Source organism: Thalassophryne amazonica, chromosome 3 (assembly GCF_902500255.1).
Source record: "Thalassophryne amazonica chromosome 3, fThaAma1.1, whole genome shotgun sequence".
In the NCBI taxonomy this organism is placed as follows: Eukaryota; Metazoa; Chordata; class Actinopteri; order Batrachoidiformes; family Batrachoididae; genus Thalassophryne; species Thalassophryne amazonica.
In genome coordinates this window covers 32,354,236-32,413,567 of record NC_047105.1, presented here as the reverse complement: position 1 = coordinate 32,413,567, position 59,332 = coordinate 32,354,236, and the positions used below count along the sequence as shown (strand labels likewise).

Sequence of the window (59,332 nt, the reverse complement as noted above, 5' to 3'; positions counted from 1 at the left end):
CCTTTGAAAGCAGTGAGATGAGGTAGCTCAGGCATCTGGTGAGGATTGTGAGGATGCCACATAGTCTTCTCCCTAGGGAGGTCCTCTAGCCACATCCAACTCAGACGAGGCCTCAGGGAAGACCCAGGAAATGCGTGGGGCATTGTGGCCCTATCCCTTTGCCCTACCACTTCACCCTTTCCCTTCATTTTGCACGTTCATGGGGCATGTATCTTCCAGATGGCCTGGGAATGCCTTGGGAGTCTCTTAAGAAGAGTTAGAAGACTTGTGGGATGAGCTGCTTAGTCTGCTCTAACCTCAACCTGGACCTGGATAAGCATCAGAAAATGAACGAATTAATTAATGAATAAGTTGTTGAAAGTATTACAAATGTTTGATAGCCTACTTATGCCAGTTATGTTAATTTTTCATATTTCATTTTAAGTCTTAGATTGTATTATTAGAATTAATCTGTTTCCTGCATCATATTTTTAATGTTTGAAACATGTATCATGAAGTCATATCTTTATCTGCCATTTGTTTAAAGTAAACTGCTTGTAAAAGTGATCATTTGTATTAACAGTAATCCTTCCTTATATTTAGTTTGTCCAGTTACTTATGACCACTGAAAATGGAAGTACTGTATATCAAAATGGCTGCAGTAAATGGTAATGTAATAATTTCAATGAACCTTTTGAATTAAAGCTGGAAGTTTAAACTTGAATCACATCCTGATTGTTTCATTTCAGCTCCTTTATGGTAGTGTAAATTACACAGTTTGTGCCAATGTTCAAATTCTTGAGTAGTTTTTATTACTTGACAGACAGCAATTTCAAGGTCTGAAGCAGAAGTGTGTCCTTTATGCCTCATAGGCATTGGTACAAGGCCTCTTCTGAAGATCCTTGGGTAACGCTGGAATGACTTTGTGTAAAAGAACAGTTGTTTAGGGAGATTCAAATGAGGCGTATAACACTTGCACTGTCAACGAACATCAGTGATGACCTTTTGGCTGCATGTTGCATTTCTCCGTGCTTGATACAGCACGCAAGTGCCTCAGTGCTCAAGGGGTTGCCCACATATTATGTGTGGAAGATACATGGCTTTCGGTAGGTGGGGTTTGACCAGTTGGTGTGAATGGACCCAAGATGCTTCCATAGTGACGTGTATGCAGTGATGCATGGTGCCAGTTTGTGCTCCCCCAACCTGAGCTAACCTCTGATGTGTCACTCCATTCAAAAACATAACACTGATTACAGACAGGTACAGCTCAACTGATCCCACTAGCAGGGCCAATTCAAGGCATTTGGGGGCCCCAGGAAAAATGGATTTGGAGGCCCCCCTACGCCTCACCATCTTGCCCCGTCTACCCAAAGCCTACATGAACCACAACATAGACACACCATTTAAAGTCACACTATTTCTTTGGCAGTGCATTTGAATATCTGCAAAAACCCCACCACCATCCCATAATAACCAACATATAAAGAAAGTGCAAATTGTGTACTAGTAACTACAAAATCCAAAATACTTAAAAAAAAATGTGCACAGTAACTAAACCAAACATACTTTAAAAATGTTATTAAAAATAAGTTTAACAAAAGTAATATTTAAATGTGAACAAGTATTAGTTGTTATCTTAAGGGGGGAGGAGATATCACGTTTGTATCATATTATATCATATGTTTGTATGTCTACATGAGTCCTTGCTTGTTAGATCAGAGAGATTAGATTGGTAGAACTTTACTGATCCTTTGGGAAGACTCCCTCAGCGAAATTGAGGTTCCAGCAGCATTGTAAAGCAGCACACAGGGTAAGAAGCACACAGAATATCAAAAGTGAAAAAAGAAAGTTTTTTCAATAAATGGGTGATTCTTAGACTACGGACACTTATTATGTCCTTTGATCATATTGTATGAAAAACAGAAAAAAAGGGGAAATTTCACACTTTTATAGTTATCTTTACAATGAAAGTGTGTTAAGAAATTTGTTCTAGTAGTCTATGATGACTTTTTCACCTTTTTTCAGCATCATTATATGCAAATATTGCCGTTTTGTGCTTGTCCCACACCCAGACCTTTGATCTTCAATGATAAAAATGAATGGTAAAGAAACATTTTTTCTGTTTTAAAATATCTCTGAATAAAATATCAGTAAAATAATCAAAACATAATTGGGGTATTCAATGTCATACAACTGTTGTGATTTTTTTCAACAAAATGTAGTTGTCCCACACTATTGCCATAATTTCCACCACAACACTGTAATGTCCCTTTAAACAGTTTGTATGAAAGATTGTTTGGGTAGTTTCTATGGAGATAAACAGTGACATCAGAGCACATGTATATAGTGCCAAATCACAACAAACAGTTGCCCCAAGGTGCTTTATATTGTAAGGCAGTGGTGTGGTGGAAATTACATTTACAAGGCCAATAGTGCCCGTAGTTAAAGAATCACCCAAATACCAGACATTCTGATCAATACTGGTTTACTGGCTAATAGTGTTCCTCTCATTCTCATTCCCGAGCTTTGTCTTCCTGTTACTATTCCTCTTGAGTGAGGAGTTGTACAGTCTGAGAGTTTTTCAGTCTGTTGGTCCTGCACTTAGGAAGGAGCAGTCTGTGGCTGAAGAGGCTCCTCTGGTTGCTGATGGTGTGCAGAGGGTGACTGGCATCGTGCATAATGTCCAGCAGTTTGTCCAGTGTTCTCTGCCACTGTCACCAGAGTCTCCAGCTTCATGCCAACCACGGAGCCAGCCCATCTGATCAGTTTGTCCAGCCTGGATGTGTCCTGCTCCCCCCAGCACACCACCGTGCAAAAGAGGATGCTGGCTCCTGTGGACTGGTAGAACATCCACAGGAGTTTCCTGCAGTTGTTAAATGACTGCAGCCTCCTCAGAAAGTACAGCCTGGTCTGTCCCTTTCTGTACAGGTGGTTGGTGTGGGTTGTCCAGTCCAATTTGCTGTCCAACCACAGCCCGAGGTACTTGTAGGAATCCACAGCCTCCACCTCAGCTCTGTGGATCAAAACTGGTCACAGACTTGATCTGGACTTCCAAAAGTCAATGACCAGCTGATTTTGTCTTTGAGGTGTTGAGCTGTAGATGGTTGGTGTGGCAACAGGCAACAAAGTCATTCACTAGGCTCCTGTACTCCTCCTCACTGTCATCGCTGACGCATCCAACAATGGTTGTGTCATTTGTGAACTTCTGGATGTGACGCAGGTCAGAGTTGTAACAGAAGTTAGAGGTGTACCGAGTGAAGAGAAGAGGAGCCAGCACCGTGCCCTGGGATGCTCCGGTGCTGCTCCGGTGCTGCTGATCACAGTGTCTGATGTGATGTCCCTCAGCCTGACATACTGCGGCCTGTTAGTGAGGTAGCTGGAGATCCAAGTGACCAGGCAGGGGTCCACTCACATCCTGTTCAGTTTGTCCTCAAGCACGAGAGCTTGGATGGTGCTGAAGGCACTTGAGAAATTCAGGAAGAGAATCCTAACTGTGCCGTTTCCTTTTTCCAGATGCAAGTGGACTCTGTGTAGTAGGTAGAGGATGGCATCCTCCTATCAATTTCTATTTACTCCTTAGCTGGAGGACCCCGGCGGTTGTGTTAATAAGCCACTTATCATTATTATTATTATCTTTGCCTATATGCTGGAATAAGGGAGAGAACTCTTATAATTATTGTTCATTACTTCCCATTTCAATCATACTCACTGGTGAAATGTTCTTCCACAGCCTTTGATCTGATGATTTGCACAGTTTGTAGCTGCACATGAAGGTATTTTTAACAAAATGACAAAGAATAAAGTTGCGTGCGCCTCATTAAAGATTAATAGAAAAGAGCGTTCAGGAGCGGAACATTGGAGTGGTAATATAGTGGTCAGTTTGCTTAAAAAATATTGGCCGATGAGCGTTCCAGTATTATATAGAGATCAGTGGTGGGGACGCATAAATCGACAAACCCACACATCTTGACAGAACACCGGTTCTTCTTATGCTCATCAGAGTCCAGCAGAGGATGATGTGAGACCAAGGAAGTTGAGTGTGGTTCAGTAGATTACTTTTTGGGAAACTCGGTTCACGAGTGGGTGTTAATCGTTTATGAAGATGCAACACTGTTAATATAACACAGCCAGGCAGGTCGCTAACATAAACATTACATTTTGTTGGCATGTAGGCCTATATTTTGTTGGCATGTTGGCATGTAAGCCTACAACCCCAATTCCAACCCACAACGTCCAAAGTTGGGACGTTGTGTAAAATGTAAATAAAAACAGAATACAATGATTTGCAAATCCTCTTCAACCTATATTCAATTGAATAGACCACAAAGAAAAAATATTAATGTTCAAACGTATAGACTTATTTGTTTTTGTGCAAATATTTGCTCAAAAATTGGGGTTGTAATTTATCCCGTGTAAATTATCACTTTTCCCCTGTCCTGTCCTGTTTTGTTTTTTGTTTTGTTTTTTAATCTTCGTTTTCCTTCTTTCTTTTCTGGCTTCCTGATAAATAACTCTGCTTCATGATTGCTGAAGTCTTGTATTTCGCCGGTATCCCAAGTCCTGTATGAACAAGTACCTGTCGAGATGAGCTCCACCACGCAACTGAGTGTCACTGCACTTTCCTGCATTGACACAGAATTTAACACAGTTTGTCGTTGCATAAAATTCATAACTAGTCGTTGTCTGGGGGCCCCAGGCCAGGTCAGGGCCCGAGGCAATTGAGTGGTTTGCTTGCCTTGTTGCACCGGGCCTGCCCACTAGATCTGGAAATTTTGGCAGGCTGCATCCCTAGCCTCAAGTAGAAAATTAAAAATAAAGAGAATAAAACAAAACATAAATTATATTTATTACTTTATTTTGTTTTTCTTGCTTACTGCACCAACTTCCACAACCCAGATGATGCAACACATCTGCAACATATGCAAAAGAGACTGCAGCACTTAAGTTTGTTAGATTTTCTATTTCAAGTTGAAAATGGGAGGAAACATCAAATTTCAAGTTTTGATGAATACAGAAAAAATTAAATATTGACTTTTTTGTTTTGTTATGTTTGTTTGTTTGTCAGAATGAATGGATTCACTGAATAATCAGATTATGGACTGACCATTCTTGACCCTGTTAATGTTAATGTTTTTGACTGAAGGTTTTGGTACCAATTTCAATTTGCTTGTAAAATTAATACATTCATATGGAAATTAATTAATCTTCATTTTTCATCCCCCCAAGTTGAGAAAGTAAATATTTATTTTTATTTCACCAGGTTAGCCCCATTGAGATCAAGACTTTTGCAAGGGAGACCTGGACAATTATAAAGTTTCTAAATCACCAAACCTCCATGTCTTTAAACGTGGGAGGAAACCCACACAAACATGGGGAGGAACATGCTAACTCCACACAGAAAGGCCACAGGTGAGAATCGAACCCATGACCTTCTTCCTAGGACGCAACAGTGCTAACCACTAATCCACCGTGCTGCCAATATTAATGCATATTTTATTTTTAAATTATGTTGCCATCAAAATAAAGACAATATTTTGAATTTTCTCTCTTAAGGAGGCAACATTTTAACTATTATCTCGGTATTGTGATTGCTTTAGAAAGTCAGTTTTTTAGATTTATTCTCAAAAATTCTTACTTAAATGGCAAAGATTTTTACTTATATGTTATCTCATAATTGTGACCTAAAAAGTCACTTTTTTTTTTTGTTTGCATCTCCTAATTTGAAATTGTAAATTTAAAATACAGACTCATTCTTGGAAAATCTGCATGTGAAAAGTCTATTTTTAACATATAAAGGCTGGTTTTACTCTCGAAACTTTGACTCAAACAGAGACGCTCTTTTTTAATTATATGATTACTTTGACTTATAATGACAGATTAAAAGTCACAATGTTTACTTTTATTCAAAGTTTAAATTATAATCAAAATCTAGTTTTAGCTTTGAGCAATCTGGATTTTAAATGACAGAATTTCAATTTAGACAGAAGATATTTAGGATTTCTCAACATTTTTAGTTTGTAGGTATTTTCACTTATCCATATTTCTAATTATTTCATAACTGTGTCTTAAAAGTACAACAGTTTGACTTTTAAAACCCTGATTTCAATTCAGAAAATCACATTTTTAATCGCCTGTTGGTATGGTTTTAAAGACTATTTGACAGCTTTCCTGATAGACACAGCCTTTCATATCTTCAACCAAGGCCCACTTTAATGACTTTTTCCCTCATAATAAACGGCGAATGAGTGAGTGAAGGTCCTGAACTTTCTAGATTGATGGGTTTTTGGTTTTTGCAGTTGTTTGACAGTCACAGTTCGTCACGAACTCATTTTGTGCTGCAGCAGCACCATCTGTTGACAACAAGAGAAATTACACCCCATGCGTCAGCGACGATATTCAACAAGTCAGACTCGCTTTTGTTTCACTTATTAACGGTCGTATTAAAGTGAAATATAACAGTGTTATGCGCGTGTTAATTTAAAAGCGGTTGGGTTATTATGAAAGAGAGATATTTCGCATTTCGTCATTCATTTCGCGGATCCGGCGACAGCTGGATCGTTATAGCGCGTGCGCGCGCCGGTGGCCCACGCGCCGTCGTTGTGACAACAGGTACAACTTTTTTTGAGCGTTTACTTTTTGAGGAGTGGTATTAAACTAAGAAAAGTAAGTTGTTTTTTATTTTTATTTGTTCTGCTAATGGCGCAATGCCGTGTAATAGGTCGGTAGTTAATCTTCGTTATTAATGAGAATTAGCTTAAAGGTGAGCAAGAATTACCATGAGCTGACTGAATTTTGTATCTAACTAATACACCTATTCCTCACTGTGCTGACTTGAATATTGGGATTTTTCTGACAATATGCACTTCTTTTATTTAAATAAGTGTCAATTTGTCACTCTTGATAGTGAGCTTCAGCTCGTAACATTCTATGGCATTACAGTAGCGTATAGTGCTAACTGTCTGGTCATTTGTTTCAGGATGGAGAAAGGCAGAGCGTTCAACTTCAAATTAGTGCTTCCCACGGTGAATACTGGACAGGTATCTGCTGTTCGACCTCAGGAAAATGCTGAGAGATCCGATGACGTCAATACAGTACAACAGGTGAGTTACAAGTCGTTACGCAGGATATAATTTTCAAAGCCAGAGCTTCCTTCCCGTCCAGTGCTAGGGATACAGCCAAGTCCAACGTTGTAGTTGACATTGATGCGTTTTGTACTTTTGTCTCTGTACACCACCACAAATGTAGAAGAAGAAGAAGATCTTATTTAATGTGGGTAGCCAATGAAAGCCCTAAGCTTTAGAGGTGGGCGGATCGATCCTAATATCGATAATATCGATACCAAAGCTGGTATTGATATTGAACGATCCTCGCATGCAGATTTATTAAAGTCTACTCTCTGTAAGAGCAGCGCTGCGTTGTGTCACACAGCATGGAGCAGCGCACCTTTGTATTGTGGTTTGTCAGCCCTCTACCTCAGGAGATTTTGTTTTAGTTTGTGTTGAGTGATATTTTTTTAAACAAAAATGTTGATTGTGATAATAAAGTATTTTGTTGTCACATACAATGTTTGGTGAAATTCTATCCTAGGTCTTTTGGATCCTTTGGATCTATGAAGCTTAAATATGAAAAAGTATCAGTATCGGTATCAATATCGGCGATACTGGGCCTGTATTTGCTTGGTATCGGATCAATACCAAAATTCTCAGTATCGCCCACCTCTACTAAGCTTATGTCCAGAAGAGCCTACAGCACGTCTCTCACTCCTCCCCGGCACTCCTGTTGAAAGTGCCAGTTGGGAGCTTGGTTGCAATCAGGAAGCGAACCCGGATCAGAGGCCTGATTTCAGAGGACGTTGGACCAAATGAATGGAATGATTCTTGGCAAAATAAATCATTTCTTTGATAGCCCGCTTTATTTAGACAAGTCAGGGGATGTTTACATGAACATTTGCAAGTCATTAAATATGTCCCAACTTCATTCATTCGTTAATTCATTTTCTACACCCACTTCCAATTAAGGGTCATGGAGGAGCAGCACCCTTTCCCAGCGGTCACTAGATGAGTGGCAGGGTCCACTCTGGATAGGACGCCAGTCTATTGCAGGGCCACATTTAGACAGACAATCAGACAATCCTGTTTATGGCACATGTTCATGCTCATTTACACTTTTGGTTTTGCAGATTACTAGAAGAACAGAATTGAAAACACAAATTATTTCATTTCAAAAATTAAGGTGCCCTGCTCATTATAAAGGACCTTAACCCTATAAGTGCTAAGTACTTGTTGACTTGACTTGTGCTCTCTCTCTCTCTCTCTCTCTCTCTCTCTCTCTCTCTCTCTCGCTCTTGCTGTATGTATGTATATACGAGGTCTGTTAGAAAAGTATCCGACCTTTTTATTTTTTCAAAAACCTGATGGATTTGAATCACGTGTGCTTGCATGAGCCAACCTCGAACCTTCGTGCGCATGCGTGATTTTTTTCACACCTGTCGGTTGCGTCATTTGCTTGTAAGCAGCCTTTGTGTGAGGATGGGTGGAGTCTCTCGTCGTTTTTTTCTTTGCAAGGAAATGGCGGAACGACTGGAGCAGTGCGATTGCACCAAATTTTGCCAGAAACTGGGCGACAGCCAGGTGGAAACCATTCGGATTATTCACACGGCTTTCGGTGATGATCGTATAGGCATCACACAGATTAAGGAGCGGTACAACCGATTTAAAGATGTCCACACAATGGTGGAGAGCGCGCCGCGCTCCGGGCGGCCATCGACATGCAGAAATGACTGGATCATTTCCAAAGTGAACGCTGTGGTGATGTGGGACCGTCGTGTGACTATCCGAAAATTGTGGAAGAGGTGGACATCAGCACTTTTTCGGCACATTCCACTGTGACAGAAGATTTTGCCATGAAAAGAGTTGCAGCGAAATTCATCGGCACGAAGCTGATGGCGGAACAAAAGCGCTTCCATGTTGAAGTCTCACAGGACATGTTGTGACATGCCCAGCTCTTCCACCATTTGGAAGATATTCAGACGGCTTTCGGTGGCTTTTCAGTCGTGTGATTATCCGAGAAATTGTGGACGAAGGCTACTTGCAAGCAAATGACGCAGCCAACAGGCATGAAAAAACTCACGCCTGCGCACGAAGGTTCAAGGTTGGCTCATGCAAGCACACGTGATTCAAATACATCAGGTTTTTGAAAAAAATTAAAAGGCCGGATACTTTTCTAACAGATCTCGTATAGTTAGTAATGACTTGAGTATTACTGGAGAAGCCAAAAAAGAGTTTAAATCGCAATATTATAGTATTGTACCACAAATATTTGACCATTAGATGGCAGATTCACAATGAGTTTGACAAGTGACAACAAACGAAAAAGAAGAAGGCATTAGTATGACACAAGTGTCAAAGCTTTCACCAAATGGCATTACTTCAACGCTTACAGTGAGGAAAATAAGTATTTGAACACCCTACGATTTTGCAAGTTCTCCTACTTAGAAATCATGGAGGAGTCTGAAATTTTCATCTTAGGTGCGTGTCCATTGTGAGAGACATAATCTAAAAAAAATTCCAGAAATCACAATGTATGATTTTTTAAATAATTTATTTGTATGTTACTGCTGCAAATAAGTATTTGAACACCTGTGAAAATCATTGTTAATATTTGGTACAGTAGCCTTTGTTTACAATTACAGAGGTGAAATGTTTCCTGTATTTCTTGACCAGGTTTGCACACACTGCAGCAGGGATTTTGGTCCACTCATCCATACAGATCTTCTCCAAATCTTTCAGGTTTGGAGTTTCAGCTCCCTCCAAAGATTTTCTATTGCGTTCAGGTCTGGAGACTGGCCAGGCCACTCCAGGACCTTGAAATGCTTCTTATGGAGCCCCTCCTTAGGTGCCCTGGCTGTGTGTTTGGGGTCATTGTCATGCTGGAAGACCCAGCCATGACCCATCTTCAATGCTCTTACTGAGGGAAGGAGGTTGTTTGCCAAAATCTCGCAATACATGACCCCATCCATCCTACCTTCAATATGGTGCAGTCGTCCTGTCCCCTTTGCAGAAGAGCACCCCCAGAGTATGATGTTTCCACCCCCATGCTTCATGGTTGGGATGGTTTTCTTGGGGTTGTTCTCATCCTCTAAACATGGTAAGTGGAGCTGATTCCAAAAAGCTCTATTCTGGTCTCATCTGACCACATGACCTTCTCCCATGCCTCCTCTGGATCATCCAGATGGTCACTGGTGAACTTCAAACAGGCCTGGACATGTGCTGGCTTGAGCAGGGGGACCTTGCTCCTCTGCAGGATTTTAAACCATGACAGCATCATGTGTTACTAATGTAATCTTTGTGACTGTGGTCCCAGCTCTCTTCAGGTCATTGACCAGGTCCTCCTGTGTAGTTCTGAGCTTTCTCAGAATCATCCTTACCCCACAAAGTGAGAACTTGCATGGAATCCCAGACCGAGGGAGATTGACAGTCATCTTGTGTTTCTTCCACTTTCTAATAAAAAATCGTAACAGTTGTTGTCTTCTACCAAGCTGCTTGCCTGTTGTCCTGTAGTCCATCCCAGCCTTGCGCAGGTCTACAGTTTTGTCCCTGGTGTCCTTAGACAGCTCTTTGGTCTTGGCTATGGTGGACAGGGTGGAGTGTGATTGATTGAGTGTGTGGACAGGTGTCTTTTATACAGGTAACAAGTTCAAACAGGTGCAATTAATACAGGTAAAGGGTGCAGAATAAGAGGACTTCTAAAAGAAAAATTAACAGGTCGGTGTGAGCCAGAATTCTTGCTGGTTGGTAGGGGATCAAATACTTATTTGCAGCAGTAACATACAAAATAAATTATTTAAAAAATCATGCATTGTGATTTCCAGATTGTTTTTTTTTTAGATTATGTCTCTCACAGTGGACATGCACCTAAGATGAAAATTTTAGACCCCTCCATGATTTCTAAGTGGGAGAATTTGCAAAACCGCAGAGTGTTCATATACTTATTTTCCTCATTGTAAATGTAGCCCAGTTTAATCTAACAGCACTCTGTGACCTTTTGTTTGACCAGCATTCTTTTTCATATTAGAATCTAAAACATTGCGACATGGTTTACTGTCCCTTTGTTCCCACTGTTGTGCGTATGACCTCGCTGCTTCCTGATACAATTGGGCTCACCAAATTTATGCTTCAAACATTGTTTGATGATGATAAAATTCAGCATTCATGTAAGGGATGTGTATTGACTTTGTTGATAACTCACACGTATGTCTGAAGACTACGCAGGAAAAACCATGATAAATTAAATAAAAATGTCAAAACCAAAACAATGACGTGTGCAGTTACAGTATGTACCCCATTGAGTATAAGAATTAAATTAATACTTTTATAGCCAGTTCTTTTTAGAAAGGTCACAGGATAGATACATTGCCAAGTCACTGAATATGTCTGACTTCATTTAAAGCAATCATTAAGAAATACAAACAAGAATGTGCAGTATGATAAATACCTTAGTCAGATTCAGAACATAGAATAATTACCATAATTTCCTTCTCTCCTAGGGTTACAGTAAATACTTCAACAAAGAACCAAGTACAACTTTCCCCAACACAAGCATGGTTGCACCGTCTAAACCAGTCAAACAAGGTATTGTCTTGATATTATACAGTTTAGTATTTTATATTGTCTTAGAAATTCAACATGCTTTATAGACCATCCTTTTTGTATTTATTTTTTATTTCTCTTAAAGATTTTCTCAAGATGAAAGTTGTGCCACCAATGGAAAAAGATGAGGTCAGAATTTCACTTGTGTGATGAATAGGTTGGAGTTGTTTTTGCATGTGTTTATTGTTAGTCTATTTCCCATCATTGTGAACATTCCACAGATTACCTGCAATCCAACACAGCTTTACTGCAAGCTGTTTGATGAAGTTGAGAAAATCAGGTCTTGGAAAGTCAAGGTTGATTCTGATACTGAGCAAAAAGAACGGAAACTGCTTGACAACAAAAGAACAATTGAAAATCAGCGCAAAGCCATTCAGGAATTGCAGGTATGTGTTCCAGTTGCAATGTGTCCATGTTTTTGCTTTTTACAACAGTATTATTCTCCCCACCACAAAGTTAAAGGGGGGAGCAGGTATTTGAACTAGTTCTGCGTATTGGTTTTCTTCATCCATCCACGTTTCCAGTTTAAGATGACCTACAGAGTAAATAACTTCTAAGAATTTAATGCAGCTTTTCACTTATTTTAACTGTGTACTTCTCTGGAATGATTTTGAGAAGTTTGTCTGCCTGTACGTATTTGAGATAATTATGGTCACTGTTTTCCTTTTCTTTCCTTTTCCAGTGGGGTTGTCAGGATAGCCAGTACCTCTGTAAACTTGTGCTTATAAGTCACATTCTCTGGAATGTGCTTCACAATTTAAAAAAAAAGCATTTTAATGTCAGGCTAGTGTGCAAACACTATAAAAAACTTTATTGTGCAAGGCTGTCATTGGCACTCTGGTATTACTACCACGTTTATTGCAGATGGAACAGGCATACAGCAGACTACAATTAATAAGGTAGCATTAAAGTTTAGAAGGCTTAAATATTAACATGTTTTGTTGGGAAGTTCCTTACAACCATTGAATAAGTGAATATCATTGTGAAAGTGCAAGATAATGCTGCATTTACACATAGGGAAGACACGTCACGAATGTCATATTGGCATCATTCTTGGCACATTCCTGACATTCTTAACGTGACAACGTATCTGAATAGGCTTCTTAATAATGCGTGTTGGTGCGTGATATTCGTGATTTTTGTGGAGCATGTTTTTGGCTGTCAAAAAAATCTTCCACAAATGTCACACACCACCTTCATTTCGCCTCATGTCGTAGAGGTCACAACTGAGCACGTTGATCCGTCTTGATTAGTGGTGATCCTTAATAGAGCATGACAGCATTCTTCTCTGACGTGCGCACAATTAAACCCTGCTGCACTGCATTCAGTTTCATTGCTGCAGTATGTTGAAGAAGGACAGTGACGCCAAGTTGGCTAAAAGTCTCATTCCAACGCTCCTCAGTGCGCTCCTGCAGGTGTTCCACCTGCTGCATGTGTCTGATGTTTGGGAAAACAAGCGAGACGAGAGCCGCGTGAAGCCACACATCTAGCTGTCTTTGTCTCCTCCTCCTTTCTGCACCACTCCATGGCACAGAGCCAAACTAAGCTTGCAGTCTCAAAGTTCTTCTAGTGTGGATTTTGAGGAGCAAACTGGAGCGATCTGAATTGTTCAGCAGCTGATGGTTGGATGAATATGGGTGTGTGTGTGGACACAATTCGCCTCATTTACAACGTGACAGAACGTAAATAATGAAGCTCAGCAATGCCTGTCCTCCCTCTAAGTTTCCTGTGTATGTAGAACGAACTGCCCTTTTTCGGGAGCTTATTCCAAACTGATATTAATGATCTGTGTTGGGGGATAATGGCAACAGTGTTGCCTTACTGATAATGGACATCATATACCTCTAACTTCTTTTGGTATTTGTGTGTGCGTGTGTGTGTGTGTGTGTGTGTGTGTGTTCTGGTTTTTGCAGTTTGGAAATGAAAGTCTCAGTGCAAAGTTGGAAGAGCAGATCCATGAAAATGAGGATTTGAGAAACCAGTATGAATTTTACTTTGAATGTACTCTGGATTAAACATATGTCATGGTCTCAGTAACTGCAGTAATTTTTAATGTTGGTGTTTTTTTGTGTGTGTGTTTTTTGTTTTGATTTGTTGTTTTGTAAATTTGTAATGTCAAATCCAGAATCAATGCAATACGGAACTTGGGTAATATATTAAAAGACACCTTTGAGCGTTCAGCTGAGAAAATGCAGTTGTGTAAGTAGTGCACTTTGTATTATCTTACTCATTTAGTGTTTCATCCAGCATTATTTAAATGCAGAAAATAATTTAAAAGTTTTGACCTTTTTACTACTTTGCAGTTGAGTCTGAAAGAGAGGAAACACATCAACTGTTTATGGAAAACAGTGAGACAATTCAGGTAAAATATCACCATGTCCACAGTATGTCATCCTAGAAGTTAAGTCTTTGGTGTTTATATCTCCACTGTTTGACGAGATGGCTTTTTTATGATTTAGAAAATGATTGCAGCATTTGAGGGTCTTCGTCATCAAGCTGACGCTGATCAACATGAGATCCACAAAGGTGTATATATGTATGTGTGTGTGTGTGTGTGTGTGTGTGTGTGTGTGTGTGTGTGTGTGTGTATGTGTATTTGTTAGAGAGAGAGAAACATACGCTTTCAGCCTTTGGGAAAACTGAAATCTCAGGATAGTTTCTAAGGGTGTAACGGTACATGTATCTGTATTGAACCATTTCGGTACGGGACGTTCGGTTCGGTACAGGGCTGTGCACGGGGGAGTTCGTGTTGCGTGTGTTTACATTCATTGTTGCCAACTTAGCAAGTTTCTTGCTAAATCTGGCGAGTTTCCAAACCTTCTTGACGACTTATTTTCTCAAAAGCGACTAGCTACAAATCTAGCTACTTTTCCTGGCATTACTGGAGACTTTTCTGATATTTGGCAACTGAAAGTGAAAGTCTCTGTTGTCACCGAGCAGCAACGGGTCTCCCCCTCCTCCGCTGCCTGCAGCAGCCTGTAAAGCACTGAGTGGAGGGATATCTACAATCCTGCTGACTCGGACTCGCTCAGCGTACTGACCTCATTTGCTGCGCTGTGATTAAATAGTCCCCAGACTTTGAGAAGCCCTGGCCTTGAGAAGTTATTTTATTTTAATAAGTGATGGCCAATTTTCATGGCAGAATAAATAAACAAACCAAGAATCAAGTTTATTTGTGGTTCTGAATATTTTTAAGGTGGTTTTACTCACTTTTGTGCCTCTCCCACAATGTTTTTGTTTTCAAAACTTTATTTAAAAAGATATATTAACAAACATTAAACAAACAGTTAAATAGAAAGAGATAGAAAATAAAATAAATTGTAGAAAAGTAAAGGGATTCTTTAACATTAATTCTCTTAAAAAAATTCCTTATCGAGTGTGACAGTTTTGGACAAGTTCATTTTTGTGGCAAATTGAATAAAATTGAACAGGGCTTCATGCTGGAACCGTTGTGCTTCTCTTTACTTGTGGAAAGGTTTTGTTAAACGTTGTTAACTAGGAATGTATTTTTTATATTTCATACATTTGTCATTTATTTGAGAACATTTTATTTAACTTATTACCAGGCAGCACTTTACAATTATTATATTTTCCTGTTTGTATACTGTTACAATAAATTGTTGGTTTAAACAACAAGCAAATTTAGGTTTTGCATTTTGTTCCCGTATTGTACTCAAAATGAACCGAACTGTGACCTCAGAACCAAGGTACGAACTGAACTGTGATTTTTGTGTATCGTTACACCCCTAATAGTTTCCATTTAGAAATTTGGAAATAACAAAAAATGAGATTTCTTGTGAAAACCTTGAATGACAACTGGGAATTTTTTATGACCACAACCTTTCAACTGGAAAGCAATAACCATTTTATTTATTTATTCAAGTCAAACAGGCTTTGTTGCAGTTTAAAGATGTCAAAGAGAAATACTGTCAACAATATGGTGAAAAAGAAGAAGAGGTATGTCACACAAGATAACATCAGGATTTTATTTTAGCCCTCAGTGTTATCACAAATTCTAATGACAAAGTATTGTAAAATTGAAATTGTGTTCCCAGGTTGCCATACTTCAAAAAATATTGAAGGACAAGGAAAGTGAGCTCCAAAAAATCTTACTTGACCTTAATGAAGCACAAGAACACTGCAAAAAGCTACAAGAGACAACAGGTAAGCTCAGCATGACACTTTAAAGATATTCCTTGGCATTCAGATGTATATCAACATAAAAAAAATTACTTCATATTGGATATTTGCAGATCATCATGAAATGCACCTTAAGCAAACCATTTACCGTAAGTTTCGTGTGGATTGTAGATTTATTTTACAATGCAGTGATTCTTTTTTGCTAGTGCTGTGAAAAAAGTATCTAGTGTCCCTTTACCCATTTCACTTTTTATGACAAAAAAAAAAAAAATCAGGAATCTTTATACTCAGATTTAAGAATTTGCACATTTTGGACTTGGTTGGTATGGCCTTTAGAGAGTAGATACGTATTTGGCTTGCTCAGCTGCACTATTCATTTTTTGCCTTGCAAACCTTGCACTTTTTGTTTGGGATCCTAGTTTTGTTTTGTTTTTTGTTTTTTTTATATATTTACCGCTTTCTGATCACCTGCAAAATGTCCAAGTCTAAAAGCAATTCCAAAGAAGACAGAGAAACTTTGTCGCTTGTTGCACCTGTTCTGCTCGAAGACCACAGAGATGTGCTGTCTGTGGACTTTAAGCTTTCCTTTGAAAGTCTGTCATCCAAACTGGACAGTGTCTAGTCTGCAGTGTGTGACCACAATTTATGCATAAATGCTTTTGATTCTGTGCACACTAATTTTGGACCAGTACTCTGCACTCTGAAAAGACGAGTGGTTAAAATCCAGAATGGCAGACCTGGAGGGATGCAGCAGATACCAGAATGTTTGGATTGTAGGTTTACCTGAAGCTATTGAGGGTCTGCACCCTTCTGTTTTTTTTCTCCCAACTCCTCATCAATGTTTTTGAAATGGAGTTGCTCACTTCACTGCCGAAATTGGACAGGGCGCACGAGAGCTTAGCTCCTAAACCGGCTCCTGAAGGAAAACCTGACCAGTTATCCTGTGCTTTCATCGTTATCAAATGAAAGATCTGATGATTTGCGAGGCACATTAAGCGGGGTGACCTGACCTACAACGGCCATAAGATTCAGCTCTACAAGTATTACAGCCCCAAAGTGATAAGGCGCCATGTCGGAACTTTACACGTGGGGACTCAGGCCTGCGCTGCTGTACCTGGCCAAACTGCATATTACTTTGCTGACGGGGAGAGGAAGTGGCTGTAATTTGCATTGGATGCCGAGAAGTTTCACAGGACCTGTGCAAAGACTAGAGGAGTTTTTCTTCTTTTCATTTCAATAACAGCTATCTGAACTGTTACAGGTAAAGTGGATTGATCATGGCCATTGTTGGTCAGATTGAGATGAGACACTTTATATTGTGTCAGTGCCTTCTCATAATTAATACCTTTTTTAGCTGGTCATGTGTGTGTGTGTGTGTGTGTGTGTGTGTGTGTGTGTGTGTGTGTGTGTGTGTGTGTGTGTGTGTGTGTGTGTGTGTGTGTGTGTGTGTGTGTGTGTGTGTGTGTGTGTGTGTTTTGTAGGGCCTGTGGTTAGTATATTGGGATTGGATGTTCATGAATGTTCAGGGGTAGAAAAATCCACTGGTCCAAGGACACGGACCATTAATGTTTGATCTACGTCTGGTACGTGTTTCTCCTTGCTAGACCGATGTCTAGTTAAAAATCTTGTCGGTCTAGTGATTAAAAGTCCAGCCTTCATTTGGACAGTCAATTTTCGAAAAAGATGTCCCATAAAACAAGTGGGCAGCTTGCTCAAAGCTGTCTAAAAAGCAGAGTTTTCTGAAGGAAGGAGCTGTGTGTGTGTGTGTGTGTGTGTGTGTGTGTGTGTGTGTGTGTGTGTGTGTGTGTGTGTGTGTGTGTGTGTGTGTGTGTGTGTGTGTGTGTGTGTGTGTGTGTGTGTGTGTGTGTGTGTGTATGCAGTCAGCTGGCTCACACACACAGAGTGTGAGGGAGGAGGGGGAAGGGGGTTTTCCTGAATGGAGGCATAAGCTGCTGCAGTGACATTCAGAAACAGAAATCACATGAAACAGGTGAGAACTCTGAACTTTAATAGACTATTTCTTAAAAGGTACTAATTTTAGATCTAGTTTTTGAGAACTGCCTACCTGACACAGATTTACCATAAAGTACCACACTGTTTGTGCTTCTGAATGATTCCCACATGTGGCCTTTCTGTGTGGAGTTTGCATATTCTCCCCGTGTTTGCGTGGGTTTCCTCTGGGTGCTCCGGTTTCCTCAGACATCCAAAGACATGCAGGTTAAGTGGACTGGAATCTGTAATTGTCCATAGGTGTGTCTGTGGGTGTGTATGTGTTTGTTTGTCTGTATGTCCAGGGTGTACCCCGCCTCACCCTCTATGACTGCTGGGATAGGCTCCAGCCCCTCGCGACCCTTAATTGGACTAAGCGGTTGTAGATGAGTGTGTGTATGTTTTGTGGCTGTAGAAGAATTTCATTTGTGGAAGATGGGACAAAAATTGCTCTTTTGACAGTAAAGGTTGCTGACCCCTGACCCATTCATAAAATTTTCATCATACTAGTCTGAGAAGCAGTAAGTATAATTGTTGCCCAAAAATGAGAGATATTATAGAGCTTACCAGCAAGAATAGACAAATGTAGTAAATAACAAGGGTAAAGGCTATGTTTAATTTATTTCATTTATATAGCACCAAATCACAACAAAGTTGCCTCAAGGCGCTTCACGCAAGTAAGGTCAAACCTTACCAACACCTAGAGCAAGCACACAGACGACAGGAAAAACTCCCCCTGATGATTTGAGAAAGAAACCTCAAGCAGACCAGACTCAAAGGGGTGACCCTCTCCTTGGGTCATGCTATAGACATAATTGACAAAACAATTTACAAAATGAATATACAGGAAGTTTTGCCCATACGCAGGATGGGAGGCTTGCAGAAGTAGATACCACTCCCATCTCTGGATGGAGCCGCACCTCAAACAGAGATAAAACAGAATCAGGCATCAGAAAGACAACAAATACAGTATAATTTGTCAGCATTAAGCAACAAGAAAAACAGAAGAAATACTAAGGTGATCGCCAGCCAGTAGCCCTAAGCTTCACTAAAAGACCCAGAATTTAGATAAAGTTGAGGCCATGTCCTGCTCCGTTTCCTAATAAAATTAATTTAAAAGAGTAAAAAGCATAGTAACATACTATGCCAGTTTGCTAGCCATACAAAAGGGAAAATAAGTGCGTCTTAAGTCTGGACTTGAAAGTCTCTACAGAATCTGACTGGTTTATTGATGCAGGAAGATCATTCCACAGAACAGGGGCACGATAAGAGAAAGCTCTATGACCCACAGACTTTTTTATGTTTGGACTACATAAGACAAGCACAAGGCCAGAATTACAGAAAAGTGAAGTATAAGGTGCACAGTACATTTACATAAAAGCAGAGGATCATGTAAAAAATGTTTATAACTTTACATGCATTCAACACAAAATGAAAACGTTCTGTCATGCGCTAGGGTCTCTTGCTTGCCTCTATTGGTGGTTGGCTCTCACAGCGGTATTGTATCACTTCCTGTTCCGGAGCACAGCGGTGTTTTGCTGTATCTGTTAGCTGTTTAATCTGCGCAGTTAGATTGATCTAGATAACTAGATAACGATTTGTTTCACAGTGTAATCTTCACGTGCCTTAACTAAAGCACTCCCTCTGCTGAATCACCTCTAAATTATTTACACATTATGCACTTTGTGTGTTTTTAGGAATCCGCTAGCTTAGCGCAACTACTAGCTCTTAGCCGATTTAGCATGGCGGCTTCTCCTGTCTCTCCCGCACTTTTCTGCTCTGGGTGTGAAATGTTTAGTTATTCCTCGGCCTCTTTTAGCAGTAATGGTACTTGTAATAAGTGTAGTGTATTCGTAGCTTTGGAGGCCAGGCTGGGCGAATTGGACACTCGGCTCCGCACCGTGGAAAATTCTACAGCTAGCCAGGCCCCTGTAGTCGGTGCGGACCAAGGTAGCTTAGCCGCCATTAGTTCCCTTCCAGCAGATCCCGAGCAGCCGGGAAAGCAGGCAGACTGGGTGACTGTGAGGAGGAAGCGTAGCCCTAAACAGAAGCCCCGTGTACACTGCCAACCCGTTCACATTTCTAACCGTTTTTCCCCACTCGGCGACACACCCACCGAGGATCAAACTCTGGTTATTGGCGACTCTGTTTTGAGAAATGTGAAGTTAGCAACACCAGCAACCATAGTCAATTTTCTTCTGGGGGCCAGAGCAGGCGACATTGAAGGAAATTTGAAACTGCTGGCTAAGGCTAAGCGTAAATTTGGTAAGATTGTAATTCACGTCGGCAGTAATGACACCCAGTTACGCCAATCGGAGGTCACTAAAATTAACATTGAATCGGTGTGTAACTTTGCAAAAACAATGTGGGCCCCTCCCCAATCGGACCGGGAGTGACATGTTTAGCCGCATGTTCTCCCTGAATTGCTGGCTGTCTGAGTGGTGTCCAAAAAGTGAGGTGGGCTTCATAGATAATTGGCAAAGCTTCTGGGGAAAACCTGGTCTTATTAGGAGAGACGGCATCCATCCCATTTTGGATGGAGCAGCTCTCATTTCTAGAAATCTGGCCAATTTTCTTAAATCCTCCAAACCGTGACTATCCAGGGTTGGGACCAGGAAGCAGAGTTGTAGTCTTACACACCTCTCTGCAGCTTTTCTCCCCCTGCCATCCCCTCATTACCCCATCTCCGTAGAGACGGTGCCTGCTCCCAGACCACCAATAACCAGTAAAAATGTATTTAAGCATAAAAATTAAAAAAGAAAAAATAATATAGCACCTTCAACTCCACCACAGACTAAAACAGTTAAATGTGGTCTATTAAACATTAGGTCTCTCTCTTCCAAGTCCCTGTTAGTAAATGATATAATAATTGATCAACATATTGATTTATTCTGCCTTACAGAAACCTGGTTACAGCAGGATGAATATGTTAGTTTAAATGAGTCAACACCCCCGAGTCACACTAACTGCCAGAACGCTCGTAGCACGGGCCGAGGCGGAGGATTAGCAGCAATCTTCCATTCCATCTTATTAATTAATCCAAAACCCAGACAGAGCTTTAATTCATTTGTTCATCCAAATTGGAAGTCCCAAAAACCAGTTTTATTTGTTATTATCTATTGTCCACCTGGTCGTTACTGTGAGTTTCTCTGTGAATTTTCAGACCTTTTGTCTGACTTAGTGCTTAGCTCAGATAAGATAGTTATAGTGGGCGATTTTAACATCCACACAGATGCTGAGAATGACAGCCTCAACACTGCATTTAATCTATTATTAGACTCAATTGGCTTTGCTCAAAATGTAAATGAGTCCACCCACCACTTTAATCATATCTTAGATCTTGTTCTGAATTATGGTATGGAAATTGAAGACTTAACAGTATTCCCTGAAAACTCCCTTCTGTCTGATCATTTCTTAATAACATTTCCATTTACTCTGATGGACTACCCAGCAGTGGGGAATACGTTTCATTACACTAGAAGTCTTTCAGAAAGTGCTGTAACTAGGTTTAAGGATATGATTCCTTCTTTATGTTCTCTAATGCCATATACCAACACAGTGCAGAGTAGCTACCTAAACTCTGTAAGTGAGATAGAGTATCTCGTCAATAGTTTTACATCCTCATTGAAGACAACTTTGGATGCTGTAGCTCCTCTGAAAAAGAGAGCTTTAAATCAGAAGTGCCTGACTCTGTGGTATAACTCACAAACTCACAGCTTAAAGCAGATAACCCGTAAGTTGGAGAGGAAATGGCGTCTCACTAATTTAGAAGATCTTCACTTAGCCTGGAAAAAGAGTCTGTTGCTCTATAAAAAAGCCCTCCATAAAGCTAGGACATCTTACTACTCATCACTAATTGAAGAAAATAAGAACAACCCCAGGTTTCTTTTCAGCACTGTAGCCAGGCTGACAAAGAGTCAGAGCTCTATTGAGCCGAGTATTCCTTTAACTTTAACTAGTAATGACTTCATGACTTTCTTTGCTAATAAATTTTTCCTTTAACTTTAACTAGTAATGACTTCATGACTTTCTTTGCTAATAAAATTTTAACTATTAGAGAAAAAATTACTCATAACCATCCCAAAGACGTATCGTTATCTTTGGCTGCTTTCAGTGATGCCGGTATTTGGTTAGACTCTTTCTCTCCGATTGTTCTGTCTGAGTTATTTTCATTAGTTACTTCCTCCAAACCATCAACATGTCTGTTAGACCCCATTCCTACCAGGCTGCTCAAGGAAGCCCTACCATCAATTAATGCTTCGGTCTTAAATATGATCAATCTATCTTTATTAGTTGGCTATGTACCACAGGCTTTTAAGGTGGCAGTAATTAAACCATTACTTAAAAAGCCATCACTTGACCCAGCTATCTTAGCTAATTATAGGCCAATCTCCAACCTTCCTTTTCTCTCAAAAATTCTTGAAAGGGTAGTTGTAAAACAGCTAACTGGTCATCTGCAGAGGAATGGTCTATTTGAAGAGTTTCAGTCAGGTTTTAGAATTCATCATAGTACAGAAACAGCATTAGTGAAGGTTACAAATGATCTTCTTATGGCCTCAGACAGTGGACTCATCTCTGTGCTTGTTCTGTTAGACCTCAGTGCTGCTTTTTTCATACTGTTGACCATAAAATTTTATTACAGAGATTAGAGCATGCCATAGGTATTAAAGGCACTGCGCTGCGGTGGTTTGAATCATATTTATCTAATAGATTACAATTTGTTCATGTAAATGGGGAATCTTCTTCACAGATTAAGGTTAATTATGGAGTTCCACAAGGTTCTGTGTTAGGACCAATTTTATTCACTTTATACATGTTTCCCTTAGGCAGTATTATTAGACGGCATTGCTTAAATTTTCATTGTAACGCAGATGATACCCAGCTTTATCTATCCATGAAGCCAGAGGACACACACCAATTAGCTAAACTGCAGGATTGTCTTACAGACATAAAGACATGGATGACCTCTAATTTCCTGCTTTTAAACTCAGATTAAACTGAAGTTATTGTACTTGGCCCCACAAATCTTAGAAACATGGTGTCTAACCAGATCCTTACTCTGGATGGCATTACCCTGACCTCTAGTAATACTGTGAGAAATCTTGGAATCATTTTTGATCAAGATATGTCATTCAATGCGCATATTAAACAAATATGTAGGACTGCTTTTTTGCATTTGCGCAATATCTCTAAAATTAGAAAGGTCTTGTCTCAGAGTGATGCTGAAAAACTAATTCATGCATTTATTTCCTCTAGGCTGGACTATTGTAATTCATTATTATCAGGTTGTCCTAAATGCTGCAGCTAGAGTACTGACAGGGACTAGAATGGGAGAGCATAGCTCACCCATATTGGCCTCTCTTCATTGGCTTCCTGTTAATTCTAGAATAGAATTTAAAATTCTTCTTCTTACTTATAAGGTTTTGAATAATCAGGTGCCATCTTATCTTAGGGACATCATAGTACCATATCACCCCAATAGAGCGCTTCGCTCTCAGACTGCAGGCTTACTTGTAGTTCCTAGGGTTTGTAAGAGTAGAATGGGAGGCAGAGCCTTCAGCTTTCAGGCTCCTCTCCTGTGGAACCAGCTCCCAATTCAGATCAGGGAGACAGACACCCTCTCTACTTTTAAGATTAGGCTTAAAACTTTCCTTTTTGCTAAAGCTTATAGTTAGGGCTGGATCAGGTGACCCTGAACCATCCCTTAGTTATGCTGCTATAGACTTAGACTGCTGGGGGGTTCCCATGATGCACTGAGTGTTTCTTTCTCTTTTTGCTCTGTATGCACCACTCTGCATTTAATCATTAGTGATTGATCTCTGCTCCCCTCCACAGCATGTCTTTTTCCTGGTTCTCTCCCTCAGCCCCAACCAGTCCCAGCAGAAGACTGTCCCTCCCTGAGCCTGGTTCTGCTGGAGGTTTCTTCCTGTTAAAAGGGAGTTTTTGTTATGTGCCGACGCGGGTTGAGGAGCGGACCTGCGTCTGACTGAACCCAGCGCTAAATAACCAGAAAGCGGTTCCAAAAACAAAACATTTATTCCCCTTTCTGTGCAATAATTGTGTACAACATAAGATATGGCTTGTCTGGCGGAGTGAAGGACGGTGCGCTCTCCAGCGCCCAAAGGGATTGAAGCCTGGCGCTTCTGGACTCACATTCACCGCCAAACACCCCCCAGGTGGACATGACAAACTAACTCTGTGAAGGATAGAAGAGGTGAGGTAAGTCAACAGCTACAACTAATATCCTTCAAAGGCACACACTATCAGCAACACATTCAGGTCTGAATTTAAGCTTTATGTAAATGAGCAGCTTCTCACAACAGGTGGAGGATCATCAGTCCGCACGCCACGGCCGTGAGAAGAGAGCTGCACAATTCTCATCAATGTTCAAATATACTGCGTAACAAAATACCAAATTACTATTAACACTTATTCAGACAATCAATCACCTCTGATGTGTGCTGACAGCATGTGTCCCTCACCCGTCCTCCTTCACAGGCACGATGTGTCAAACCCAGGCGCGGTCCTCAGCGTCTCACAAACGAACGTCACAAGGTCGAGTTCCCGGCAATTCTGCTTGAACCACTCATGGCTTAAATGCAGAACGCCATCTAATTATCTGCTTCAGCTGAAAGTCCTTAAGTCTGCACGTGAGCATCATCCACAGGTGCTGCGAGTCATTAGGCCTGCACGTGGACATCCTCCACAAGTGCAGCCAATAATGTTGATGAGGGTGAAGGATTCTTCTGCCAGCACCTTCTCCACAGACAAAAACCAGTTTGCATACCACCTCGAGAGCAAAGAAAAGAAAACAACACAAAAACATCCAGCCAAACCCCCCAACACACAACAGTACCCCCCCATCAACGGGAAGCCTCCCGGCGACCGAACAAACCAGGCCTGAGAACAGCACCTCCCTCCGGGGTCCATGACAGCAAGCAGACGGCGTAACGCTCCCAAGGTCCACAGCAGACAGCAGGACAGGGTACCGTGGCTGGAAGGCCAGCTGGCATCAACAAAACCCCAAAAAGTCCCATATACAACCCAACATACAAGAAAAACACAAAACCCACCCAAAACCTCCCCAGGGGACCGTCCCATCCAACCCCAGGAAGAAAAGAAAAACTCCCAAATGCAAAAACCCAACACAGCCCCAACAACACAATACAAACACAAAGTCACAAAGAAAAACAACAACCAACCCCCCCCCAGAACGATATGCAGCTCAACCCCCCCCCCAGAAGACCTTTACCGCCAGTTCTAGGAGAGACAACCAAAACCGGAATCCCACAGAGGTCCCCAGGTTTACATGGAGGAGCAGCGCCCCCCAGAGGACCGTACCATCAACCCCAGGAGGCCCCCTCCCCACAACCCAGGAACCCCAGACCCGGCCACACTTGGTGAGTCGGCCCCACAATCAGTTCCCCCCCCCCCCCCCCCAGAGGACCGTCCCATCAACCCTGGAGGTGGAACCTGGAGGGAAGCATAAAAACACAAAAATCCAACCCCCGGCGGACTTCATTAAAACACCCCGGGGGCAAATAAAACAACTGGAGAACCCTGTTACCTCCCCCAGCACCCCGAAAGACCCCAGATCACTCCCAGAGCCAGTCGTTAGCTCCATTTTGGCGAACGGCACAAAATTACTAGGCCGGGGAAGGAAACAGGAAAAACTAACCCGGTCCCAACCCCGAAGCGCAGCGGAAAACCGGAAATACGTCCGGTGCCCCTACCCAACCATACCACCAGCCTATCGGGAGGGGTGGAACTACCGAAATGGCGAACGGCAACAGATCGGCCCACCCCTCCGACTGAGGTATGTTCCCGCTGCACCACACCCCGGTAACACCAATGACGAACGGTCAAAGGCCCACCGAGGCTGGAGTGGAACCGGGCCCTAACCAAACCCAAAAAAAACGCCCCTGACAACCCCCCCCCCTAGGTGCAGAGATCTTCTGAGAAACACTCAGCGTGACCAACCTGCACCACCCCACAACCCACAAGACGAACGGTCTTAGGGCAAGTGAGGTTGGGGTTAGGGAAGCAGGGAAATAAAAAACAACAAAACAAAACGACTCAATCCCAAACAGAAAATACCTACGTTCAAATGATAAAAACCGACGATTTGCTGAGTCCAGCCGAGCTCCGACCCGCCAGTCGTTCACTCCACCAGAACCGCCTCTAAACACCCAAACAATTTATAACCCCTCACAAAAAAAAAAACAAAAACAGCCCACATAACTAATTATGTTTTTTTTTTTTTGTGTCCATTATTGTGCCTGTACCAGAACACCTGGAGATACGTCATCACTATCTTTCTTGACGCTTATGTGACCGGGGCAATATGGCGGCTTCAGCTCTTCCGAGCTGCATGGGCTCATCCCCAAGAGGAGCCAGAGGTCCCATCGGAGGAGTCTCAGTGGGGCGAAGAAGAGGCAGCCCAGATCTGTGTCGGGGAAAGCCCCGAGACGAAAAGACCCACTCTGATGTCCGCCCTCTCTCGCGTCCACGCTCCTTTATCCGATCATCTAGATGAATAACTAAAGATATTAGCTCATCTAAATCGTTTGGTTCGTCACGGACTGCTAGCTCGTCTTTTAATGAATCGTTCAATCCATCCACAAACACTCCTCTTAAAGCTGCGGTATTCCAACCGGACTGAGCAGAAAAAATTTGGAAATCCACGGAATAATCCGCCGCACTCCGCCTCCCCTGCCTGAGATTCAGCAACCGTTGGGCAACGGTATTTGTTTTCACCGGATGGTCAAAAACCAATCGGAACTCCCGGGAGAAATCCTTAAAGGATCCTAACAATGGAGAGTTATTACTCCATAACGCAGTGACCCAAGCTAAGGCGTCACCTCGGAGCAAATTTGTCACATATGAGACACGGCTACCATCAGAAGAGAAGGAAGCCGGTCGCTGAGCAAAAACCAGAGAACATTGCATCAAAAACGGAGCACAGGCTTCAACGTTTCCCGCATAAGGCTCCGGATGACAAATAATTGGTTCGGAAGCCGAATCTCTGGGTGACGGAGTTATCTGCACCGGTATCGATGGTGCCGCAGTTGGAGCAGCAGGAAGCGGAACGGCTTGCGCTGCAAGCTCCGTAACGCGGGCATCTGTTTGTTTAATTTGGTTTGCGAGATGCTGTAATTGCTCCCATATTTTCTCCAAGTGTTCTTGGACTCTTTCGGCAAACGGAACCGCTTCTGCCGCTGGGTCCATTTTAGAATGGCCGGGAACTACTGTTATGTGCCGACGTGGGTTGAGGAGCGGACCTGCGTCTGACTGAACCCAGCGCTAAATAACCAGAAAGCGGTTCCAAAAACAAAACATTTATTACACTTTCTGTGCAATAATTGTGTACAACATAAGATATGGCTTGTCTGGTGGAGTGAAGGACGGCGCGCTCTCCAGCGCCCAAAGGGATTGAAGCCCGGCGCTGCTGGACTCACATTCACCGCCAAACACCCCCCAGGTGGACACGACAAACTGACTCTGTGAAGGATAGAAAAGGTGAGGCAAGTCAACAGCTACAACTAATATCCTTCAAAGGCACACACTATCAGCAACACATTCAGGTCTGAATTTAAGCTTTATGTAAATGAGCAGCTTCTCACAACAGGTGGAGGACCATCAGTCCGCACGCCACGGCCGTGAGAAGCGAGCTGCACAATTCTCATCAATGTTCAAATATACTGCGTAACAAAATACCAAATTACTATTAACACTTATTCAGACAGTCAATCACCTCTGATGTGTGCTGACAGCATGTGTCTCTCACCCGTCCTCCTTCACAGGCACGATGTGTCAAACCCAGGCGCGGTCCTCAGCGTCTCACAAACGAACGTCACAAGGTCGAGTTCCCAGCAGTTCTGCTTGAACCACTCATGGCTTAAATGCAGAACGCCATCTAATTATCTGCTTCAGCTGAAAGTCCTTAAGTCTGCACGTGAGCATCATCCACAGGTGCTGCGAGTCATTAGGCCTGCACGTGGACATCCTCCACAAGTGCAGCCAATTATGTTGATGAGGGTGAAGGATTCTTCTGCCAGCACCTTCTCCACAGACAAAAACCAGTTTGCATACCACCTGGAGAGCAAAGAAAAGAAAACAACACAAAAACATCCAGCCAAACCCCCCAACACACAACAGTTTTTCCTTCCCACTGTTGCCAAGTGCTTGCTCACAGGGGGTCGTTTTGACCGTTGGGGTTTTTCTGTAATTATTGTATGGCTTTGCCTTACAATATAAAGCGCCTTGGGGCAACTGTTTGTTGTGATTTGGTGCTATATAAATAAAATTGATTTGATTTGATTAGATTTGCAAATGCAATATTGTTTGAATACATGTGCATGATGTAATGATTAATACTACGCTGAGGCTCACTGTCGGAGGCTCTGAGCTTCCAAATACCTGGGGCCACTACCTTGGACCAGGAGGACCAGTAACAAAAATGGGTGCTACTGGTCCTGATCAGTAGGCTCAAAAAAATATTTCTTTAACCCTGATGTTCGGGCCGTCTCTTGTTGGAAAAACATGATAAATGTTTAAAAAAAAGAATTTGCACATCAGATTACATAACAGGGTCAAATCTTTCACATGACTTCTACAACGTGGAGATGAAATTTTGAGGAAATCTTTTTTTTTTCGTTCTCCACCATGAAGCATGTAACTGTTGGTGTATCAGGCAAAAGTTGAACTATGTCCAGTGTCTCCAGTCATAGCCACACACACTTATAGCTCCTTCAGAGATGTCATGATGTCTGGGAGGCTTCCTTCACTAGGGGCTTGTTGTTGTCACTTGTTGTTTGAGACCTGTGTACTCTCACAATATTTACGAAATAGACTACGATACTGTTTGTATTGCTTAATAATGAATAATGTAAATTAAGTCCATGACAAAGTGAGTGACTTGGAAATGTATACGTATATCCCGTGACCTTTTTAAAGAAAACTTAACTTATAAAAGTGATGATTTAGTTGTTATAAATAAAGGGGGCACATACTTATGCACACCACTGTTTTGGCTTTGATATTTTATTTTTTATTTATGTTGTTGAAGAGATTTGTTTTCAGGGTGTCGTGAAAATATTAAAATGTGTAAACACTCAAGAAGGCACAGTCTTTGGCTTTGTGGATGTTGATTTTGTTTTTAACTTCTACAGCTTTTTGAGCATGCATAATTTAATGCACACTGAGCTAAATAATATTTTCTATTTCTACTTTGTGTGGTGTCTCTGCTTTCAGGAAACTACTTTAAAAACAGTTCAAAATTTTTTTTTTAAGTCATTCATATAAAATGACATGCTCTTGTTTACACTTTTTTTCATTTTCCAATGTCATGATTTAGAAGGTTTTTCAAAGCCATTGTCACACAATCACTTGTGTTGCAGAAGAACAGCACGAAGTTCTTAAAAACTCAAAAAGTGAACAGGAGGTGCTTCATCAGAAATGGCAGACTGCAGAGCAGCGCTGTAAAGAAGCTGAGGTAGGTTTCATGTGATAATTACAGAAACTGAGCTCTGTGGTACTGTGCACTCTCTGCATTGACTAAACTATTGCTTTAATTCAAAGATCAATCTGACAGCAGCAGTACAACAAAGTAAGGAAGAATGTGCACAGATCATCCAAAGCAAAGACGTGAGCTTGCAGGAGCTCAGCAGAATTAAGAATCAACAAGAAGAAAAACTGGAGCAGATTAAGAGAACCATTCAGGAACTACAAAGCTCTTTAACCTCAGAGAAACAGAAGTATCTTAAGTCCTGAAGATATACAACATTTTTCCAGACAGCCGTTATGTATTTATTTTGATGTCATGTTGCTGTTTTGATTCATTTTCAAGGGCTGATGAACTTGAAAATAGACTAATGGCAAAAGACAAAGAACTGGAAAAGAAAAGCATCATTTTAGGTAAGCATCTGTGAGTGTGAAGTGTTGGATTTATTTGATGGTCTGACAAAAAAAGAAAATATTTGTGTGTGTGTGTGTGTGTGTGTGTGTGTGTGTGTGTGTGTGTGTGCGTGCGTGCGTGCGTGCGTGTGTGTACAGAGAAGGCCATGGAGCAGAGTACAAAGAAAGATGGCCAAATCAAAATCCTCAAAAATGAACTGGTAAACATCAGTTTCCTACAAATAAAATTTTCTGTGGTTCTTAAGCATTTGTTCATGCAAAGCACTTGCCTACTGCAGATGACATGAAAATACTTGCATTATTGTTTATGTAGAACATCAAATCAAAATCCATCGAGTCCACAATGGCTCTGATTGGTGTTACTGAGGATCGAGTGTCAGAACTCACAGCTGAGCTTTTGAGGAAAACCGAAGAAGCACATGTGCTCAAGGTGAAAGCAGTCATGTTTAATCTGCGATTTAATACTAACATGTACCGGGGCAATGTTTTATTACATTTTATAATGAATGTATGTGTTATTTATTTTGATACAGAATGAAGCTGAAGTGGCAGTTGCTGAAAATAACCACCTGAAGAATGCTTTCAGCGTATCTCAAAAGGAAAATGAAGCTTTGCAGCAGAAATCCAACACATCCGAGGTTTACACATTATTTTTGGTGTCTTCTGAAAATCACGCTCAGTGTTTTTGATTTGGGGTTTACTGTTCACAGTGCACATAACATACTTTATTTTTCATATCTATAGATAAAACTGCATGAGGTGGAGGAACAGTTGCTTCATGAAATCAAGAGAAATGAAGAATATGCATGTCAGGTGGAGCAGCAGAGAAAAGATATCGCACTGCAAAAGTGAGTTCCATATTGCATATACTGTATTAATTTGGTGTAGCTTTTAATGTCAGCTCTTAAATGTGTGTGTCATTATAAGAGTAAAGTACGAAGACCTGCTGTCTACCCTTAATGAACTGCAGTCTGAGAAGAAGGTTGTTGAAGAGCAGCTGGAGAATGGATCCTTGAAAGTGAAGTCTATCGAATCAAATGTGAAGGTCTGACTAAAATCATGATATATTATGGCATTTTGGCATATACATAAGATTTTGCTGTGCATTGAGACAGTTTATATCTCAATTTTTAAAGCACTTTTTTTGTAATATGAATGACAAACTGGTGTGAATGTGTTTGTTTGTCTAAATGTGGACCTGCGACAGACTGGCATCCTGTCCAGGATGTACCCCGCCTCACACCATATGACTGCTGGGATAGACTCCAGCCCCCTTGTGATCCTTAATTGGAGTAAGTGTGTTGGGAAGGTGTCGTAGCACGGACCCACAACAGGGGGCGCAAATGAACGGACAATGAATAAGCCAAAAAGTAACAATTTAATGTTGTGATAATACACAACTAAATACACAGAAATTGCAAAGTCAATTGACACCAGGTGACGTGTGGGCAGGCTCGAAGATAGAAGACCCCCGACGAGAGAGAAGCCGCGTCCCACACGGCTTCCACCACCAACGGTCTGAAGAACACCGGAGCCGCCAAGTCCCGAGTCCCCAGGTGGCCTCTGTCTTCGGCTGTCGACCCTGGTACTGCTGGCAGAAAGCAGAGACAAGATGAATGAGTGTGAGTCCGCACACTCAGTAATCCACAGTCTGTACACAGTTAGGAGGGAGCACCTCCACCTCCAATCACACACTCGTGCAGCTCCTGATTAACCACTTATCTGGTTTGGAGTGTGAGGCGAAGCCGTCGCTGTCACACCAAACGCCAATCCCACAGACAAGGAAAACACCAGGAAAACGGCTGCAACAGAAGTTCAGATTATTACTCGTGTTAGTCAGCAGAGAAATTACCTCTTCAGTAGTCGATTTCTCGGCGAGGAGGTGGAGTTGCAGTCCGGCCTTTATAGTGTTGATGATGATGATGTTGAACGAGTGACAGCTGGCGCAGAGGATGAATGACAGCTGTCACTTCTTCTGGGTCTGGCGCCCTCTCGTGCTTGGAGCCCGCACTCCAAGCAGGGCGCCCTCTGGTGGTGGTGGGCCAGCAGTACCTCCTCTTCAGCGGCCCACATAACAGGACCCCCCCCTCAACGGGTGCCTCCTGGCGTCCGACCAGGCTTGTCCGGATGTCTCGTGTAGAAATCGGCCAGATATTGGAACCCCCGGCCCTTACGACGGACGTCCAGGAGCCTGCGGACTGTCCAGGCAGGCTCCCCGTCAATGAGCCGGGCAGGAGGCGGCGTAGGTCCCGGAGCACAGAGGGGCGAGGTGTGGTGTGGTTTCAGACGGGACACATGAAAAACAGGGTGAATCCGCAGTGAAGCCGGGAGTTGGAGCTTCACTGCGGCCGGGTTGATGATCTTGAGGATATGAAACGGACCGATGAACCTGTCTTTCAGTTTTGGGGAGTCAACACAGAGAGGGATGTCCTTGGTCGAGAGCCACACCTCCTGCCCGGGCTGGTATGTGGGGGCCGGGCAACGCCGGCGGTCCGCATGAGTCTTGGCCCTTGTCCGGGCCTTTAACAGGGCAGAGCGGGCGGTCCGCCACACCCGGCGGCACCTCCTGAGGTAGGCCTGGACCGAGGGCACACCGACCTCTCCCTCCACCAGCGGGAACAATGGGGGCTGGTACCCCAAACATGCCTCAAAAGGGGAGAGGCCGGGAGCAGACGAGACTTGGCTGTTATGGGCATACTCGATCCAGGCCAGATGGTGACTCCAGGCCGCCGGGTGCGCGGAGGTGACGCAGCGAAGGGCCTGTTACAACTCCTGGTTAGCCCGCTCTGCCTGGCCGTTTGTCTGGGGGTGGTACCCGGACGAGAGACTCACGGTGGCCCCCAGCTCCTTACAGAAACTCTTCCACACCTGCGAAGAGAACTGGGGACCACGATCTGATACTATGTCCGATGGTATCCCATGCAGCCGCATGACGTGGTGGACCAGGAGGTCTGCCGTCTCCTGGGCCGTCGGGAGCTTCGGGAGGGCCACGAAGTGGGCCGCCTTGGAGAACCGGTCCACTATCGTGAGAATGATGGAGTTGCCCTGGGACGGCGGGAGGCCCGTGATGAAGTCCAGGCCGATGTGAGACCAGGGGCGGTGAGGCACCGGCAGGGGTTGGAGGAGTCCCGAGGTCCTCCGATGGTCTGCCTTGCCCCTGGCGCAGATGGTACAGGCCTGGATGTAGTCCCGAACGTCGGTTTCCAGGGACGCCCACCAGAAGCGCTGCTGGACCACTGCCACGGTCCTACGCACTCCTGGATGACAGGAGAGCTTGGATCCGTGACAGAAGTCCAATACGGCAGCTCTGGCCTCTGGTGGGACGTACACTCTGTTCGTGGGGCCGGTCCACGGGTCCGGGCTCCTTGCCAGGGCCTCCCGGACGGTCTTCTCCACGTCCCAGGTAAGGGAGGCCACGACAGTGGACTCGGGGATGATGGTCTCGGTGGGGTTCGACAGCCCCGCCTTGGCTTCCTCTTCGTGCACCCGGGACAACACATCCGATTTCTGGTTCTTGATCCCGGGGCGGTACGTGATCCGGAAGTCAAAGCGCCCGAAGAACAGAGACCAGCGGGCTTGCCTGGGGTTCAGCCGCTTGGCGGTCCGGATGTACTCCAGGTTCCGATGGTCTGTGAAAACCGTGAAAGGCAACGACGCCCCCTCCAGCAGGTGTCTCCACTCTTCAAGAGCCTCCTTCACCGCGAGGAGCTCCCGATTGCCGACGTCATAGTTCCGTTCAGCTGGGGTCAACCTGCGGGAAAAATAGACACAAGGATGGAGAACCTTATCAGCCTCCACGCTCTGGGACAGCACGGCTCCTATCCCTGAGTCAGAGGCGTCCACTTCCACTATGTACTGGCGATCAGGATCAGGCTGCACCAGAACTGGTGCAGTCGAGAACCGGCGTTTCAACTCCTTGAACGCGGCTTCGCACCGATCCGACCAGGTGAAGGGGACCTTGGTGGAGGTCAGGACAGTCAGGGGGCTAACTACCTGACTGTAGCCTTTAATGAACCTCCTGTAGAAATTTGCAAAGCCGAGGAACTGCTGTAGTTTCCTGCGGCTTGTTGGTTGGGGCCAATCTCTCACCGCCGCAACCTTGGCCGGATCAGGGGCGACGGAGTTGGAGGAGATGATGAACCCCAAGAAGGACAAAGAAGTGCGGTGGAACTCGCACTTCTCGCCCTTCACAAACAGCCGGTTCTCCAACAGCTGCTGTAGGACCTGACGTACATGCTGGACATGGGTCTCAGGGTCCGGGGAAAAGATGAGTATATCGTCCAGATATACGAAGACGAACCGATGCAGGAAGTCCCGCAAGACATCATTTACCATAGCTTGGAACGTCGCGGGGGCGTTAGTGAGGCCGAACGGCATGACCAGGTACTCAAAGTGACCTAATGGGGTGTTAAATGCCGTCTTCCATTCGTCTCCCTTCCGGATCCGAACCAGGTGGTATCGGTTGCGAACCGTGATCTCGTTCAGCCCTCTGTAATCAATGCATGGACGGAGTCCGCCGTCCTTTTTGCCCACAAAAAAGAAACCAGCACCCATCGGGGAGGTGGAGTTCCGGATCAACCCGGCAGCTAAAGAGTCCCGGATGTAGGTCTCCATTGATTTGCGTTCCGGACGTGAGAGGTTGTACAACCTACTGGACGGGTACTCAGCGCCCGGGACCAAATCGATGGCACAATTGTACGGTCGGTGCGGGGGAAGAGTGAGCGCCAGATCTTTGCTGAAAACGTCAGCAAGATCATGGTACTCCTTTGGTACTGCCGATAGATTGGGGGGGACTTTAACCTCCTCATTAGCCGTCGTGCCGGGAGGAACCGAAGATCCTAAACACTCCCGGTGGCAGGTTTCGCTCCACTGCGTCACAACCCCGGACGGCCAATCTATCCGGGGATTGTGCTTCACCATCCATGGAAATCCCAAAATCACTCGGGAGGTAGAAGGTGTTACATGGAACACGATCTCCTCCCTGTGATTTCCAGACACAACCAAGGTCACTGGCTGTGTCTGATGTGTGATTAATGGAAGCAGGGTGCCATCTAGTGCTCGCACCTGCAATGGTGCCGGCAGAGCCACCAGGGGGAGCCCTACTTCCTTTGCCCATCTGCTATCCAGCAGATTCCCTTCCGACCCCGTGTCTACCAGTGCTGGGGCGTGAAGGGTTAAATCCCCACAAAGGATCGTTACTGGGATTCGTGCAGATTTGCGGGGGTTCCCCGCGTGCGTGTTATGGCCCACCCTTAGCCCAGTTTCTAAGGACGGGCGTTGTAGTTTGACCGTTTTGGGGCAGTCCTTCTGCATATGCTCACAAGAGCCGCAGGCAAAACACTCCCCGCGGGCCAGCCTCCTTTGTCTGACGTTTGTTTTTATTTTGGCCCTGCTCGTGTCCATAGCTCGTGTCTGGGGAAAACCTGGTCTTGTTAGGAGAGACGGCATCCATCCCACTTTGGATGGAGCAGCTCTCATTTCTAGAAATCTGGCCAATTTTCTTAAATCCTCCAAACCGTGACTATCCAGGGTTGGGACCAGGAAGCAGAGTTGTAGTCTTACACACCTCTATGCAGCTTCTCTCCCCCTGCCATCCCCTCATTACCCCATCCCCGTAGAGACGGTGCCTGCTCCCAGACTACCAATAACCAGCAAAAATCTATTTAAGCATAAAAATTCAAAAAGAAAAAATAATATAGCACCTTCAACTGCACCACAGACTAAAACAGTTAAATGTGGTCTATTAAACATTAGGTCTCTCTCTTCTAAGTCCCTGTTGGTAAATGATATAATAATTGATCAACATATTGATTTATTCTGCCTTGCGGAAACCTGGTTACAGCAGGATGAATATGTTAGTTTAAATGAGTCAACACCCCCGAGTCACACTAACTGTCAGAATGCTCATAGCACGGGCCGGGGCGGAGGATTAGCAGCAATCTTCCATTCCAGCTTATTAATTAATCAAAAACCCAGACAGAGCTTTAATTCATTTGAAGGCTTGACTCTTGGTCTTGTCCATCCAAATTGGAAGTCCCAAAAACCAGTTTTATTTGTTATTATCTATCGTCCACCTGGTCGTTACTGTGAGTTTCTCTGTGAATTTTCAGACCTTTTGTCTGACTTAGTGCTTAGCTCAGATAGGATAATTATGGTGGGCGATTTTAACATCCACACAGATGCTGAGAATGACAGCCTCAACACTGCATTTAATCTATTATTAGACTCTATTGGCTTTGCTCAAAAAGTAAATGAGTCCACCCACCACTTTAATCATATCTTAGATCTTGTTCTGACTTATGGTATGGAAATAGAAGACTTAACAGTATTCCCTGAAAACTCCCTTCTGTCTGATCATTTCTTAATAACATTTACATTTACTCTGATGGACTACCCAGCAGTGGGGAATACGTTTCATTACACTAGAAGTCTTTCAGAAAGCGCTGTAAATAGGTTTAAGGATATGATTCCTTCTTTATCTTCTCTAATGCCATATACCAACACAGTGCAGAGTAGCTACCTAAACTCTGTAAGTGAGATAGAGTATCTCGTCAATAGTTTTACATCCTCATTGAAGACAACTTTGGATGCTGTAGCTCCTCTAAAAAAGAGAGCTTTAAATCAGAAGTGCCTGACTCCGTGGTATAACTCACAAACTCGTAGCTTAAAGCAGATAACCCGTAAGTTGGAGAGGAAATGGCGTCTCACTAATTTAGAAGATCTTCACTTAGCCTGGAAAAAGAGTCTGTTGCTCTATAAAAAAGCCCTCCGTAAAGCTAGGACATCTTTCTACTCATCACTAATTGAAGAAAATAAGAACAACCCCAGGTTTCTTTTCAGCACTGTAGCCAGGCTGACAAAGAGTCAGAGCTCTATTGAGCTGAGTATTCCATTAACTTTAACTAGTAATGACTTCATGACTTTCTTTGCTAACAAAATTTTAACTATTAGAGAAAAAATTACTCATAACCATCCCAAAGACGTATCGTTATCTTTGGCTGCTTTCAGTGATGCCGGTGTTTGGTTGGACTCTTTCTCTCCGATTGTTCTGTCTGAGTTATTTTCATTAGTTACTTCATCCAAACCATCAACATGTTTATTAGACCCCATTCCTACCAGGCTGCTCAAGGAAGCCCTACCATTATTTAATGCTTCGATCTTAAATATGATCAATCTATCTTTGTTAGTTGGCTATGTACCACAGGCTTTTAAGGTGGCAGTAATTAAACCATTACTTAAAAAGCCATCACTTGACCCGGCTATCTTAGCTAATTATAGGCCAATCTCCAACCTTCCTTTTCTCTCAAAAATTCTTGAAAGGGTAGTTGTAAAACAGCTAACTGATCATCTGCAGAGGAATGGTCTATTTGAAGAGTTTCAGTCAGGTTTTAGAATTCATCATAGTACAGAAACAGCATTAGTGAAGGTTACAAATGATCTTCTTATGGCCTCGGACAGTGGACTCATCTCTGTGCTTGTTCTGTTAGACCTCAGTGCTGCTTTTGATACTGTTGACCATAAAATTTTATTACAGAGATTAGAGCATGCCATAGGTATTAAAGGCACTGCGCTGCGGTGGTTTGAATCATATTTGTCTAATAGATTACAATTTGTTCATGTAAATGGGGAATCTTCTTCACAGACTAAGGTTAATTATGGAGTTCCACAAGGTTCTGTGCTAGGACCAATTTTATTCACTTTATACATGCTTCCCTTAGGCAGTATTATTAGACGGTATTGCTTAAATTTTCATTGTTACGCAGATGATACCCAGCTTTATCTATCCATGAAGCCAGAGGACACACACCAATTAGCTAAACTGCAGGATTGTCTTACAGACATAAAGACATGGATGACCTCTAATTTCCTGCTTTTAAACTCAGATAAAACTGAAGTTATTGTACTTGGCCCCACAAATCTTAGAAACATGGTGTCTAACCAGATCCTTACTCTGGATGGCATTACCCTGACCTCTAGTAATACTGTGAGAAATCTTGGAGTCATTTTTGATCAGGATATGTCATTCAAAGCGCATATTAAACAAATATGTAGGACTGCTTTTTTGCATTTACGCAATATCTCTAAAATCAGAAAAGTCTTGTCTCAGAGTGATGCTGAAAAACTAATTCATGCATTTATTTCCTCTAGGCTGGACTATTGTAATTCATTATTATCAGGTTGTCCTAAAAGTTCCCTAAAAAGCCTTCAGTTAATTCAAAATGCTGCAGCTAGAGTACTGACGGGGACTAGAAGGAGAGAGCATATCTCACCCATATTGGCCTCTCTTCATTGGCTTCCTGTTAATTCTAGAATAGAATTTAAAATTCTTCTTCTTACTTATAATTACTTCTTACTTACTTCTTATTACTTATTTGAATAATCAGGTCCCATCTTATCTTAGGGACCTCGTAGTACCATATCACCCCAATAGAGCGCTTCGCTCTCAGACTGCAGGCTTACTTGTAGTTCCTAGGGTTTGTAAGAGTAGAATGGGAGGCAGAGCCTTCAGCTTTCAGGCTCCTCTCCTGTGGAACCAGCTCCCAATTCAGATCAGGGAGACAGACACCCTCTCTACTTTTAAGATTAGGCTTAAAACTTTCCTTTTTGCTAAAGCTTATAGTTTGCTAAAGCTTATAGTTAGGGCTGGATCAGGTGACCCTGAACCATCCCTTAGTTATGCTGCTATAGACGTAGACTGCTGGGGGGTTCCCATGATGCACTGTTTCTTTCTCTTTTTGCTCTGTATGCACCACTCTGCATTTAATCATTAGTGATCGATCTCTGCTCCCCTCCACAGCATGTCTTTTTCCTGGTTCTCTCCCTCAGCCCCAACCAGTCCCAGCAGAAGACTGCCCCTCCCTGAGCCTGGTTCTGCTGGAGGTTTCTTCCTGTTAAAAGGGAGTTTTTCCTTCCCACTGTAGCCAAGTGCTTGCTCACAGGGGGTCGTTTTGACCGTTGGGGTTTTACATAATTATTGTATGGCCTTGCCTTACAATATAAAGCGCCTTGGGGCAACTGTTTTTGTGATTTGGCGCTATATAAAAAAATTGATTGATTGATTGATTGATTGATAGCCTCCTCAGCAGGGGGAGCTGTAGCCACACGGAGCTCTCTGGCAGTGAAGCGTGGGGACGACGTCACCCTTTCGGAACCGGAAGGGGGAGGGACGGCTCGTGCCCGGTCACGCCCCCCGGCCTGCTCCCGACGATGCTCAGTCAAACGGTTGCCTAAGCATATAACCAAATCGACAAGCCCGTCAAAATCCCGCGGTTCCTCCTTAGCCAGCAGGTGCTCCTTCAGGACCGGAGACAGTCCATTTACGAAGGCGGCGCGGAGCGCAACGTTATTCCAGCCGGACCTCGCTGCCGTGATGCGAAAGTCGACTGCATACTCGGCTGCGCTGCAACGCCCCTGTCTCATTGACAGCAGCACGCTCAAAGCGGTCTCGCCTCTGTTGGGATGGTCAAAAACTTGTTTGAACTCCCATATAAACTCAGCATAAGATGTTAGGAGCCATGAATTCTGCTCCCAAAGCGCCGTAGCCCAGGCGCATGCCTCTCCTCGAAGCAGACTAATAACATAAGCCACCCGGCTGGCGTCTGACTCATACATGACAGGATGCTGTGAAAAGACGAGCGAACACTGCATGAGGAAGTCTGCGCACGTCTCAACACAGCCTCCGTACGGTTCCGGAGGGCTTATGTATGCTTCAGGGGACGGTGGGGGGGGTCGTTGAACGACCAGTGGAACGTCTGTTACAGGCCCAGGACCAGCAAGAGGAGTGGCTGCAGCAGCGCCCTGATCGCGCGCTTCCACCCTGGCGGTGAGAGCCTCCACCCTCCGGTTAAGGAGAACATTCTGCTCGGCCACTAAATCCAGCCGAGCCGTGAAGGCGGTTAAGATTTGCTGCAGCTCACTCAACACGCCTCCCGCTGACGCCTGCGCTCCTGGCTCTTCCATTGGCCGTTCAAGCTCGGGTTGACGCCCCTCGGAATCCATGACGATTGGCCGAGAAATCCTGTTGGGAAGGTGTCGTAGCACGGACCCACAACAGGGGGCGCAAATGAACGGACAATGAATAAGTCAAAAAGTAACAATTTAATGTTGTGATAATACACAACTAAATACACAGAAATTGCAAAGTCAATTGACACCAGGTGACGTGTGGGCAGGCTCGAAGATAGAAGACCCCCGACGAGAGAGAAGCCGCGTCCCACACGGCTTCCACCACCAACGGTTTGAAGAACACCGGAGCCGCCAAGTCCCGAGTCCCCAGGTGGCCTCTGTCTTCGGCTGTCGACCCTGGTACTGCTGGCAGAAAGCAGAGACAAGATGAATGAGTGTGAGTCCGCACACTCAGTAATCCACAGTCTGTACACAGTTAGGAGGGAGCACCTCCACCTCCAATCACACACTCGTACAGCTCCTGATTAACCACTTATCTGGTTTGGAGTGTGAGGTGAAGCTGTCGCTGTCACACCAAACGCCAATCCCACAGACAAGGAAAACACCAGGAAAACGGCTGCAACAGAAGTTCAGATTATTACTCAACGTGTTAGTCATCAGAGAAATTACCTCTTCAGTAGTCGATTTCTCGGCGAGGAGGTGGAGTTGCAGTCCGGCCTTTATAGTGATGATGATGATGATGATGAACGAGTGACAGCTGGCGCAGAGGATGAATGACAGCTGTCACTTCTTCTGGGTCTGGCGCCCTCTCGTGCTTGGAGCCCGCACTCCAAGCAGGGCGCCCTCTGGTGGTGGTGGGCCAGCAGTACCTCCTCTTCAGCGGCCCACATAACAAAGTGGGTATAGAAAATGGATGGAAATGACAAACTGATGTTTTGAGTTTTCAGATGAATGAAGAGAAGGTGATGAAGCTCCAAAAACAAATTCAAAATTTGGATGAAGAAAACCAATATTTACGGTCAGTGTGCTTTTTCTAGATTACAGATATTTTGTACATTTGGAGATTCATATTTATTTATTTTCATTTCCCAGAGAGGAACTGAACACCATTAAGACCAAGCATCAGGAGAAATGTGGCGAAACTAAGATTTTACAGCAGAAAATTGAAGAAACTGTAAGTGTGCTGCATACAGTACATTTTTGCCACACTAGAAAATTCACCCTACGGAATGATGAATTTTTTGTGCTTTTTTTTTTTTTTGTAGTGTAAAAATTTGATGGAGAAAATTACAGAAAAAGAAAACTGGGTCAAAAATGCAGAAGAGCAGGTGAAACATTATTGTGTTAAATGTTTTTATCTCTGTTATTTTCTGGAACTAAAAATGTTACATTATTATAGCTATGCAATCTCAGGACTGAATTAGAAGCCAAAAACAAAGCTCAGGATGGGTATCAGAAAAGGGTATGTAAAGATTGTGAAATTCTCATTTTGCTTCATGGTATAACATGGTGGCATTTAGTTTCAGTTCACTTGTGTATTTTCAGAATAAAATGCTGAAGAAAAAAATTGCAGAGGAGATGACAAAATCCATTCAACTTCAAAAGGAGGTACTATGTTCTCTCTCTAGCTCTCTCTCTCACGCTCTCTCAGTTCTTTTTCAGAATATTGTGCACTTACTCAGACATACAAACCATTGTTTGTTTTTGTTTTTTTTTTAAGATTAACATTCTCCAAGAGGAGTCCCAGTACTTAAAAAGACAGCTTGAGGAAGACCATCAGAAATTGTTTAAGGAGCTGGAGTCCAAAAAAACCTGTGCAGCAGAGCTGCAGAAAGAGGTCATTGATGTACCAATGCTACTAACCACATTTAGAATTACTCAAAGGTTAGAAATAATTTGCTTTGTTGTACAGATAGAAGAGCTCAAATCTTCAGTGGGAGAAGCCATCAAGAACAAAGGAGAAGCAGAGCTCAAGTGTCAGCATAAGATAGCAGATATGGTTGCACTAATGGAAAAACACAAGGTGGGGGATTCATTAACTCGAGTCTTGCCATTTGTAAATAGTCAGGTAGTTTACTTGTCAGTTTATAGACACATTAAAGCGTAAATAATGTGTTACAATTAGAACCAGTATGACAGAATGCTTGAGGAAAAGGATGCAGAGCTTGACCAGAACAAGAAAAAAGAGATGGAGGCTGTTGCTCAGAGAACTTCAATGGTGAGTTACTTTCAGGGCATGTAGCTAAACTCTAAAAAAAATATCAGTTCATTAATCATTGAATCTGACTGTTGGCAAAACTAAATCATTAAAATCAGGAGCTGGAGCTCTCACAGTGTAAGATGGAAAGTGATCATCTGACGAAACAGCTGAAAGCCGAAATGACAGAGAAGGTAATCACTATAACTGACATCAGTAACAGCACATTTTCATCAGTTCTCTGAAATGGGTTGTAATTTGGCAAATTGTGCTTGTAGGAAAACCTACAAAAGGAACTGAATGATTTGAAAAAAGAAATTTCTGTAAAACCCATCCAACCTTTGGAAGAAAGAAACAAGCAGGTACAGAAATGTTTATAGTTGGACTGGGCAAATTGATGTGTCAATTATGGTACATTAACAGTGAAATGTGCCCAGCCTGGTGTTTATTTTGGATGAGATGGACTGTGTGTCATTTGGGGGGGCTGGAGCCTATCCCAGCAGTCATAGGGTGAGAGCCCTACATGAGAACTTGGTCGCAATTTTGGATCTGGGCAACTCAGTGGGTAGTGCACACAGAGGCTCAAAGAAATGCTGGAAAGCTGTGCATGTTGGCAAAGCCACAAACGGAAGATGAAAGGAGACAAATTTCCTTTCAAAAGTAAGCAGTTTTGGTTATTCTTGTTACTTTTTCCATGACTTTTGGGCAATAAACTGGTGTAAAGCATCATGCCTGTGTGCCAAATCTGAGGATTTAGTAACCACCTGGATTTTTATTCAAAGCTGAATTTATTCAATACTGTACAAAAATGGATTTAATTAATGCGGACCGTGTGGAATTCATTAATGCGGCCTATGTGCCCAGTCTGGATTGTGTGATATTGTGCCTTCATGTCTGCATAATTTGTAAGCTGGAACATATCGTATCTGTTTAAATTTTCAACACTAAAATAAAATAAAATAAAGTAATAATTTCGTGACTGATGATGCATTTGCTTTCAGAACTATTGGCTGATGAAACCATTCGCTTAGAGAATCAGAAGCTGCAGGTGTCTGATCTGCGTTGCCCGGTGGACAACTCATTTGGAATCATGTCATAGTTAATTATTTATAATATACGAGGTCTGTTAGAAAAGTACCTGACCTTTTTATTTTTTTCAAAAACCATATGGATTTGAACCACGTGTGATTGCATCAGCCAAGCTTGAACCTTCGTGCGCATGCGTGAGTTTTTTCATGCCTGTCGGTTGCGTCATTCGCCTGTGAGCAGGCTTTGTGTGAGCAGTGGTCCACCCCTCTCGTCAGATTTTTATTGCGAATAAAATGTCTGAACGATTTGGAGCTTTGCTGCATCAAATTTTTCCAGAAACTGTGAGAGACCTCCAGGTGGACACCATTCGGAAAATTCAGATGGCTTTCAGGGACGATTTTATGGGGATTACACAGATTGAGTGCTCCAGCCGATTTAAAAACCGCCACAGCGTCTGAGAGCGCGGCGCACTCCGAGCGCCGATCGACAGGCTGAAACAACCAGATCATTTCCAACGTGAAGGCTTTGTTGATCCGGGACGTCATCTGACTTCCACAACAATGGCAGAAGACGTGGACATCAGTACTTTTTCGGCACATTCCACTGTTACAGGAGTTTTTTTTAATGGAAAGAGGAGCGGAGGGATGTGTCACCGTGCCGCTCATGGCGCGGCACAAAACCACCTCCGTGTTGGTCTCACAGGACGGCTTTCAGACGGCTTTTCAGTCGTGTGACTATCCGAGAAATTGTGCATGAGCTGGACATGCCCAAACATGTCCTGTGAGGCTTCATCACGGCGTTGCTTTGCGCCATGCGGCTCCACCGCGACGCGCGGAATTCCTCCACACGTCTGTCTCAATGTGCCAAAAAAGTGCTGATGTCCACGTCTTCCGCAATTCCTGTGCTAGTCATACGACGTCCCGGATCAACAGAGCGTCCAGTTTGGAAATGAACGGCAAATTCCACTGTTACAGGAGTTTTTTTCATGGAAAGAGGAGCGGAGGAATGCGCCACCGTGCTGCTCATAGCGCGGCACAAAACCACCTCCGTGTTGGTCTGCATGGCAGAACATTTTAGAGAGAGCATGGAGAGCATTTTAGAACTTTTAATATTTATTGCACCTCAACAGGCCATAACCCATGAAATATATCTAAAATTAAATTATGCTCATTCACATGACATTCTTGCCTTTTGTCTCAGTGAGGGGAAAGTAATGTCTGTAGTCCAGTTTTAAAAAACGCAAATAATACGTGTGTGCCTTGGTGGTTGGTGTGAGTGAATGCGTGTGTTTGTATTTGTGCATGAACTCCCGCCCACCTCTGCCTCTGTTTGGCTTACCATGAAATTTTATTCTTCCTTAGCCAATCGACATCACTTATGTGGTTGTCCCTCTCCCTCCCCAAAGAAAAGAAAGAAAAAAACTTGTCAGAGAGAGATGAAACACCTTCAATGAGCTTAATTATAGTAACTCACCGCATTTTAATGACAGTAACGATAATGGAGTTGTAATGATGGAAACTAATTAATTAGATTACCTGATAATGAAAAAAAGATCACGCCATTTGTAATGGTGTTTATTTTAAGATAAGATAATCCTTTAATAGTCCCACGATGTTACAGCAGCACAGGGACAGTCACAGAACTACAGTGCAAGCATGGAAAAATAAGGTAAAGGAAAAATAATACCGTAATCTGTAAGTCAAGTTCTGTGCGGGATAACAATATATACAGCAGAATAGATTACACTATATACAAGCAGAAAAATAATGTTTCATAATATTGCACGAGTGTTCAAGTGATGTTGTACACGAGTGTACAAGTTTTATTGCACAGTATGTGTAGTAGACTGCTCAACCCAAAGTGCATGAAGGAGCGATACCACAGCTCCTTCCTTCCTGCTGCTGTCAGACACCACGACCAGCACTGTTCCCAGTAGACCACTAAGATCACTCAAATCATTAATGTCCTTACAGCAACAAGTTTTCAGCCATTTGCAAAGGTTCCGACCCGCACCACACTGTGCAGTACCAACCCGAACCACTCAGTGGAAACGGGGCTGTCAGCATATGCTGGCTAAATCATCATGGTGTGACAGCTGTATAATTTATTAGCCATATGGCAGCATTTTTAATACAGTCAGCATACGCTGGCTAAATTGTCAGGGTGTGACAGGGACCTTAGAAGTTTATTATTTAATGTTTCTCTACACAATGTATTGTAATATCAAATTGCAATACTGATAAAATTGCATTTCTCGGTGCAGCCGATCTGCTCTGTGTACGAGGGCTGTCCGTAAAGTATAGGTCCTTTTTATTTTTTTCAAAAACTATATGGATTTCATTCATATGTTTTTACGTCAGACATGCTTTAACCCTCGTGCGCATGCATGAGTTTTTCCACGCCTGTCGGTGACGTCATTCGCCTGTGAGCACTCCTTGTGGGAGGAGTCTTCCAGCCCCTCGTCGGAATTCCTTTGTCTGAGAAGTTGCTGAGAGACTGGCGCTTTGTTTGATCAAAATTTTTTCTAAACCTGTGAGACACATCGAAGTGGACATGGTTCGAAAAATTAAGCTGGTTTTCAGTGAAAATTTTAACAGCTGATGAGAGATTTTGAGGTGATTCTGTCGCTTTAAGGACTTTTCACGGTGCGAGACGTCGCTCAGCGCTCTCAGGCGCCGTCGTCAGCCTGTTTCAAGCTTAAAACCTCCACATTTCAGGCTCTATTGATCCAGGACGTCGTGAGAGAACAGAGACGTTTCAGAAGAAGTCGGTTTCAGCATTTTATCCGGATATTCCACTGTTAAAGGAGATTTTTTTTAATGAAAGACGTGCGGACGGGTCCGCGCATCGGGACGCAGCCGACGCAGCGCGGCGGCACAGGAAAAACACCTCCGTGTTGATAACCATTTGTTAAAATCCAGTTGGCTTTTGATGGCTTTCAGTGGAGTGAGTATATGAGAAATTGTTTATCAGCTGGAGATGTTCCAACTTGTCCTCAAGGCTTCCAACGGAGGTGTTTTTCCTGTGGTGGAGCGTCGCGGCGGCTGCGAGCCGGCGCTGCAATCCGCCCGCACGTCTTTCATTAAAAAAATCTCCTTTAACAGTGGAATATCCGGATAAAATGCTGAAACCGACTTCTTCTGAAACTTCTCTGTTCTCTGACAGACCTCGTAAGCCTGATCCCATCAGATCTCAGGAGCGAAGCAGTGCAGTACCTGATTAGTACTTGGATGGGAGACCTCTTTGGAACACCAGCAGCTGTGTGTGTTTCTCCAGATTACACTGGAGTTGCATCAGCAAGGGCATCTGGCGTAAAACATGTGCCAAATACAAATGCGGATTGGGCTGTATCCACTGTGGCGACCCCAAATACAACGGGAGCAGCCGAATGGACAACAACCTAAAATTGCATTTCTCAAATAATGTAATATGTATCATATTGTTTCAGCTCATTTCATTTCTCAATTCATTTGTTAACAGGTACATTTCTATTGCTGGTTTGTGCTAATATGCTCAACCCGTGTGTGTGTTTGTCTGTATGTGGCCATAGGCTCCAGCCTCCAGTCTAAGTGGTTGAAGATGAGTAAGTGATATACGAGGTCTATTAGAAAAGTATCCGACCTTATTATTTTTTTCAAAAACCATATGGATTTGAATCACGTGTGATTACATCAGACATGCTTGAACCCTCGTGGGCATGCGAGAGTTTTTTCACGCCTGTCGGTTACATCATTCACCTGTGGGCAGTCTTTGAGTGAGGAGTGGCCCACCCTCGTTTCGATTTTTTCATTGTTTAGGAATGGCTCAGACTGCTGCTTTGTTTGATCAAAATTTTTTCAAAACTGTAAGGCACAACTGAGTGGACACCATTCGATAAATTCAGCTGGTTTTCGGTAAAAATTTTAACGGCTGATGAGAGATTTTGGTGTGTAAGTGTCGCTTTAAGGATGGCCCACGGCGCCTGACGGCGATCTGCGCTCCGAGGCAGCGTCGTCTCACTGTTTCAAGCTGAAAACTTCCACATTTCAGGCTCTGTTCACCCAGGTCGTCGTCAGAGAACAGAGAAGTTTCAGAAGAAGTCGGCATGAGGAGTTTATGCGGACATTCCACTGTTAAAGGAGATTTTGTAATGAAAGAACGTGCGGGCAGATTCGCAAGTCGGGCCGGACCCGACCGCGGGGGGTCGCGACAGGAAAAACACCTCCGTTGGAAACCTTAACGGACAAGTTGGAACATGCCCAGCTGTTAAACAATTTCTCAGATACTCACTTGTTGAAAGCCATCAAAAGCCGCCTGAATTTTACAAATGGTTTTCAACACGGAGGTGTTTTTCCTTTCGCGGCGCAGACGGACTTGCGTCGTCGTCACGGAACCGACTCTGCGAATTTGCCCGCACATTCTTTCATTACAAAATCTCCTTTAACAGTGGAATGTCCGCATAAACTCCTCATGCCGACATCTTCTGAAACTTCTCTGTTCTCTGATGACGTCCTGGGTAAACAGAGCCTTAAATTAGGAAGTTTTCAGCTCGAAACAGCCAGACGGATGCCACCTCCGACCGCGCCGCGCCGATCCGCTTTGTGAGCTGTCCTTAAAGCAAAAGAAACTCCACAACCTCTCATCAGCCATTAAACTTTTCACCGAAAACCAGCAGAATTTCTCGAATAGTGTCCACTCGGATATCCCTCACAGGCCCTGAAAAAATTTTGATAAAGCAACGCGCGCCGTCTCCAGCAGCGTCTCAGACAAAGGATTTCAGCTGAGAGGGCTGGACCAGTACTCACTCAAACCTGCCCACAGGCGGATGACGTCACCGACACACGTGAAAAAACTCACGCATGCGCACGAGGGTTCAAGCATGTCTGGTGTAATCGCACGTGATTCAAATCCATATAGTTTTTTTTTTTTTAATAAAACTGCTGGTTAGTTTTCTAATAAACCTTGTATACAGTTGTATGTAAAAGTTTGGGCACCCCTGATGATTTCCATGATTTTCCTTTATAAATCAATGGTTGTTTGGATCAGCAATTTCAGTTAAATACATCATATAACAGACAAACACAGTGATATTTGAGAAGTGAAATGGAGTTTCTAGTATTTACAGAAAATGTTCAATAATTATTGAAACAAAATTGGGCAAGTACATAAATTTGCGCACCCTTGTCATTTTATTTTTTTATTTTACCATATAACCAGCATGAACGTCCGCAAATCATCAAACACAACAGGGTTATTCCCTAATTGTGTGTGTGTATATATACACACACACACAGATTAATCTTCACAATAATGTGCTAATGTTTGCATTGCTATTCCCAGCTTTAATATTGTATTCCAAGAGGATCATTGGAGCACACACATTAATGTACAAATTGTAATGTGTTATTGTTCCCAAACCTAGAGGATCATTGGAGCGCACACATTAATGTACAAATTGTAATGTGTTATTGTTCCCAGTCCTACTTTATCACAGATGGATAAACAGTGATTGACAGGTTACAACAGATTATCTTACAACATTAATTTTGTTTTGTTTTTTTTAAGATATCTGCACCAGAATGCACACCAGTGAAATGTTTAGAGACATCTGCAAAGAGGTATGTGTTTGACTTCTACAAGACAAGGAAAACTCCATCCTACAGCAAAGATGATGGAAGTTCTGCATATAACAAGACTGTGAGTTTATTCTACCAATATGTGTTTGGCATTTCTTGAACAGATTGTTCCAAAAGTGTTTTTCCCCAGTGTTTTTGGGTCTGGCATTGATTTTGCTTATAACCCTATATCACTGACCTAATAGTCTTTATATGTCACCACATGGAAAATGAAATGCTGTACATAAGCAGTGATTGAAGCAGCTTCCCCATTTTTACATGTTGCTTTGTCTCAGCATACACACATGAGAAGTACAATGGTGCCTGCCGATCAGTATTGTCAAGTTTGAAGTCCTGTGCAAGCCCTGAGGCCCATCACGGGAGTCGTATTACATTGCAGGTTGTAGTCCATCACAGGTTATTTCCCAAGCCAAGACATATACAGCTGGGTAGATTGGGACAGTGCAGGTGAAGTGTCTTGTCCAAGGATACCAGTAGCCTGAAGCACATTGAACCCCTGTCTTACATATTGGTAGTCCATCTGCTATTCACACAGTGCCACTTCATCTGTATTAACAATGCAGAGAAGAATGTGACGATGTTAAACTAGCTATTTGTACTTGTTTGAACATTTGGAAAAACATTGTCGATTCCTGCATGAGTAATGTTGTGTTTGATATAATTTACTTGAACATAGCATAAGGAAAACTTTATAATTTAAATGTAACTATTCATGCTGATTGATCACCTTTGTATTGTATATGATATCACATGATCTGTATAAATCTAATTTATACCATTGATCCCTTAGACTAGGGCTGGGCTACCATGTGCTTTCAGGAACTTAAAAGATAAATCTGTTTTAACTGAACATATCAGTTGATGATTTTGTTGATGAGCTCCACTTTGTGTTGAGGAATGCTCTCATTGTTGAAATCACCCGCTGAGGTGATCGGATAAAACAAAAACCTGCATCCTTGTGGGTCTTTGTGGGCCATGGTTGGTTAACTCTTTCTCACACTGACATTATGTGTCCTTTGCATCAAAGGAAACTCTTAATGAGAACCTGAAAATTACTGGAAATACAAGTGACTCTGCGTTAAAGATCAAAGTAAAGCATACAGATTCATAATTATGTTTTTATTTTATTATTACTATTTTATTATTGCATTTCTGAGTTTTTGTTTTTTTGGCATTTCCTGTTTGAATTTCCTTTTAGTCCTATAGAATAAGAACACCTCCTTCCAATGGAAAAACACAGTCATGGGAGAAGGCCATGATTCAGTTTGACCCCAAGTCTGACAGCTCTGATCAGAGTGACATTTTGGTAAATAACATGCGAATGATCATATTTTTCAACCACTTTCCCTACATTATATTGTCAGCACACTGTGTTTCTTGACCAGTATGTCACCATTCCTGTAAGACAAAAGCATCTAATTTTGCCCTTTGTTTTTCTTTCATTCCAGGGTTTTGCAGATACACCAGTTCCCAGTTATTCTGCACCAAGCTGCAAAAGTAACATTGTCAAAAAGGTAAGAATGCTGACATATGCCTTTGAAGAAACTCCTCAAATATTATTTTATTTTTCCTCCTTAATTTCCCCGAAAACAACAGGATAAGACTGAAACTGCATTTGATACATGTGCATATTGCTGCTTTTTTATAGCACCAATATATGAATTTCTATGAATTAAGAGTCTTTTCAAATTGGCTTCATATGTATATGTGCATATACAGTATATATGCATGTAGAAATATTTTTGTTTTAAATTCTACAGTAGTTTTTATTTTGATCAAAACCAAAATTTAAAATTAAATCTGTGCCCAGAATCTTTTCTTGAATGAGGCTTAATCTCTACATTTTTCCTAAATGGTGTTTGTGAATAAATAATGTACACATCTGCTTTGTAGATACATATATACAAAGTTTTTTCAACAAGTTACTGGATTTTCAGGAGTACTGGAGTATAAGTGTCACAGCTCTTTAATTAGGGATTTTTATGCACTGTTGAAGTGTACTTTTTATGATTGGCATTTATTCTTTTATTATTAGAATTTATTTTGTGTTATGCTTTAATTCCTGTAAAAGTACTACATAAATATTAATTCTAATTATTAATAATGAATGTATGATATTTTGCTACATAAATCGCACCTGAGTCAAAGTTACACCTCCCAAACTAGTAAAAATGAAAAGGCGAGTTGTCCTCCAGAAAATATGGTATGACATCTGACATACACTGAAATTATTGCATCATTTTTAGCTCCTGAGCCCAGTCACCCAGAAATCACCAGGAAATTCATTGAAACTAGCTGCAGTGAAGAGGATGAGAGATGCTGGTTGGACAGCCGTTACAGGCACTGACAAAAAAAAGAAGAAGAATGAAAAAATCTTTGCCTAGATACTGGAGGAGTACTGTTGCTCATAAGCAGTAGTAATAATAATAACTGTTCATGTTCTGAATTGTGAAGACCAGACTGCTGTTAAGGATTAGTTAAATAGTAGTCATAATAGTAGAGATATGTTGTTCATATTTGACAAGTTCATATGGAATTTAGAGATAGATTTTAAAATACCTCAAGAGTCACTCTCTTTTTTTTTTAAGTATTTAACACTTGAAAAACTGTAGCTGGTGTCTGACTGTTATATGAAATGCTTTGTTTGTTGTTGGCGCACATGAAATCTTTTGCTTTCAGTATAAACTATATTGTTGGTACAATGTTGTTTTTTATGCTGTCATATATTTCTGTATCCAAGTATTGACACAAGTAAAAGCAAAGTTCAGATTCCACAGAATTGTCATTATTTCTTATTATTTTACTTTTCTTCATCAATCCAAAGTGTTGAATTAAGAGTTTCACAATCTTGAAAATTCATTCATGAAATAAACAGAAACATTCATTGTTTTCATTCAGTAATTAGTTGTTTTGCATCAGAGGAGACATGTCGAACTGCAGGATTTTAGTCTTCATGTAGAAACTCGAGGCGGAGTTGAGGTTGTTCCCTTGTGGCTGCTTCTGGATTGGCAGACAGTGAATGACCATCATAAAGTCCTCCAGAAATGATGAGCGTGTCGTCATCGGTTACAAACTGATCTGTTGAGAATGAAGTAGATTTTTGTTCTGTTAATGATTCAGTGAATTTGTATTGATTTTATAATGAGTGAGAAGGATCATCCTCACCTGTGTCTTCAGTGTTGTCAAGGGGCTGATGGAAATATTGGATTTTCTGTTTGCATCTGTGATACATTAACAGAACTAAAGCCACACCAAACAGTCCCAGTACAACGCTGAAAAATATAGTCATGCTCTTTTCTGAAGTATTCAGTCCCAAAACTAGCAGTCCAAGAAAAAGAAGTGAAAAGTCAGTAATCCAGACTTTGTATAAATCAGATAAATGCATAATATTAAACGTTTAATCATGCTGCTAAACATATACCTTGTGACTCTGATGTTCTGTTGACAGTGGCAGATGATGCTGCAGGTGGGACTACTGTGGTATTCAGTGTACTTGAGTCAGTTACTGCTGTCTGGATTGTCTTTGTTGTGAGTGCAGTAAGCGTTGGAGTGTACGTTGTGGTCACAGTGGACTGACTTGTGCCTGCTGTTGTAACATTCATGTCCTCTGTGAATGCCGTGTAGCGGTCAGTACTGTTGTTGAATACAGTTGTGTTCTGTGTCATGTCTGTGGCAGCAGTTGGCACTACAGTGGGCGTTAGGTTTAATCCTGGTGTTCTTATTGTTGTTGTTGATGGGTTGCTTGAGGTGACGGTCAAAGTCAAATTCCAGTTTTCTGTTGACACTACGGCAACAGAAAGAGCCAGAAGGCAACAAAACAGGAACGGGGAGGTGGTAACCATGGCCTTAATGTCTTATCCTAAAAAAAAAAAAACCACAAAACTATAAAAATACAAACACTGCCCTTTAACCTGTGTTTCATCTGTATTATAGCTTTCATATACAGTAGTGTTCAGAATAATAGTAGTGCTATGTGACTAAAACGATAAATCCAGGTTTTGATTATATTTCTTATTGTTACATGGGAAACAAGGTACCAGTCGATTCAGTAGATTCTCACAAATCCAACAAGACCAAGCATTCATGATATGCACACTCTTAAGGCTATGAAATTGGGCTATTAGTAAAAAAAAGTAGAAAAGGGGGTGTTCACAATAATAGTAGCATCTGCTGTTGATGCTACAAACTCAAAACTATTATGTTCAAACTGCTTTTTTTTAGCAATCCTGTGAATCACTAAACTAGTATTTAGTTGTATAACCACAGTTTTTCATGATTTCTTCACATCTGTGAGGCATTAATTTTGTTGGTTTGGAACCAAGATTTTGCTCGTTTACTAGTGTGCTTGGGGTCATTGTCTTGTTGAAACACCCATTTCAAGGGCATGTCCTCTTCAGCATAAGGAAACATGACCTCTTCAAGTATTCTGACATATCCAAACTGATCCATGATACCTGCTATGCGATATACTCGTATAGGCCCAACACCATAGTAGGAGACACATGCCCATATCATGAATGCTTGGTCTTGTTGGATTTGTGAGAATCTACTGAATCTACTGGTACCTTGTTTCCCATGTAACAATAAGAAATATACTCAGAACCTGGATTAATCTTTTTAGTCACATAGCACTACTATTATTCTTAACACTACAGTGGTTACTCAGTACTGGAGGCACGGCGCCCTTTGCATTTTATGTGAGTCATATTCAACGTGCCTTCAAAGATAACAGCAACAGTTACGTTGTTTATTCCAAGAGTGCTTGCACGTAAACATAGACCTTTTGAGAAACATAGGTGTTGACTAAACTATGAAAGTAGTCAAGAGTTAAAAAAATAGAAAATTCCAGCTCACCTTGTTTGATTTTGTGAAAACAGTAACTTGGTTTGCTTCAGTTACGTCTCCATGATCCCACTGACGCTCCCATTTCCTACAAACCCGGAACAACTAAAGAATTGTGTTGTTGTCAGTAGCAGGAAAAAGTGGGCAGGCCAGTCTTCTGTAAACTGCCTCTGCTGTATGTTGTCAAGGATACAGCCCATACTGCAGTCTCTCTCTCTCTCTCTCTCTCTCTCTCTTACTCTGTCTCCTACACACACACTCTCTTTCAAAATTCAAATCCATTTTGTGACTGTCAGTCGAATAGAAGAAGCATTTTATAATAATATATTACCTGACTGATTATGTATCTTTTCCAATCCAGTCTGATTTTTCCTGCTCACACACATTAACCCTGTAAATTGTTGTATTTATTTTAATAGTAATGGTGCAGTATCCTTGACAATGTAACTCAACAAATGTCCCAAAACAGTTGCTGTTTGGCACTTTAAAACATCATACATGTTACAAACTAATAACTGCTATATTCCAGTATTCTTTTCTGTGTAGACTAAGTACATGTTCAGCTTTACTTGACGGTACAGTACACAGTAGAGCAACATTAGCTGTTATCTTTCAGCAATGACATAAAACGTGACAGTGCTGCCCCCTCCGCCCACTGTATTCACTCACTCACTCACGCACACACACACACACACACACACACACACACAAACAGGAAATATGAGCAGCTCAGTCACTCATGTAACAACCTGCTTACACCATGTTGAATACGTTTTGTTAGATTTAGTTGTTTTGGTTTTTAGGTTTACTAAAACATGTTCCTTTAATTCTTGCTTTCATATGTGTGAGTGTATGTGTGTTTGGCCATCATAAGCTGGTGTCGCACTGTTACCACACTGTCGTTTATTGTCAGCTGGTGACACAATGTAAAATAAAACACATCCAAAAGGAAATCTGTTTGGGAATGTGTGTTCATCGTGTGGGTGGAATACCAGTTCTCCTGACCCAGTGTTGCAGACCGAACAGTCCCCCTAAAAATCGATCAGCCTCACATCAGGGTGAATGTGAGGCATTGATGTGTAAAGCGCTTTGAGCATCTGATGCAGATGGAAAAGTGGTATATAAATGCAGTCCATTTACCATTTATTTAAAGATCCTTTGTGACAAGTAAGGGCAACTTCAGGTTAGGGTTAGCAAGCAGAAGATGTCCGGGTTTAGTTATCATAGCTTGGAATATCCTCCTTTTCCAAGTCAGCCCAAGTTGTTCATAATGTCCGTAGTGGAGTCAACGTCTGTGACCGAACTGTAAGAAACAGCCTAAAGGAAATGGGATTTACATACAGAAAAGCTAAACGAAAGCCATCACCAATTAGCTAAACTGCAGGATTGTCTTACAGACATAAAGACATGGATGACCTCTAATTTCCTGCTTTTAAACTCAGATAAAACTGAAGTTATTGTACTTGGCCCCACAAATCTTAGAAACATGGTGTCTAACCAGATCCTTACTCTGGATGGCATTACCCTGACCTCTAGTAATACTGTGAGAAATCTTGGAGTCATTTTTGATCAGGATATGTCATTCAAAGCGCATATTAAACAAATATGTAGGACTGCTTTTTTGCATTTACGCAATATCTCTAAAATCAGAAAGGTCTTGTCTCAGAGTGATGCTGAAAAACTAATTCATGCATTTATTTCCTCTAGGCTGGACTATTGTAATTCATTATTATCAGGTTGTCCTAAAAGTTCCCTAAAAAGCCTTCAGTTAATTCAAAATGCTGCAGCTAGAGTACTGACGGGGACTAGAAGGAGAGAGCATATCTCACCCATATTGGCCTCTCTTTATTGGCTTCCTGTTAATTCTAGAATAGAATTTAAAATTCTTCTTCTTACTTATAAGGTTTTGAATAATCAGGTCCCATCTTATCTTAGGGACCTCGTAGTACCATATCACCCCAATAGAGCGCTTCGCTCTCAGACTGCAGGCTTACTTGTAGTTCCTAGGGTTCCTAAGAGTAGAATGGGAGGCAGAGCCTTCAGCTTTCAGGCTCCTCTCCTGTGGAACCAGCTCCCAATTCAGATCAGGGAGACAGACACCCTCTCTACTTTCAAGATTAGGCTTAAAACTTTCCTTTTTGCTAAAGCTTATAGTTAGGGCTGGATCAGGTGACCCTGAACCATCCCTTAGTTATGCTGCTATAGACGTAGACTGCTGGGGGGTTCCCATGATGCACTGTTTCTTTCTCTTTTTGCTCTGTATGCACCACTCTGCATTTAATCATTAGTGATCGATCTCTGCTCCCCTCCACAGCATGTCTTTTTCCTGGTTCTCTCCCTCAGCCCCAACCAGTCCCAGCAGAAGACTGCCCCTCCCTGAGCCTGGTTCTGCTGGAGGTTTCTTCCTGTTAAAAGGGAGTTTTTCCTTCCCACTGTAGCCAAGTGCTTGCTCACAGGGGGTCGTTTTGACCGTTGGGGTTTTACATAATTATTGTATGGCCTTGCCTTACAATATAAAGCGCCTTGGGGCAACTGTTTGTTGTGATTTGGCGCTATATAAAAAAATTGATTGATTGATTGATCATTAACACTTAAACAGAAAAAAACAAGGTTACAATGGGCTAAGGAAAAGCAATCGTGGACTGTGGATGACTGGATGAAAGTCATATTCAGTGATGAATCTCGAATCTGCATTGGGCAAGGCGTTGATGCTGGAACTTTTGTTTGGTGCCGTTCCAATGAGATTTATCAAGATGACTGCATGAAGAGAACATGTAAATTTCCACAGTCATTGATGATATGGGGCTGCATGTCAGGTAAAGGCACTGGGGAGATGGCTGTCATTACATCATCAATAAATGCACAAGTTTACGTTGATATTTTGGACACTTTTCTTATCCCATCAATTGAAAGGATGTTTGGGGATGATGAAATCATTTTTCAAGATGATAATGCATCTTGCCATAGAGCAAAAACTGTGTAAACATTCCTTGCAAAAAGACACATAGGGTCAATGTCATGGCCTGCAAATAGTCCGGATCTTAATCCACTTGAAAATCTTTTGTGGAAGTTGAATAAAATGGTCCATGACAAGGCTCCAACCTGCAAAGCTGATCTGGCAACAGCAATCAGAGAAAGTTGGAGCCAGATTGATGAAGAGTACTGTTTGTCACTCATTAAGTCCATGCCTCAGAGACTGCAAGCTGTTATAAAAGCCAGAGGTGGTGCAACAAAATACTAGTGATGTGTTGGAGCGTTCTTTTGTTTTTCATGATTCCATAATTTTTTCCTCAGAATTGAGTGAGTCCATTTTTTTTTCTCTCTGCTTGGTCTAAAAAAGTAACCGTTACTGACTGCCACAATTTTTTTTCCTGATTTCTTATACTGTTTCTTAAGGCAGAAAGTTGCCATTTGAAATGACTTTAGTTTTGTGTCATATCTGTGATCTGCTTTTTTTCTACAAAATTAAACAACTGAATGAACATCCTCCGAGGCCGGTGATTCCATAATTTTTGCCAGGGGTTGTACAAAGTCTGCTAACTTTAGTGGGCAAAGCACATGGTGATCCATCTTGTTCATCTGCTGTTCTGCACACATTAAAAACTGGATCATCGCCTTGTATCAGGTTGCACTAAGGGTGTAACGGTACATGTATTTGTATCAAACTGTTTCGGTACGGGACGTTCAGTTCAGTACAGGGCTGTGCGCAGGTGAGTTTGCGTTGCGTGTGTTTACATTCAGTGTTGCCAACTTAGCGACTTTCTCGCTAAATCTGGCAACTTTCCAAACCCTCTTGAAGACTTGTTTTCCCAAAAGCGACTAGCGACAAATCTAGCTACTTTTCCTGGCGTTACTGGAGACTTTTCTGATGATTGGCGACTGAAACTGAAAGTCTCTGTTGTCCCTGAGCGGCAGCGGGTCTCCCCCTCCTCCTCTGCCTGCAGCAGCCTGAAAGCACACAGTGGAGGGATATCTACAATCCTCCTCACTGACTCGCTCAGCCTACTGACCTCATTTTCTGTGCTGTGATTAAATAGTCCCCAGACTTTAAGCCCTGGCCTTGAGAAGTTATTTTAATAAGTGATGGCCAATTTTAATGGCAAAATAAACAAACAAACCAAGAATCAAGTTTATTTGCGGTTCTAAATATTTTTAAGGTGGTTTTACTCACTTTTTTGGCTCTCCCACAATGTTTTTTTTTTTTTCCAAAACTTTATTTAAAAAGATATATTAAGAAACATTAAACGAACAGTTATAGAAAGAGATAGAAAATAAAATAAATTGTACAAAAGTAAAGGGATACTTTGACATTACATGTCTTAAAAAAATCCCTTATAGAGTGTGACAGGTTTGGACAAGTTAATTTTTCTGGTAAAAAAAAATATGAAGGTTGAATAAAATTGAACAGGGCTTCAAGCTGGAACCGTTGTGCTGCTCTTTACTTGTGGAAAGGTTTTGTTAACAGCCGTTTACTAGGAATGTAGTTTTTATAATATTTCATACATTTGTCATTTATTTGAGAACATTTTATTTAACTTATTACCAGGCAGCACGTTGCAGTTATTTTATTTTCCTGTTTGTATAATGTTACAATAAATTGTTGGTTTAAACAAGCAAATTTAGCAAGCAAACAAGCAAGTTTTTATGGAGTTAAAATTGTCTCATTAGTATTTGTAAATGCACACAGGGTGATCTACAAATAATCATTGATTTGCAAATGTGTTCAGATATCCACAAATGCAAATTTCATATTTGTAACTTGTAAATTGGTCTTTGCAAATAATGTTGTATTTGCAAATATAAAACTTAATTTGTAAATAAAAATAAAAATAACATTTGTAAAACTGGAAATTGTATTTGTGAATTGAGTTTCAGCATTTGTGGATCACCAATTACACGCATTCATCGCTTTCCTCTGCGACGTGAACCAAACATGACCTCAGAATCAAGGTACGTACCGAACCATGATTTTTGAGTATTGTTACACCCCTAGGATGCACATTATCGTAAATGGTCTACATTTCTACAGTCCTTATCCATCTGATGTAGAGACTCAAAGCCTTTTTCCCTGAACACTCTGGATCAAGGCTTTGGTTCAAGGAATGATAACAGAAACCAGGAACTTTTATCATCTTTTAGGACAGAAGCATTTATGTGAAATAATGATAAATGATTTATAATGTTATTTTTTCCATTCTTTTATTACAAAATTGAATATTTTCCCCTTAAAGTAAATTGGTACATATTTAAGTTCATGTCTTCCCCCCCAATGTTGTGCATGTTTTTGAATGGCAAAAAAAAATTGTCAGTGGTAAATTGAAATGTGGAAGTTGTCTATTGCCAACCAGAAATGGTAAATTTTGTCCTATATACCATCTAAGTGTCAGCAGCAGGTCTTAGACATCAGCTTCATCAGTGTTTGATTAACAGGCTAACGTAAAGACAAATAATGTAGAAGAGTATAACGAAGAGGAGGTACTGCTGGCCCAACACCAGAGGGCGCCCTGCCTGTCGTCGGGTTTCAGGCACCAGAGGGCGCAGTTGCCACAGGAGTCCGCCAGGTGCTCGGAGTTGACAGCTGTCACACTCATCATTCATCACATCACATCCATAAAAGCCTGGGAGAGACATCATAACTCTGCCGTGTTATCAGCTTACCAGTTAGGTAAACGACTCGGCTGTTCTGTGCCGTACGCACACGTTTTTTTGCGGCGGAGCTTTTTGCAGTCGTTGACCTTTTTGTACACTTGCAGCTTGTAGCCGAGTTTGTGGAAGTTGTAGGAGTTGGCGTCTCCACTCCGCACTTCAGACTTGATTAAGTGATACATAAGGCACTGCACATACTCTGTGTTCCTGTGTTTGGAGGTGGAGGTTTTTCCCTCAGGAAGGAACTGTATTTTTGCTGACTGTTTGCTGGGTGTATACACACCCACCTATAACCTGTGTCTGTTCCTGCCAGCAGTAACGGATCTGACAGCTGGAAGCAGTGGCCACCTGGGGACTCACGACTTGGCGGCTCCAGTGTGTTGCAGGTCTCCGTTGGTGATGGAACCTCGTGGGTCCCGGCTCTT

The 59,332-nt window shown here is 42.3% G+C and overlaps 2 protein-coding genes across 3 annotated transcripts; one reads left to right on the top strand and one right to left on the bottom strand.

Annotated features, from left to right (window-relative positions):
- Positions 1 to 6,607: 6,607 nt before the first annotated feature.
- sycp1 (synaptonemal complex protein 1) lies at positions 6,608 to 50,803 on the top strand. Of its 2 annotated transcripts, none has more exons than XM_034166011.1 (34): positions 6,608 to 6,642; positions 6,956 to 7,079; positions 11,525 to 11,609; positions 11,713 to 11,756; positions 11,849 to 12,013; positions 13,541 to 13,608; positions 13,753 to 13,826; positions 13,931 to 13,989; positions 14,087 to 14,153; positions 15,511 to 15,584; positions 15,683 to 15,791; positions 29,156 to 29,250; positions 29,337 to 29,512; positions 29,605 to 29,672; positions 29,811 to 29,872; positions 29,986 to 30,102; positions 30,206 to 30,310; positions 30,417 to 30,520; positions 30,600 to 30,717; positions 40,526 to 40,596; positions 40,671 to 40,752; positions 40,844 to 40,906; positions 40,978 to 41,040; positions 41,124 to 41,186; positions 41,299 to 41,415; positions 41,491 to 41,601; positions 41,704 to 41,796; positions 41,895 to 41,969; positions 42,069 to 42,137; positions 48,349 to 48,480; positions 49,447 to 49,509; positions 49,618 to 49,725; positions 49,868 to 49,933; positions 50,666 to 50,803. In XM_034166011.1, the coding sequence occupies exons 2-34, from the start codon at positions 6,957 to 6,959 to the stop codon at positions 50,801 to 50,803; spliced, it is 3,027 nt and encodes a 1,008-aa protein (XP_034021902.1). In that variant the 5' UTR covers positions 6,608 to 6,642; position 6,956. The 2 variants fall into 2 exon arrangements, with proteins under 2 accessions (XP_034021902.1, XP_034021901.1); XM_034166010.1 differs by having other exon boundaries at positions 42,054 to 42,137.
- Positions 50,804 to 51,198: 395 nt separating this feature from the next.
- si:ch211-105j21.9 (mucin-22) lies at positions 51,199 to 53,467 on the bottom strand. The gene is made up of 4 exons (XM_034166014.1): positions 53,274 to 53,467; positions 51,841 to 52,278; positions 51,585 to 51,737; positions 51,199 to 51,497 (listed from the first exon to the last, which is right to left on the bottom strand). The coding sequence occupies exons 2-4, from the start codon at positions 52,259 to 52,261 to the stop codon at positions 51,364 to 51,366; spliced, it is 708 nt and encodes a 235-aa protein (XP_034021905.1). The 5' UTR covers positions 52,262 to 52,278; positions 53,274 to 53,467; the 3' UTR covers positions 51,199 to 51,363.
- Between the last annotated feature and the right edge of the window lie 5,865 nt (positions 53,468 to 59,332).

What these genes read in the sequence shown, in the direction of transcription:
- si:ch211-105j21.9 (XM_034166014.1), bottom strand. Translation starts at nt 52,261, where the DNA reads ATGGTTACCACCTCCCCGTTCCTGTTTTGTTGCCTTCTGGCTCTTTCT. An exon ending in CAGAACATCAGAGTCACAAG is followed by an intron (nt 51,738 to 51,840) that starts GTATATGTTTAG and finishes TTGGACTGCTAG; the next exon opens with TTTTGGGACTGAATACTTCA. An exon ending in TGACAACACTGAAGACACAG is followed by an intron (nt 51,498 to 51,584) that starts GTGAGGATGATC and finishes CATTCTCAACAG; the next exon opens with ATCAGTTTGTAACCGATGAC.
- sycp1 (XM_034166010.1), top strand. Translation starts at nt 6,957, where the DNA reads ATGGAGAAAGGCAGAGCGTTCAACTTCAAATTAGTGCTTCCCACGGTG. An exon ending in AAAGATATCGCACTGCAAAA is followed by an intron (nt 30,521 to 30,599) that starts GTGAGTTCCATA and finishes TGTCATTATAAG; the next exon opens with AGTAAAGTACGAAGACCTGC. An exon ending in AGGATGGGTATCAGAAAAGG is followed by an intron (nt 41,041 to 41,123) that starts GTATGTAAAGAT and finishes GTGTATTTTCAG; the next exon opens with AATAAAATGCTGAAGAAAAA.